The sequence below is a fragment of the Phragmites australis genome, chromosome 7, assembly GCF_958298935.1.
Source record: "Phragmites australis chromosome 7, lpPhrAust1.1, whole genome shotgun sequence".
Lineage (NCBI taxonomy): Eukaryota > Viridiplantae > Streptophyta > Magnoliopsida > Poales > Poaceae > Phragmites > Phragmites australis.
The window spans coordinates 19803929-19876017 of NC_084927.1; the positions used below are offsets into that span (position 1 = coordinate 19803929).

General features: G+C 40.7%; 2 protein-coding genes, 1 long non-coding RNA gene and 1 pseudogene across 4 annotated transcripts; 1 reads left to right on the forward strand and 3 right to left on the reverse strand.

The window, feature by feature from the left end:
• Positions 1-11805: 11805 nt before the first annotated feature.
• LOC133925443 (adenylate isopentenyltransferase 3, chloroplastic-like) lies at positions 11806-12740 on the forward strand (annotated as a pseudogene).
• Positions 12741-17873: 5133 nt separating this feature from the next.
• LOC133923472 (ethylene-responsive transcription factor LEP-like) lies at positions 17874-18741 on the reverse strand. The gene has a single exon (XM_062368764.1). The coding sequence runs from the start codon at positions 18656-18658 to the stop codon at positions 17882-17884; it is 777 nt and encodes a 258-aa protein (XP_062224748.1). The 5' UTR covers positions 18659-18741; the 3' UTR covers positions 17874-17881.
• Positions 18742-55787: 37046 nt separating this feature from the next.
• Positions 55788-62018, reverse strand: LOC133924117 (nudix hydrolase 12, mitochondrial-like). 2 transcript variants are annotated; one of them, XM_062369516.1, is made up of 5 exons: positions 61476-62018; positions 61200-61372; positions 60995-61078; positions 56416-56597; positions 55788-56334 (listed from the first exon to the last, which is right to left on the reverse strand). In XM_062369516.1, exons 2-5 carry the CDS (start codon positions 61368-61370, stop codon positions 56250-56252), a joined length of 522 nt encoding a protein of 173 aa, XP_062225500.1. In that variant the 5' UTR covers positions 61371-61372; positions 61476-62018; the 3' UTR covers positions 55788-56249. The 2 variants fall into 2 exon arrangements, with proteins under 2 accessions (XP_062225500.1, XP_062225499.1); XM_062369515.1 differs by having other exon boundaries at positions 56448-56597; positions 61476-62009.
• On the reverse strand, positions 58053-60988 carry LOC133924118 (uncharacterized). The gene is made up of 2 exons (XR_009910764.1): positions 59301-60988; positions 58053-59228 (listed from the first exon to the last, which is right to left on the reverse strand). It is a non-coding gene; the product is annotated as an uncharacterized LOC133924118 (long non-coding RNA).
• Positions 62019-72089: the final 10071 nt, after the last annotated feature.

Consider the following 72089-nt stretch of genomic DNA (forward strand, 5'->3'; position numbering starts at 1 on the left):
TGGTGAGGTCATTTGAAATCTTCACAGAGAGGAAAAATAATCCGGTGAGTATAATCCTTCTCACAGGACAATAGTGAGAATAAACGTTCTGGAACTCGTCCAATTCAATCGACTTTGAGTTCTAACTTCTCACTCATGGGTTTTTTTGAGCTACCTAGTGCTAAAATTTTACAAGTGTGTATCTAACTAAGTCTAGACTCAACTAGGTCAAACTATAATATTTAGTCTCCCTTTATAATACGGTCAAAAGATAAAAAGAGACTTATGTCTACTCTAAATGTCCTTTATCACTTTATGACACTTAGAACTAGAAGATCCTTAATCTCGATATAAATATCCTTTGATCAATCACTAGAATTTCATGAGAGATCAAGAAAACTCATTCAATCATTGTGAACTAAAGAATTTTGAGTCCCTTCAAAACATACGCATTAGTTACAATGATACAGTTATCATTAATCACCGAAACACTTATCACTTACTTTAGCTCCTAGATACTACACCTCCGTGACCAGAGGATTGGTCACAAGAGTCTTATTTGGTCGTTCCATAAGGTCACAATCTTAAAAAAAAATTATCTATCATCAGCTAACATTCCCTTAGTACTGACTCCTCTGATAAAAGACCTCTTATTCTATACATTAACACGTGCGGGCAAAAAAAAAAAAAAGAACTAACGCTAGCGTTGCATGGGCACAAGCGTGCGAGCACGGCAACGCATAGGTATGGAACCAAACACCAACCAAAAATGTGTGGACACGCCGATGATTGACGGGGTGAGCATCGGCTCCAAACCAAACGTGCCCTTAGGCTGTACTTTTTTGAGTCGGTCAAAGCACAGCATGGCACAAGCACAAACAGGCTGGATTGGCCTGGCGCGATTCATTTGGGTTTTTCTCTGATGTTATCAGTGCTATCACTCATTATCATTTGGTTTGATACGCTATGCCAAACGCATTGCTCCCAAAGAATCCAAAGTAGTGACCCTAAACTAGGGATGGCAGCGAGATCAATCCACACCGAAGAATACTTTCTTATCTATGTCCTCATTTAGCTGCTGGGAGAATAGAATTCATTCAAGAGAAATTTTGCAAGTATCGGGTCTCCAATGAGATGTAAAATTGAATCAGAGTTGATTATTTCTATATATCAATAATGTATTTGTAGTATAAATAAGTAATTTATTGATACATACCACGGTAATTAATATAAAATAAGTTAAATATCGTATGTTAGATAAAAAAGTATAAGAGTAATTTATTATTTTTCCTTCGTAATATAACATTTGTATATTTATATATTAAGAAAAACATGTATATGTGTGAAATAGGAGATATAGTAGGGAGTCGAAATGAAGAGTGCCTTTCTATTCCTATCCCCATATAAATTCATGGAAAATAAATTTCTCCGTTTGCGTGCTTCTATAATAAGCATCGTGATTGACTTGGCTTGAACCGTTTTCCTCGCCTAGTGCTGAAAGTACTAGCGCCAAGACGTTTGTTGTTCTTTCCGTCCTGGCCAATTAGCGAATTGTCATTAAGTCTCTAAACCAAAAATTTGATAATCAAATTGAGATACATAGTATAACGTCTAGAAAACGTATCAACAGTCATATTATCCTTACATTTTTTATGCTTTATGATATATAGAAACGACTCAATAAATTCTACTCATTTAGCATATCACTTATTCAGTTTATCTTGACTCCTAATATGTTTCAATAGTTCATGATCAGAATGTATAACAAACTCTTTAGACTAAAGATATAGTTGTCAAGTTTCAAGCACGCGAACTAAAGCATACAATTCTTTATCATAAGTAGAATAGTTTAGACTTAGGCTCCGTTTGGTTGCAAGAAACGTTTCAGATTCTCTAGAATCTCTGTCAAATGCACCAAAATGTGAAACGTTTCACCTTGAATCACCTGAAATATTTCTCATTTTTAACACTACGAGGAGAATCACCCAAAATGGTGTTTCACCCGTTTCGAGAATCACTCAGGTCATTTTTCTTCAAGAATCCGAATCCAGAATCCCTGCCAAATATTTTCAGAAAATTGAGGGTGATTCACCAGAGAAACGTTTCCAGGGAGAATCTGAAACCGAAACGTTTCTGGGACAATCTGGAGCCCTGCCAAATGAGCCCTTAGCCTACTTAATTTCTTGCTGAAATAAGCAACAGGTTTGCCTTCTTAAATTAGCACACCTCTAATTGCAATCCCACTAGCATCACATTCTAGCTCAAAAGTCTTACCAAAATTCGGGAGTTGGAGCAATGGGGCATGGGTGAGCTTCACTTTTAAAAACCTAAATGCTTTTTTATTGTGCAGGTCTCCATTTGAAAACCACTCCTTTCTTTATCAACTTGTTCAATGGGGCAGCAATGGTGCTAAAATCCCGCACAAAACACCGATAGAACCCCGCTAGACCATGAAAACTTATCACATGTGTGATCATTTCAAGTGTCGGTTAGCTCTTAATGGCTTCAATTTTAGCTTTATCCACCTATATTCCCTGTGAAGTAACAATATAGCTAAGAAAAGTGACTCGATCCATGCAAAAAGTGCACTTTTCAAGGTTACAGAACAATCGTGCATCTTTCAAAGCCTCAAAAACAACATGTAAATGATCAAAGTGTAGTTCATGTGACTTGCTATAAATTAAGATATCATCAAAATAAATCACTAAAAATCTTCTAATGAAAGCACGTAAAACTTCATTCATCAATCGCATGACTGTGTGCATTAGTTAACCCAAAAGGTATGACTAACCACTCATATAAGTCAAACTTAGTTTTAAATACAATTTTTCATTCATCTCTAAGTTTCATTCTAATCTGGTGCTATCCACTTCACAAGTCAATTTTAGTAAAATTATAGAACCACTTAACTCATCAAGTATGTCATCTAGCCTAGGGATAAAATAATGATATCTTATAGTAATGTTATTGATGGATCTATAATCAACACATATATATGCCAACTACCATTTTTATTAGGAACCAAAAGCAGGAGGCAAAGAGCTAGATATATCCTCAAGTGAAACTAGGACATCTTTCCATATCAAAACATAGCATGGTAGTTCATTATTATAAATTTCAGCAAGATCAGATTTAGTGGCAAGCATAACGCACTCTTTCGATTTAATTCCATCAGACTTAGAAGTTATAGTCGCTTTCTCCCTTTTAGGTGGAAAAATATGTTTTGCTACTTGTTGATTTTCATATTCATGCTCACACTCTTTTCAGTTATTTTTAGCTCTCTTTTTCACATTTTACAATTTTAGAAGGGGTTCGAGGTAGAAAATTTATTTTCTTTTCTTTATGCATGAGGGTGTACTTATTACTTCTATTATGATGTGTTGCATCGGTATCAAACTCTCATGGTCGACCTAACAAAAGTGAGCATGTTTGCGTGGGTACTACATCAAACTCAGCACAATCATGGTATGAACCAATAGAAAAATGCACCCTAGCTGTTTGCATTACCTTCACCTTACCACTATTGTTGAACCACTAAATAAGGTATGGGTGAGGATGTGTTCTTATCAATAAGGTAAGCTTCTTGATCAAATTTGAACTTACCAAGTTGTTGCAACTCTCTCCATCAATAATGATACGAACACAGTAATCCTTGACTATGAAAAATATCTGAAATAAATTATGGCATTGTAGTTGTTCTATTTGCTCCATTTGAGTACTTAACATTCGATGCGCAACGAGGGTCCAATAATCCTTCGTAGCAATGGCACCCAATTCTTCCCCATGATCGCTATTTATTTCAGGTTCGTCCTTATTACTTGCATGGTTAGCTGCAAGAGCATAATCATCCTCGATATCACTAGTACATACATATCCACTGACTTTTGTTGCAATGTACGCTTGCAGACTTAGGCACTCCTTCATGACATGGGCTATTCCCTTGCATCAACGGTATACAATCCCCGTTGTACGACCCGTAGAAGCCACCGAAGAACTCTTGGCTGAAGCCTGTGCTTATGACGGTGGTAGAGGTGCTGCTGAATGTGCCCTACTCAAGGAGAGGGTAGCAGATCGTGTAGTGCGAGGTGGAGCTATTTTGACTTGTCCTGGCGTTGGTCTTGGTGTAGTCGTGCTTCCATAATTGTTCCTTGACCTCTATTGTCCTCCCTGTAATTTTTTTCTACAAAACATGCAAGTTGTAACAATCTAGGAACACCATTATATTCTTTGCAATCTACAATTTCCTAAATATCATGCCTTAACACTCCATAAAAATGTGCCATTGCAGCCTCTTCATCCTCAATAATATCATAACATAGCATACTAATTTGTAGCTCATGATAATATTCTTCTACAGATCTATTACCTTGGTTTAAGCATTACAATTTCTTACACAAATCACATTTAAAAGATGGTGGAACAAATTTATTACGCATAGCAACCTTTAAAGCATCTCATGTAGTAGGCGCTAACCCATCATTGCATACCCTATTCCACCAGATGATGACAAAATCTTTAAATTCACTAGTGGATTGCCTAACTCTATGCTCTTCAGAAACTAAGTGTGCATTAAATTTTTGTTCTACTGTTATCTCCCAATATAAATACATTTCAGCATCATAAACACTCGTGAAAGATGATATGGTAAACTTAACTTTAGCAAATGGATCATCATCAATACATGCATTATATTGCAGAAAATTATTGCCTCTCATATCATCATGGTTGAAGTTCAATTAGTTCCTTTGTTGTGCATCAAATATATCACGTTCTTGCCTTAAAATTTCATCATCTATGACGGACTCCTCATGTTCATAGGCTACACCATAAGGATCCACGCGCCCATTGTTCAGTGGTGGATTGACCAACCGATCAAAGTGTGCATTAAGCATTGAAGTACTATCGTTAAGTTGTTGCAATGTATTATTTGTTTCTGCAAGCTTCTTATCCACGTTGTCATTTATAGCTTGGCGGTTTTCATGCAAGACCATCCTGAGTTCTTCCTTCAAAACACACTCTTGTGCATCTGATATTTCTATTACTATAGTTAGTAGAAAACAGAAGATAAAAATAATTATCCCTATCAACTACTAGGTGGTGAAGGTGAAACCACACACTATCAAGCATCTTACCATGCTCGTGCAAGTGCTCTTACAAATCACAACAGATGGTATAACTGGTGGCTGGATTGTAATACCTTATCGGGTGTGAGCGAGACGGTTGCAAGGGAGAATTGTTCGGATCAAGAGAATGTGGAGCTCGTATAGGCAATATTTAGTAGCAAAGAATACCAATTAATGAAATCTGATTAGCAAACCTGAATAAAAGTTCATGATACTCGTCACAGTTACTGGTACGAACGTGTTCCTCGAACTAGTCCAAACAAGCTAAAAAATAGGATAGATACAAGCACAATGAAACAAAATATTTCAAAATATTTTCTTTCTTTCTTTTTCTTTCAAAATATTATTTTGCACTCTTTGCTTCTTGCTTGTTTTCTCTCTTTTTTTAGCATTCTTTGCTTCACTACGTAAGAAACCACCTTTAGTGACACAGCATTAGTGACGGGCGAACATAATATGTCACTAATGCACTATTAGTGATAGATCCAGTTACGACCAATAGCTAATGGGTGGCCCTGGCCAGGACCCAGCCAAGACCCATCACTAATAATGGGTCATTAGTGATGGCATGTAAAGAACCCGTCACTAAAGATAATAGTGGCGGGGCCTCAAAGCCCGTCACTGATGATCTAGTCATTAGTGATAGGTGGAGAGGGCACATGTCACTAAATATACGCTTGGACGACTCATTGTCGGGACCACTCATTAGATGGGTTATTCCTACACCCGTCACTAATATCTCACTCATTAGTGACGGGTTTTCTTATCACCTGTCACTAATGGGTAATTTTAGGTTTATTTCTGTGCCGAACAGCTCGACCAAACAGTGTCTATCTGCTAGCTGCTCGGCACAAGTGCGATTTTTTGGCGATTTTGTTTGAAGACCACCTAAAATCTTGGTAATTTGAAGTTGGGTTTGTCCCTTGGGCTTTGAAGGTTTGTCTCCACTTTCCTCTTCATCTTTCTCATATATGGTAGATTCTAGGGTTTGAGTTGGAATCAACGATTTTACTCCTTCTCTTAAATCTTGATACATGTAGATTATCCTCTTTGGTCTTTGAAGGTTTGCATCCCCTTTCCTCCTCCTCTTGCAACTATTTGCTAGATTCTAGGGTTGAGTAGAATCTTGATATGTGTATAATGCAATTATGGTACTATTATATTCGTAAAAGTGAACTTATGTTGCTATAATGGTGATATTATGTGTAAATCTTAATAAGTTTATGGTGAAATTATGTTAATTATATTCATAAAAGTGAATCTAGTTTGCGAAACCTTCGTCTCCTGTTCAAAAGTGTTTGATTATAAATATGACTTTATAACTCATTATATTTATAAGAAGGTGCTCCCGAATTGTCCATAAACTTTAGGCAGTTCGAGGATATGTGGCCCGAGTAGTAGGTTTATATGCTCTTGTATGTTAAAACTTTGAATAGTTCAAGGATATGCATCCTCTTAGCTCTTTGTTGAGACATGTATTTGGAGAACAGCGAAGATATGCTGCAAAATTTTCTCTAGAACAATACAAGAGCAATATGTACTATCACTTGTTAAGGTATGGATTCAAAGAGAGATATCGAATTTGGAATAAACACAACGAGAAAGGCCTTAACAAAGGGGAAATAGATCGTGTCCTCCTGAATGGCAGTATGGATCAAGGACTCCCGCCAGCCGATGATATGAATGATTATCTCAAGAACACAAACATATTAGGATTCAATGATGATTTTCTTTCTTTCTCTGTTTCTTTCTTTTGCGAATGTGACATAAACTCAAAACTTTTATGCTACCTTTTTTAGTCTAAGGATGTGAGTGAGTCACAAACTCTCTATGTCTCTCTCTGAACTTTGGCTAGCTCTGTTTTGGCTATGGAATTTTTTCTCAGACTTTGTCTAGGATGCTCGATATGATGAGTACGTAGGGGTGCTCGAGAGCAGCTAGAAAAAGATATACTCTGACTAGGTTGTAGGGGCGAAACCGAGTAGAATGTCGAATCCAACTAGATGGTCGAGCCCAAATAGGTGCTCGAATCCGACTAGGTAGTCAAACCTAAATAGGTGGTTGAACTTGAGTAGGTGGTCGAATTTAAGTAGATGGTCGAAGCGAGTCGATGGTTAAATCCGACTAGGTGGTCGAACTCGAGTAGCTAAAAGCCAATAGGAATTACTAACGTGGATAATAACAACATTGCATGTTGATTTACAATTACCAATTAAAAAGGTTTCATGTAGATATACCGGGAAAGACCACATGTATGCTTCTTGTAAGCCAGAGTTTGATATAGCAGTGCCTGACCTACTAACAGTGTCCACGCATACTTATCTATTAGTATCACAGCACTTAAACACCAATTCTACTGTATAAATCATACTAGTTGGTTCGTGTCTCACACACTCCCACCCCACCCACTCGGTAAAATACTGCCAAAAAACCGATGCCTTATAAAAAGCCGACCTCACCTGTTAAGACCGGTCCCAACAACAGCTCGAAGAAAAATCGCCCCGCCGTTCGACAATCCCCCACGGCGCCCCGTTCATCTTATCCGACCTCGCGATGGCCGCCGACGCCGTGTTGGGTGTTCTCCCGATCCAATTGAAGAAGCGCCACCACCACTAGCCACCACCGCCTCCACACCTCCTGCACTACTATGGCCACCCGCCGCTGAGACTCCCTGGTACGTCCTCCCGCAGTCAAATGGCTGAATCTGTGTCCGATCGGATTCTGTCGCTCCCACCCCCGGACCGCCGCCTCCTGTCCCGAGCGTGATGTCCCCCGCTGTCGCTCCGGTCGGGTAGTGGAAGGGAAGCGTAGAGGAGGTGACGACGCGGTTAGAGAGAGGGGTGGCCCGCTCGGACCCCGACCGCGCTCTGCGCAGCCGCTGAGCCACGCTTCGCGCTAACCACCTGCACCAGCCTCCCCTCGCCGGGTCGCCGCGCTCCCCGCCCTGCTCCGAACCACCGCATACGCTGCCACGCCACGGGGAGGAGACTGCGCCGGCGCTAGAAAGGAAGAAAGGGAGAGGAACCGGGGGCACGGGCGGCACGCTGAGGGCGAGGACCATGGTTGTGGCTGACTAAAGTCGCACTGGAGAGGGCGAGGATGAGAAAGAGACGATGAAGGCGTGACTACTGGTGGTCGGAGCTGCACAGTCCGGCCGTGTGGATGCTGTGGACGACAACTGTAAAGAACAGCTCCAATGTGCTCATTTGCATCTCCACCGACCTGCTGCTCCCAGTCATGCACGGAGGTTGGCAACAGCAACGATTATGTTTCAGATGACACCGGCTGGTGTCCAGGTAGCAGAAGCAAAGGCTCTCCGTAGAATTTAATAAACTGATTGCTTCATTAGTAAAATCAGTGTACGGTTTGCAACGACCAAGGAGCAGCGCAGGAAGTTCCTTGATGGCGCTTGGCGCAAGGCAGGTGGGGAAAGAGAAAGAGAGGCATAGGCATATCAAGTGGGCAACTGGTCGATCATCACTGACTGCAATGACAATCAACTGCGTACTTTGACCCGATGCACACCAATTTGAATCACTAATACTTTTCTCATGATTCAATCAGAACAAAAGATCATAACGGTCATGTGAAAATTGTTCTTGATAGAGTTAAGGTCCTAATTGGGGAATTCCTGGATTTGTAGTGAGACAAAGCCAACGGTTGGTTCACTTGTTTGAGACAGCATAGTTTTTTTAGGTGAGAATAGAATGTGAACAAGCTAGCATTCTTGATGCACTGCTGAAACTCGCTGTTAGATTGGATAACTATTAGTATGATAGAAATGCTTAATTGGTTATGTGAAACTTCGATCTGCCATACGCTAACTTATTTCCCCTAAGCATCACTAAATTTTGTGGCTAAGGAGAGGAGACACTACTTGAAAAAAGCTTAAAATGACGGATCATAATCGTCATAGGTAACAGATACGACACTCCGAATGTGTCACTGATGACTAGTGAGTTATAAACGATGAGTAAATATCCGTCACCAATAAAATTATTGGTGTTGGGTCAAAACTTGATCCGTCACCTATTAAGGTCATAAGTGACGTATCATTTATCATAAGTCTTAAGTGACAGGTCACACTTATGACTGATTTATGTTTTTCGTATTTTTTATAAAAAAAAGTCAAAAAATATTTTTTTCACACGAGCTATCCCAACACATACCTATCACCACTAGCCACGGGTCACTTCTATTTTTCAACACTATTTTCAGTCTTTGCGTCAAGCACGAATCGAACCCACCACCTCCCCTCGCTATCGCATGTTACCACCTCAGCTATCACGTGTTTATGATGGACATCAGATATTTTATCGTTCTACCTTCTTTGTCGAAGGTCATAAGTGACGGGTTATAACCATGACCTGTCACTTATGAAGATTATAGATGACAGGTCGTAATCTTGACCCGTTACTAATGACTGATTTTTTTTATTTTACATATAAAATTTGTATTAATATATTACATATAAAATTTGATAGGTGACTGGTTATAATTTACCTATAAAATTATATTAATATTTTATGAATGTCTAAATATCTCATACAAACGATCGCAATTGAATAGATGTCCCGGAGTGCCTCCGGTAAAACGGGCATAACTTTTGCATACGAACTCCGATTTCAATTTTTTTTTTTACTCTACAGACATCTACAGAAAAAAATTACATCCGTTTCTCTCTTACTTTGTCGCGTTCGGTGAATGTTTCAAGGCCAAAAATGATTTGGAAGATTGTGTTCTCGTCCCCGGAAGTTCCTGCACCATTTTCGAAATGCGCATTTGTGTCCATAGCCGCCACCCCTTACATCAAACTTGAGCAGAAATTATATATATTTCCTATTCTAATGCTGCTGGGGTGATAAAAAATAAGAAAAAATAAAATAAAAATAAAAAATATTAGTGAACTAAGTATCTATGACTATTATCATTAGTGACGGGTCACAACATAACACGTCACTGATGTCAAGTAATAAGTGATAGGTCAGAATTTGGCCCGCCACTTATAACTGATTTAAGATAACCCGTCACTTATGATAAGTAATAAGTGAGTGTCAAATTCATCAGTGACGGGTCACCTTGCACTACTCATTAGTGACGGATCAAGTTGTGACCCGTCACTTATGATTTGACATAAGTGACGGGTCATATTACGACCTGTCATTATTATTATAAGTGACGGATCATGTTTCGACGCGTCACTAATTTTGTGTCTCATTTGTTTGTTTTTCACGTAGTGAGACAACATATTTTGTTTAAGTTCTGATATCTTGTCTAAATATGGGTGGACAAGTTACGATGATGTGTTGTGTTGTTTTGCATTAGCTTCACCCAATGAACTATTATTTTTCCCATGAATTTTTTGACTCCTGTTGCAACGCACGGGTATTTAACTAATAGTAAGAAAGCAACACTTAAACGCAAATAGTTGAAAGCAAAGCATGATCTCTCCCCTCTTCCCCTTCTCCTTCCTAGGGTTGTCGCCTCTTCCCTTCCTGACACACCCTCCATTGTTGCTCCCATTCAACGATGCCACCACTGCACAGAAGCACCAATGTTGTGTCTACCGTTGCACCACCACTGATATATCTACTGACACCACACTACTGGAACTCGAGAGTTTACCTAATGCTTGTGGAACAAACTAGGGGACCTAACCCGTGATACCACCAACCCAACCCCTCCCACCACCGGCCCATGGCCTGCAATGGCGCGGCCACCTTTTGAAAAGATAACCTCTAGGGATGGGCGTGACGCAATCCGTGAATACAATATAGTTCATCTTAATCAACTAACTAGCTAGTCAAAATGACTAGTTTATTGTTTTAGTTAAACTAGAGTGGATCTAGAGATACCTAGATCGCTCCATGCACATCCCTACTGACCTATCTAGCGGCTTCTGTTAGCCAAGGGAGAGAGGACTCCCACCCCGCAAGGTTGGTCACGTGGTTACCTAGCGCGTGGAAAAAGGGACCTAACTAGCCAAGGTTCAATTCAAATTGAGAAAGCAACAAGCTGATCACTGGACGACCTTGATTGAATTTGCAGTTACCAGCTTAAAAATAAGAGATATATACCAAGGTAATTGCAGCATGTCTGGGATGGACGATAACTAGCATCATAAACTACCATTTCTGATCGGGCTAGAATTCACTCGCCATTGGCAGTGTTTAACCATTTCTGATTGGTAGGAGTGGAATGAAAGGACCTCCAGAAACTCAAGCATCTCCATTGGCAGTGTTTAATCATGATCACCGAGTAAACGCTGCCTACTCTAAAGTTGGCAATAATTATTAGTAGTGACCTCACAAATTTTATCCAACAATTTAATAAACTGACAGCTATATATGTAACAAATAAAGAAAGAAATGAACAGAGAGGGCCTTGATCCAAGCTCTACATGAACTGTATACAAGCTAGAAGATTAAATACAATTTCTGTGCATATTTATTCGAGGAAATCTACAAGAAATATAGATATGAACAGAGCTAAGCTGACAATTAATATGCTACCAGAAATGATATATGGAAAAGAGGAAACGCAAGGCACGACGCCAGATAGTTTTCATGTAAATCATTCAAAACTGCAATATCTTCCAAACAACAAAGATCTCCCTGATCTCGTTGCGCACGATCGGTGCCAATAAAAAGCGCGGCCTGCCTCCTCTTCTTCCACTATCGAGCAGCAGCTGCGCTAATCCGCAATGGCAATGGAGCACGCTCGCGTTGTCGCTGGGAAACCCAAGGTGGTCTTCGATCGTGCTCGGCGCCACGAGCACCGGGAAGTCCAAGCTCGCCATCGCTCTCTCCCAGCGCTTTAACGGCGAGGTGATAAACGCGGACAAGATCCAGGTGAACGACGGCGTGCCCATCATAACCAACAAGGTCACCGAGGAGGAGCAGGCTGGGGTGCCCCACCACCTCGTCGGTGTACTGCACGTCTGCACCCCGACGCCGACTTCACCGCGGAGGACTTCCGCCGCGAGGCGTCCGGAGCCGTGGCACGCGTGCTCTCGTTGGGCCGCCTCCCCGTCGTGGCCGGCGGGTCCAACACACGTACATCGTGGAAATGGTGGAAAGCGACGGCGCCGCCTTGCGCGCGCGCCACGATGTCCTCTTCCTTTGGGTGGACGCTGCGCCGGAGCTGCTCGAGTGGTACTCGGCGCTGCTCGTGGATGACATGGTGCCGCGCGGGCTGGTGGACGAGGCGCGCGCGGCGTTCTGTGGCGCAGGAGCGGACTACACCCGAGGCGTGCGCCGCGCCATCGGCCTGCCGGAGATGCACGCGTACCTGCTCGCGGAGAGCGAGGGCACCGCCGGCGAGGCCGAGCTCGCGGGCTTGCTGTCGCGCGCGGTCAGCGAGATCAAGGACAACACCTTCCGCCTGGCCCTCGCGCAGGTGGAGAAGATCCGCCGCTTCGACGTCACCCCGGTGTTCGCGAGCATGGCCGACGGCGACGCGTGCCACAAGCTGACATGGGAGACCCTCGTGTGGGAACCATGCGAGGAGATGGTGAGGATTTTCCTGGATACACCGACTGTTCCTGCTTCTCTAGCTGCCGGCGGTGATGGAGATGTGGCCGCGGTAGCAATGATGCCGGCGTCGCCGCTGCTGAAGTGGCGGACACCATATAAGTAAGTAGCGAATATGGCCATCCATGCATGTATGCATGGTGGCTTGCTGTCTCAGGCCAGCATGAGAGAGGGAGATACGTATGCCATGTTTGATAGATCTCTAACTTAAAAAAAATTAGAGTATGGTGTTTCTAGATCTAAAATTTTATAAAATTGGGGTTAAAGGTATACTGAAGGAGTTTAAATAAGTTATTTGGTTTACATTTTAAAAAATAGATACTTAAATTATTTTATATTAATTTATAAATATTATATCTGAGGTGAAGTTAAGAGCTAGAATTTTAAAAAAATGATTAAAATGTCATGAGCAAACGCTAGTACACCCGAGCGTACCTTGTACTACTACTAGCGTTGCATGGTCGCGTATCCTAAAGGTCTTCGAAGCTCTGGAGACATCACTAGCTAGTTGGAAAGATTAATTGGAGTATGAAAAGCTTTAATCCAGTGTGTGAAAGGAAAAAAAATTTAATCCAGTGTGTGAAAGCAAAAAAAAAAATCGTATAAAAATTTAATCCAGTGTGTGAAAGCGAAAAATTCGTATAAAAATGTAAGGTAAAAACTAAATTTCGACAGTACACATATTTGTTACATAGTATGCACACTCAGATTAGCCGTACACTACGTATCCTATAGCACACTTTTTTTATTACCCCATCATCCATCTATCTCTTGACTCACACCTTCTTTCTCCCTATTGCTATTTCCGTCCTCTCCCTTCATGCCTGCCGATGGCCACTCCCTCCCTACCCGTCGGTGGACGGCTTCTCCCCTCCCCCGTCGGCCTCTCCCTCACACCCTCGCCATCTCCCCCTCCTCGCCACAACAGCCATGGCCCCTCCCCGCCGGATATGCAGAGACGACGTTGGCTGGGAGCGCACTGAGGTAGAAGACGAACCTTCGTGCCTGCTGATGAACACTCCCTCCCCACTCGCTGGTGGTCAGCATCTCCCCTTCGCTCCCCCGCCAGCCTCTCCCTCGCACGCGTGCCCTCTCCCCCTCCCTCACCACAGCAGCCACGGCCCCTTCTCACTAGATCTAAGCAACCACCCACCAAATCAACTGGGGTGAGATCATCATCTTCCCTTCTCTGCTCTACCGATTTGGTTTTGCGTTTTATACTAATTTGCCTATATATTGCTTCAGATTTGCTAAGAAAAATACATCAAATTGCTTTTCAATTTGATTTTTTCCATAACATGGTTACTAAATTGCCTTTTGTATTCATACTGATTTGCTTACATTTTTTAAACAAAATTGCCAGCTGCCAGTCCTGTCGCCGCTCGACGTGGTGCTCCCTCCGCCATCACCCCCGTCCCATGCTCAAATCAACTCATCTTATCCATATGAACACATGTCACAATCAAATCGACTCATCTCATGCTCAAATGGACTCATCTCATCCATACGAACACATTTCACAATCAAATCGACTCATCTCATCCATATATTGCTCGAACACAAGAACATATCAATTCAAACACAAGGAAGAGGCCCCCATGGTCGACCTCGCTTGTGCCTTGGACCCGCCCTGGACGTGTCGACGCAGCTCGGAGGAGCCCGCTTGGGGGCCACCGTGCCTCGCGCCTACGCCTCTCAGAGGCCACGCTCGCGCCCTGCTCATGCCACTTCTTCTTTGTCCTCCTCTCAGTGTTGTTCATACGCGTGCTATCCATAGGTGAGAGAGGCTCAAAAGAGATAAGGTAGAGAGGGAGGCGTTTGTGGAGAAAAGAGATAAGAGAGAGAGAGAGAGAGCACTTGGAAGAGATAAGACAGAGAGAGTGCATATGTGAGCTGAGCTGGACGTGAGAGCCAAAGTTGCATTAGAAATAAAATTCAGGTCTGGTTCTGTAGCAACCATCAGTGATAAAGTGCTGGTTCGACCGGCACTGATAGTCGATATCGGTGCTGGTTCTTAGCGGCTCCATTATGGTTTAGGCACGAAAGATTAAGAACCGACAATGATACATTTACACTGTCGGTTCCTGCACAGCCAGCCATGATGAGCCGTTATCTATAGTCAGTTCTGTAATAGTGAAGGTCTCTTAAATTCATCACCCATGAGCCTGCACTGAGAGAGGGTAAATTAGGTTTTTAGAAAGCACTATATGTGACTGCTCGCTATCTACTTCCTCTTCATTATCGTCTTATGCATCGTCATCATGGGAGCCTTGACGTCTCTCGCTACCGACCGGCATGTTCATTGTGCTCAATCTTTTATCATATCTGCCATACTGAGTAGTACTATGTTATTCCTGTTATAGGGTATATTAGAAAGTTACATATGTACTCATAGTATATACATGCCTAGAATATACTCTTGATGCATCATAATGTTAGTCTATCAGTTTTGGTTTATGATTTATGTAGAGATTAAATTAATTCTAAAAGTGTGTTTTTATCTAACAAAGATAACGAATCACACTAGCTTTCTTACAAGGTCAATGGGGAACAATGACTGAAGCTCAATAATCCTGAATTGTACCCATCGTGCAACTCCCTTTGGATTCACCTTCCTCCACCAAAGGCACACGGCAATTTCCGCAGTGTTAACCAGAGACAGGCAATTCATACCCAAATCATACTTGGGAATCCTGGTGCCACACAAAAGTGACACAGGAATCACAGCCTACGTGAACAACAGAGGCTGGCGCGCCCCACGCAACGGCCTCCGATGAGTAGACGCACGCATGAGTGCCCCCGTCCTCCTTGTCGGCGGACAGAAAGGCCACCAGAACGGACCACCGTGGCAATCGAGGTGGTCGCAGCCGCCCTTGGTGCAGAGCACATGAGGAGGACACGTCCATGACCGGGCAGCCAAAGTCGATCTCTTGCAAGGGGAAGGGGGAGGGTGCCGTGCAGGGAACTAAACGGGGGATGCCGCTTGCAGCAGCTGGTGAGGAAGCCGAACAGGGGAGGTGTCCCATGGAACGCGTGGTAGCGGCTGAGGAAGACAGGGTGGGAAAGGAGGAGGAGCCAGGGCTTGCAAACGAAGGAGGCTTGAACAAGGCACGCCAGGTCGTCCGACGGGAGGCGGATGAGGATCTTGTCGGCGAGGTCGGGGATCAGCTCCGTCGGTGTGCGCGGCGACGCCATGGCGCGCTGCGCTAGTGCTCGGTGGGGGTGAAGGGTTTGGGTGAGGAATGGGGGAGAGAGCATGCGAGAATGCTAACAATTGTCGCCTGCTAGTTTAATGTCCCAGCCCGATATGTTTCGGCCCAGTACGAACCTTCCGACCCACAACCAATTGATTCGAGCCCAGTTATGAAGCCTGCCTGATTGTTAGCCTAGCTGCCTACAGTGATAGTATTACTACGACAACGATGCCTATCTTTAAAAATTCGCAACTTTTCCTTACGCAGTCGGACGAAGATAAAATTTATATAAATATTGTATCACCGACGAGATCTATAACTTTATTGGTGACAATATTTTCATTTAAAGTTATTTTAATATCAAATAATCATTACAAGTTTTATTCCAGAAGTGTCAAAAGGAAAAGATATCACATTACTCTCAGCCATCAATGATGGGTGGGATGGTAGGAAGGTTACACGTGAGGTGGGATTTTCTGGGTTTGACTCCTACAAACCATATGCGTGCATCATTCGCAGGAAAAAAACTTATAACTTGTGTGTTGTCTAGAGAGTCTGGTCGGAGTCAAAAATACTTTTTTTATATTCTTTCGGCTCCGATTTGTGAGTCGAGTAGAACTGGCAGTGATAATATTATTACTACTGGCTAGAATCGATAGTGATACTCTGAAAGTGATAGTATCACTACTGATGAATCATTATCGGATAAAAACTGAAAGTGATATCGATTTTGAACCCAGCAGTGATGTGTCTTTTTAGTTGTGCCTAGTTGATTAGATCTTGAACTCTAGATATAGTTAAATTCGCGTGCTTCTTAGGATTAGACACCCTATATTTTATTATTGTACTTTATGATCCAAAAATAATTAAGATAAGATGTAGGGCTATTACTCAATTTAGATACTCGAACCTGTATAAACTTTATCTCTCTCTGCATGATAACTTCTACGACTACGCATGTATTTCTATTTTCCATATCACAAAATAATATACAGGTGAAATATCAAATCCTCCACACTCATTAACCATTAACCAATCAAGAGAATTGAGCTTCCACCTCAAAACTCTTGTTCCCGTCTACGAGTTCCCTCCAACCAAATGCACGCGGAGAGATAATTTTTACTCGTACCTTATTTTTTACTCATACCAAATCACCGGAACATACATGCTTCAGGTCAGGACCAAATAAGCCTTTAGTGAGGATCGACTTATGCAAACAAATGCAGTTGCACTCGAGTTCCTCCGGGTTAATGGATTTCACAAGTGGCCGACGACGATCATTGTCATTCCATCGACAGTGATTTTCAGCTCTGTACAGTGTCACTACACATGAACGCATGCAATGGAGCTGTTCAAAACAGAGGATCCAGTATTCCAGTCCCATCCCAAAACATTCATCAGACTGTAAGATCCATATTAAAAACTCTCGCGTACGAAGGGTCCAACAAAATGCTTGTAGGTCCAAGAGGTCGCAAGATGTGCCAAGGACATTGAACAGTGTAGGCGAGTTTTTCGACTACTCTAGTGTCATTTTTTGTCGGGTTTTGGTTGTGTCCCCAATGTTTTCTTGTGTGTACTGTAAAGTCTAGGAGATATCTGTGGCTTCGGCCATCTTCTATATAATTTTATTTTGTACTCTTCTTAATTGAAAGATAGAGCTTCTGCCACCTACGTTTCAAAAAGAAAGGGTCCAACAAAATGGAACAAAAATATTTGGAAAATATACATATAATAACGGGGAAATATTACACTGAAGCGCCAGCAGTACACAAGTGCATGCCGACTGATCAGTGATTATCTTTACACATAACACAAAAACAAGCCCAAAAAAAACTGAAAAAGGGAACGGCCCAACATAAGAGGCCCATGAAGTGACAAAATACAGAAGAAAATACAAGTAGTAGTACTCTGCCTCGCTCAAAAAAAAAAAACGTAGTAGTAGTCTGCTATGGAAGTAATTAAACTGCTAAGCACACCCAGCAACTCACCACGCCACAGTCCACCGGCGGGCGCAGAGGCGGTCGAGGACGACGGCACCGGCACGTGTAAGCGATCAGTAGTAGTAGGACGACGACGAGCCGCCGAGCTGGAAGCCGTCGGTGCAGGCGTCGTCGGCGGCCGGCATCGGCGAGAAGAGCGGGCTGTGCACGTACCCCTCCTCGAAGTACACGCCGTGCGCGCCCGGCGCCGAGGCCGACGACGCGCTGTAAGCGCCGAACTCCGACGCGTCGCACCACCCGCCGCCGCCTACGGCATTGGCACTGCCGCCGCCGTACATGGAGGACAGGTCCATGGCGCCGCCGGAGTCGCTCAGCACGGGCAGGTCGTCGGGTATGGCGATGTCGTCCATCAGCGACGACAATTCGGCGTCGCTGTAGCCGTAGCCGTAGTCTTCGCCGCCGCCGACGGCGCTGTTCGCGGCCTGGATCGGCAGCGCGGCGGCGGGGTCAGCGTAGAATGGCTGCAGGAGCTGCGCGGAGTTGTCGCCGGAGGTGAGGTCCGGGGAGAGGTAAGGGGTGATGGAGGAGCCCGGCGGCAGGTCGGGGTAGACGAAGTTGGTGCGCGCGCGGGCGCCGCGGAAGGAGCGCGCAGAGCGGTCGTAGGCGACGGCGGCCTCCTCGGCGGTGTCGAAGGTGCCCAGCCAGTGGCGCTCCTTGGTCGCCGGGTCGCGAATCTCCGCTGCGTAGCGACCCCACGGCCGCCGCCGCACGCCCAGGTACCGCGTCGTGTTGGCGTCCACCTGCTGCTGCGCCGCCTGCTGCCGGCGCTTGGACGACGACTTCTTGTCCGAGGATGACGATGAGGAGGAGAAATACGACGAGAAGTTCATGCTGTCAGAGCTAGAGAGAGGGAGAGGAGAGTAGTGTTAGAGAGAGGTGTTTGGTCGGTGACAAGCTGAGGAGAGAGATAGAGAGAGAGAGAGAGGTCAGAAGTGGTTGAGTTGGTAGTTGGATTGGTGGTGCTGCATGGGTCGGTTGCATGGCAATGTATATATAAGCGCGGGAAAGCGAAAAGGGTAGCTAGTTTAGTGGGGCGGAGGTTGGCCATGAAAAGAGGATTAATAAGGTGATCCGTCGTTATATGCACTACTGTATACGATTCTTAATTATCTTAGGATATATAATTGGTAGTACATATGACTATATGATCGAGGAGAGAGAGAGAGCTGAAAAGGCAGGGGTCGCTTTGGGTTTGATTCTATGTGGGGACGGCCAAAGTGGTCAACCCAATGATTTGGACTGGTGGATGCAAGGAGGGTACATAATTGCATATGGGATTATTGGCATCAATCATGTACAGTAGGTTAAAACTCCATAGTCAAGAAGCGCTATATTACTGTATATGGGTAGCACTGCTATAGAAAAATTTATACAGATGGTTCGAAATCCTATGCGAAATATTTTTTCAAACCGTTTGTAGCAAAAGTCTGCATAAATTATTTGTACAGACGGCTCTATACTAGAGCTATCTACACTATTCTATAATTATAGTCGACTCTAGTATGGAACCGTATGTAATAATCTAATAGTCCAGACGACTCCAGTCAAACATATTTATTCAAGAGTATAGATCAAACAACACATTCATGTTTCAATATCACAACCGGTCTATAACATGTTCAAAAGTCAAATAGATGACATATAAGTCCATAAGATGTCTAACATCATCAAGGATAATATCACCTGCTTGTCCACTCAATTTACTTGAACCTGCAAGCATGGAAACAAAATTAAGATAACCAAACTATGAACATGTAAGATAACCAAACTAAGTAAAAATAGATAAATGATTTTAGTGTAGTGATCTCATCTTCTTGTTGAGGAGAAGAGGCACGAGGCCATTCAAGTTCGTCTTCAGATGATATCTTCAAAATAGAAAAAAATTCATATGCTGAAGAGGACTAATCTAGCTTATATAACATATGTAGCTTCTAACGTATCAGAGACCTTTTTAAACATATTATATTAAGTAATCTTTGGTCACATTTTTTTTACGATGTAATACAACACCGCTCAAAGGTGGATCTCATCATACAGCAACAAAAGGGGAAAAGAAGGACAAGGAATCTTACTTGTGCTAGGGAGGGAGGCCGCCAAGGAGGGAGGTCACCAAGGAGGGAGTGACAGCCAGTGAGGGAGGAGTCACCGGATCTGGGAGGAGTCGTCGAGGAGGGAGTGGCGGCTGGAGTCATGGGCGGGTCGATGGGGATGAGCAGTGGCTGGGGAGTTGTGGGAGAGGTCACCAAGTTCACCAGGGAGGGGTTGTCAGGGAGGTCACTGGGGAGGAGTTATCGCGGAGGTCGTCGAGGTCAACGGGATCATCAGGGAGAGGAGGTGGCGGTGCGTACTAGAACAAAGCAGGCACAGGCGCGCGCGTGTGTCTATATATATATATATATATATACATGCATGCATATACATATACATATACATATACATATACATATATTAGTACATACAATTTTTAATGTCGACTGTCTGCACTATTGATTTTTTAGATAATTTATTAAAACCTGCAAATTTCATTACTAATTCATACAAAGTCCAAATCAGATGAATTTTTTTATGTAAATTTGTGGTTTAATTTGTGATATCACATGGTCTTAAGTATCACTAGCAGTTCATTTAGATTATCATGTCTTGAACTAATAGTGATAATTCATCCACATGTGCAAAATATATTCTATCAGAAACTCTTCAGCATGGAGATATATTCACCGTGATCTCAAACTTGACTCCATGCTGAAATATTCATGGTAGAGTATTTAAAATCTAAATGAATGGAAAAAAATACAAGTTGGAACCACAGTGATAAATAGACACGGATGTTGCAAAACTGCTCTACTCTACAAGAGATCTTCAGCTTGGGGATCTAGTCTCAAATCCCCATACATGGATGGGTTCCTGATAGAGCAGTTTTGTACCATCCGTTTTATATATTGCACTATTTAAAGCTTTTGAACTAGAGTGACAATAGTAAATCTAAACCAATGTTGAAAACATAATCAGCTTGAAGTGAATATTTTTCTATCACTCGTTAAGATCATCTTATTACCACAATCATAAACAGTCAACTTATTGCCACTCATATTTGGGCCTGAGGGGAGATTGGGAGGTCGGTGAGGCTGCGGTAAGCAACAGGCACGAGAGGAGATGGGGTGGTGCGACCACGATAGAAGACGGGCCCAAGGGGTAGCGACGGTCGAAGTGGTGACAGACTGACGGTGATCAACCTATCGGGATCAATATTCTGGATGCGAGTGAGATGGAGAGCGGGGTTAGAGAGGGCTAAGATATTTATAGAAGGATTACACTGCCGGTTTATATTCTAAACCAGCAGTGATAAGGATTATCACCGCTAGTTTGGAATGCAAAACGACAGTAATCTCGATGGTATCACTGCCGGTTTGGAATAAAAACTTGCTAGTGATAAGGATTATCATTGTCGATTCGTAGTGACTCAATTATTAACAAGAATAGCATCGTTGATGAGCATAAACTGTGTAGCATGTGATAAGGATATATCTAAGCATTGAGGGCAAGCCATGTTCCCAATCTAAGTCGGTCAATGAGAATTCCGTAAGTTTTTCTACAATACATAGGAATCTATTTCGCAAAATTCATAGGAAGATATCCGCATAGTAATATATAGGTACATAAGAATATATCATACCAATTTAACAATCAGTCCTTCTTGATGATAGTTGCCCAGATAGCAAGCATCGGTTGGAAGTTGCTCTTTGTTGAGGGTGATGCCGTCTCCAAGAGGATACTTATCAAATTGATTATACTCTTCTTCGTTCATGACATTCTCAACTCTGGCAATCTTTATTTTTGTCTTCCTAAAATAGCTATGCATAGTAAAGAGAGTAGCTCTACTGTTGTGTTTCAGACATGCTCCGACAATAGATTGAGGATGATATAGCCAATAATATAGATGGCTCTAACCATGATCCATCTGTATTAATTATAGAGATAGCTTCAGTTTAGAACCATCTATACTATTGGATTAGTACAGACGACTCTTTACTTAGTGCCGTTTGTACTAAGCATCCCACCTCCTTGGACATTTTCTCATATAGTTTTAATTAGAAGCTTTCTATGGTAATCTCTTTCAGACAATTGGAATCTTCACAATAGATTGACATTCACAGTAGAGCAATAGAGCTGCATATCACAGAGCCAACATATCATAGAATCATCATATCACATATCACAGATCAACTAGCACTTGACATTTAACAAACTAGTACACAATAAATTAAATAGTACTTAGAATTTAATGCAAATCCTAGCTAAGTAGTCACTGTACAACCAAAAGAAACCATCCGCTGGTCACGCGTGAGCAAAAGAACTTCAGATAGCCAGCCATCACAAAAGAACCACTGGTCAGCCGCCTATGCCTCATTGTTGGAATCATCCATGACAAAGAAGAAGTCATCGGGGCCACCATCATCATCATCACTTGACTCCTTGTCATCTACGTCCTAATCTTCCTCATCACCGCCATGCTCCTCCTCGCTATCTTTTTCCTCCCCGTCATCCTCCTCCTCCTCATGCCAACACCTCTTTGTTGATGGCTCTTCAAGGAAATATTCCCAATATAAGACGATGGACGAGGAGGAGGCTGATCTAGAGTCGGACTACACCCCATCCAAACTCCCTAACACTGAAGTAACCTCTTCATCGTCGGATGAAGACGGATGGTGGATGGAGTGGCCAGAGTTGATGGTGGCGAAGGGACCATGGAGTGGCTGGAGATGGTGGTGGCAAGGGAGTTTCCACGGTCGGCTAGCTAGGGAGATGGGGCGTAGGGGCGTGCAGGCTTGGAAGAGTGAAGGCGGCTAGGCTCGGGAGATTGAGTGAAGGCATACGGTCGAGAGAGTGAAGAAGATGAAGCTTATAAAGGAAGAGAATGCCAAGGTTCACACGAAAACCAAGGGTTAGATATTTGTACAGACAACTCTAATGACACGCTAGCGTATGTAATATTGGAATGCGAAGGGTCGGATGGGCATGTTGAACTATGAGCCATCTGTAATAATTTTGATAGTACAAATGGCTCCAAAAATAAGTTGCATATACTATTAATACAGATGGTTCCTATTTGGAGCTGCATGTACTAGTGCTTTTAATACAAATAGCTCTAATTACGAGCCGTCTATATTAATAATACACATAGTTCTTATTTGGAGTCATCTGTATTAAAGCGTCCTACCACCTCAGAGCTGCTCCTTATTATTTTCCCAAACAGGTCTAGTTCGAAGTCGTATGTGATATTTCACATATAGCTTCAAAAAATTGTTTTGTACAGGATGTCCCATTTGATCATTTATGTAAGTAGTGTAGCACTAGCATTTCTTCACGAGATTGAAATTTGTGGTTTTCCTTGTTCAATTCGCGGTAAATATGATATCTCAAATTGCATATAAGTAGTACTACAATTTTAAATAAGTAGTAATTACCGCTCAACTTTAGATGATGATCGATACATAAAAAGTTTTCAAGCAATTGAAGGTTAGCGAAAGTGTGTTCACTTTAAAATTTCAAATCTCTCCAAACGAATCAAGTGCAAATATATTACAAAGGCGTGGCGCCGGCACGACCAAAGGCCGTGGGTGCCTCAAATGACGGTGGAGAGGTTGCGGCGGGAGGCAATAATGGCCCCGTCGTCAAATTGTGCCCTTGGGCAGTCAATGCTATTCCGGACGGCCGGTACGGTGTGCATGAAGACGCATGGCATGTCGTAGCACATGTGGCCCGGCCGGCCGCGCGCCAGATGAAGGGCGGGGCAGCCCACCGCGCACGCCACGACGTCGGTCAGCAGGCATCGCCTCAACGATCGACACGACACACCGACCACAGCGGCGACGTACGCGAGTGCAGAGGCGCATGCTCTGCTTGGCCACCGGCACGAATACGTCGACCGCCATGGCGGCCGGGCAGGCCACAACGTACGTACGATCTCCTTGCCGGCCGGCCGGCCGGCCGACCGAGATCTCCCAGGGACCAAACCCGGCCGCGTGCCTCATAGTTTTTCCTTTTTCCGGGTCCAGCAACTGCAGCGGCCGCATTAAATTCTGGTCATTACAATGCAAGATGCATATGCTTCTGTTTGGAAACAGAACACGAGGTATACTGACATGGATCTTTTTCCGGTACGTGAAGCTTTTAATTTCCGGCCGGAGTACGTGGTTGCGTCGATCTGCCGGCACATGACAAAGATCCACCGGTCAGGCGCTCAGCAGCCAGATGCCCGGTGCCATTCCACCACGCCGCCCATGCCATGTAGTCTTGTCCGCGAGATCGATCTTCTCTATTGGCTCCTCTGCCCATCTGATCTGATCGATACAGTCGGTATACCGTCAGGAGATCTTTTCCAGGGGTCCAACGAGATGCAACTGCCAAAACTGTTTCTGATCTACTTGTCACGTCGTTGGTCGCTGTCAGAAACTTAACCCAGAAACGGAAGATTATATTACATTTTTTCCGATCGAATGAAGGCCATCATTTTCTATTTGCTGCCTCCTGATCGACTTCCATTATCTATCTTGTCGTGCATGTCTCTTTGACCGGCTGAACATGCATGCATTGACATCAGGCGGCCGGGGCGCACGGTAACGTGGGGCGTCGTCGTTCGTACAACGAGATCCAAACCGACAAAGCTGTGGTCCTTCTCGGTATGAACAATGCTAGATGTTTATAATTCTATGCTTTAAAAAATATTAAACATTTATATAAAAATTATAATTTTTAATATAAATAAAAACTACATGTATTTAAATATAACTAATTATTTTGTTAATACTAGTATAAACAGTGATACTTAAGAAAACATTTTACTTTCCGTCTAAATATTTGTACTAGTGCAATTGAGAAAAAAATCGATTTTTTTATTAATCTTAAGCATCATATTGTACCTGCTCTTATGCTCCTTCCCATGAGCCTATCAACTTGCACAGCCCTCATGCTGTTACCTGATCGAGTCAAGGTCAATGTGCCCAAGGGCTAGCTGCAGGTCTAACTGCTACATATATAGTTTGCAGGCCATCTTAATTATTGCCACTGTTTTTGGAATGGATCTTTATATAACAACGCATATTATTGGTACATCTTGAGGGTATATTACAGTCAACTAGGGTATAAAAACACGGCTAACTTTAGATTTGGAGCCGGAGCCCAGTTCGATTATTATTCACATGATTTCTGGTTAAAAGATACGGTCCTTCTTTCGCTTCAGGAATTTAGAAATTTCAATACCTATAAATGATTGGGAGTTGATGATTATAGTTTATTCACATTCTTGTTTCAATAGAAGTTGGGACTGGACCAAAGGTGAGCTGGTTAGGGGTGAACTGGTTAGAGTTTAGAAAGAAAAAAAGTGATGGACGGTTTCGGTTTATTCAGTAATGCATCTTCAATATATTAGCTTCGACTGCAATTAATTCGATATATATAGTTCCATTTATGCTACAAAAATCTGGCATTTAAGGAGACCATTTTAATTAAAATAAAGCTGCGCAAAAATGATATATGCATATTTGCCTCAAAAATACTTTTGTAGTATTATAGTTTTACAAAGTTAAATATATATTTTATATAATTTATTTCTTTTTATATCGAATTGACTTTTTCATTAAAGGAGCGAGAATATCACTAGCACCCTGAGTGTCAAGAAATGTACCCCTGCTGGTTAAAGAAAACTGCGCTTTCTAGTATTGTTTCATATTTAGGCTGCCAATTTCTCTATGATTTTTTTATTGGGGTGTGTGAAAATGATATATATGCATACACATCTCAATAAATACTTTTGTAATATTATAGTTTTACTAAATTTTAAGACATACTATGGTACAACTTAGTTAATCGAAGTTACAATCTGGAGACCATATTGGCACCTTTTCTTTTTCTTTTTTATTTTGCGAGGGAAACATCACTTTTTTGTCACAAGAGTCAGTACATAATTGACGCTCTAAGTACCGAGAAATATTTGATTAAGCAACAGCCTTGTCTCAAAATATTGGTGCAAAATCTAAGCTAGTGCTCTTCCATTGATTCAAGGTGCTTGTGCGTGTTCGTCGAAAGGGCAGGTATGGGTGGATGCATCATGCATGCAAAAACAATTTAGGTCCGCTTATGATTGCCCTCTGATGGAAATGAAGCTTCTAATGATGAGCAGAAGAGATGGTTTAGACGTTTGATGTGAGATGCTAAAGAAAAAGGAGAAGATACATATATGTATGCATGGGGCCCAAGGAACAAGTGAGCCCACCTGATTAGTTGAGCTCAGATAAATGGTTATCATGTACCTTCCCCTTCCTTTAGATACCCTTCCACCCTTTCTTTAATGCCACAAAAAAATCCATTACTAAAGTAATCTTTTGATTCATTGTATCTCTTAAGGTTTCTGTTAAAATATGATATATGTCAGTGCCTTCTTTCATGCACCTCTGGTTCTCTTCTTCCTTCTTTTTTCTTCTAGTTTTTTAATTGACAATAAGATCTTTGCATATGTGGAACCATCTTGCTTAAAAGGACATTAATAGTATCGTACAGCATTAGGTATTATGACTTTTGTGGCATTTGGTACCAGGCTCTATTTTTGCATGACACTTGGAAATGCAGACACTTTAGCCCATGTTACTTCTGAATAAAAACTACGACCAGCTTCCTTTTGGTCTAACATATATATTTTTCTTTTTGAGTAATTCCTCAAGAGTCAAGGGAACAATCTATAAACAAGTCTTCAAAGAATGAGAGTGAGATGCTCTAACCTCTTAATTTTCTCCAGTAGTTACAGATTGATTAATAAATTGATCAGTTCAGTGGTGACTATGGCTGTTGGTTTGAATGTATGTAGCTCATCAGATTAGTTATACATAATCTTTGATTTACCAACACCGAAACCGTGTGACGAAAACTGACATAATACATCCAAGTAGACTACCTGAAAGAAAGCAGCAAAAAAATAAGTTGTATTAGCTAGCTAGTAGATTTTGCTGAAAGATGCCACATTTATTTATATTGTGTAAAGATAATCAACGAATACAACATAATGAAATTAACCAAGATCTCGCTATCAGTCTATCTCTTTTAGTATCATCGCTAGCATCTCAAAAGGGATGTGCATGACAATTTCAGTTATGATGCATATATGTGTGGTAGCCTGATAGGATGGTGTACCACTTCTGTTTTGTTTATGAACCATCACTAATCTTCTTTAGAATATAGTAAAGAATCTACATTTCACCTTCCTTTATGGAGTATATGATACTAAACAATGCATTACAACTAACTGAAATTCGCGTGCTGATATTGATAGTTTAAGCAATTCAATATTCTCAACTAAAACGGAAGCCATATGTTCTTATATTAAAATATCTTATTCGCTCTTTTAGATCATCCCATCATGTTACTAATCATGCAGGTTATTAGGTTTCTGGTTTGACAACATAAGGGTATTATCATTGCCACTTCCCTATGCATGTGCCTGCAATCTCATCCAAACTAATCATGGATCACTTCCATCAGCATCCATCACCTTTGAGGCCCCATTGCAACACTTTTAATCTAATCTCAATCATGGAAGGAGCTAGATTAGAAGAAGCTTAACTTCTCTCTCCTACATATGCATTGATGTAGGATCAGGGCAGGCAAGAGGCTAGCAATGGATCCAAACTAGTTATGGGCAACATGTGAGGCAATACTCTCTTGGCTGAGTTTTCTAATGGTAAGTAAACAATGTGGTGGCAAGTGGGTACTGCCGTACTGCAATCTTCTGAAAACGAACTGTTAGTGGCCAGTCTAGTTTTGCATGGGAAGGCAATGGAACAGACTGTGCTTACTCTCTCTGATAGTGTGTGTGTGATCTTCTAGAAAATCTTCTGGCACATGCAATCTTTGCCCAACCCAAGGTGTATGAAAGGTAAAAGGTATATCTTTGCCAGATCTGAGACTAAGTTTATTATTATCATCGCAGCAAGGCCCAGAACCAGGATCAATGAATCTTGAGTGTTCTGATTTGCATGCTCATGTATAGTTTATCTCCATTTTCTGCTAAAGCTGAATTACCAAGATGACCTCAGGTGTCCCTTGTTTTTGTTAGATATCTGAGATGTCATGCTCCACTGTTTAGTTTAAGAAAATGTACTGAAACATAACCATTTTAAGTGTGAATGCAGAATCTGTGTGATATAATACGACATAATATTCAGCAGTTATTGCTCATATAGGCATTAAGAAAAAAATTCTTTCTATACACTACCTCAGAATTAAATAAAAGGGTGATCTGAAACTAGGAATTTTTACCAACAAAATTCAATCTACACCAATGCAGTCAAGTCATTCCATTTCATTCACTGAGGTCTCATGACACGAAAGACTATTATTATGTCTGATACTGCTGGGCATTTTGATAGACTGACAAGTTACCCTGATTCAGTACAACAGAGGATATGTTTTCAGCAGCATTAATCCGGATGATAAACATCACATAGAAAATTTAGCAAAAGTCCATACCGATGACAATGGTTTTGACATATTTGCAAATGCTCTAATATAATTTCCTTGAATATTCAGTTTGTTTTCAACTTTTCTGCTGCTGAAGCCTTGAAGGCTATTATTCAAGTTGCTGCATGAATTCGCCAAATAAGAACAGGGTAAAATCAAGAAATTTATCTACCTTGTACCTTCTTCTAAAAAAATTATTTTGACTCGCAATTTCACACCATCTATTTAGATATCACTGAAACATTGTTCTTCTTATTTCCAGCTGAGTTTTAACAGGTTTTTTGGATGTCATCAAGGAGGACCTGATGACCTTGTTCCAAAAATTGTATTATGGGAACCTCCCGCTGTGCAGTCTCAACTTTAGGGTAATTAATCTCCTACCAAAAATCAAAGAGGCATGTCGCATTCAACAATACAAGCCAATTTGTATGTTAAAGGTTAGCTTCAAGATTTTCACAAAAGTGGCCACGATACAGCATAAATAGTGTGCTAGACCGATAATCTGCCCAATCCAAATAGCTTTTATGCATGTCTGAAACATCCCGGAAGGGTTTATCATCTTGAACAAGACCATACACGAACTTCCTCACAAAAAGTTGAGTGGGGTTTTATTTAAAATTTACTTTGAGAAGGCATATGACAAAGTCAAGTGGCCTTTGCTACTATAGGCTCTCTGGATGAAAGTTAATTGCCTAAGTGGTATTCCTGGGTGGAGACCTTAATTTTTGGGGGAAGCGTAGTGATCAAAGTTAATGATAACACCGGTCCATACTTTCAAACTAAAAAGGGCTTATGTCAAGGAGACCCATTATCTCTGATTTTGTTCAAGGAGACCCATTATCTCCGATTTTGTTCAACATTGCTACTAACATGCTAGCAGTCCTCATTAAGAGAGCCAAAAATGATGAGAAAATTGGTGACATAGTGAAACACCTTGTCGAGGATGGCCTATCTATTCTCCAATATGCCGATGACACAATCCTCTTCATGGAGCATGATCTGAAAAAGGCAAAGAATATGAAGCTCCTACTCAGTGCTTTTGAGAAATTTTATGGTCTCAAGATCAACTTCCATAAAAACGAAGTATTTTGTTTTGGTGCGACCCAAGATAACATCGCCAATTATGCTAAATTTGTTTGTATGCACTATGGGTGAGCTTCCCTGAGCTACCTAGGGATTTTGATTCATTTTTGGAAGCTCAAGAATATATACTAGAAATGAGTAGAGGAACAGTTTGAAAAGAGATTGGGCAGTTTGATGGGTAATTATCTATCACCACGAGGCAGGCTTGTCCTCCTTATCTCAGTTTTCAACAGCCTCCCAACACACAATATGTCTTTCTTCCTAATTCCATGACGGGGTACTAAAAAGAGTTGACTACTTTATTCTAGATTCTACTAACAAAACGACAATCATAAAAATAAGTATTGTCTAGCGAAATAGAGTGTCTTATGCTAACCTAAAGATTATGGTGGTTTAGGAATACAAGACCTCGATGTTCAAAACACCTCTCTATTATGTAAATGACTCTTTAGATTAATGACCAAAGAGATGATCTGGCAAGAAATATTATGAAACAAGTATTTGGCTTCAAAACATTTGTCACAAGTTGACTGAAAACCAGGTAACTCTCATTTCTGAGCTAGGCTAATGAATGTGAAGCGATATCTGTTTTGCTTTGGTACCTTTAATACATAGACAACTAACAAATTAGGTTTGGAGAGGATAATTGGTTGAAAAGTTCACCATTGCATAACCAATATCCATGTTTGTATAACATTGTATGAAATAAGCAAGATACAATTGTCAATGTGTTACAATCCTATCCACCGATTGCCTCATTCTCGAAGGATCTAATCGCTCCAAAATTGATAGCATGGAATGAGTTGCTTCCACGCCTTATCAATATCAATTTATCACAATAGTCAGATGAGTTTCGCTAGAATTTGAATAAGTCTGGTAAATTCTCGGTGAACTCTCTCTATCGGGCACGTATACATAGTGATGCACCCACAATAAATTGGAAACTGTGAAAACTAAAAGTACCATTAAAAATTAAAGTCTTCATATGGTACTTACATAAAGGACTCCAACTAAACAAAGATAATTTAATAAAAAGATAATGACAAGGAAGTAAGAAGTGTTGCTTTTGCTATAAAATGAAACAATTAGGCACCTTTTTTATATCGTTTTGCCATATTTGCATGGTTTATTATCCAGCTGGCTTCAAATTTTTATCCACCATGTAGTGTACTAAACATGTTTAGAAATTGGCTTTGTGATATTAGTAAACAGTGGAAAGCCAAAGTACTGGTCGCGAAGATAGTTTTTTTATTGGTCACATTACTTAAAAAAAGGTTATCACTGTCGGTTTTTTAACCGGGAGTGAATATGTGGCAATGATAATCAAGGATTATCACTGCCAGTTCCAAAACCAACAGTGATAAAATCTATCACTGCTCATTCTTGATCTCATTCCGTTCGATTTGTATAATTATCACTGCCGGTTCTATGTATGAACTAGCAATGATCTTAATCCAGGACAAAAAAATAAAAAAATAAACATTCATCCATTAATTTAAAGGAGATTATCATTACTAATGATCATATTAATATAGTCATGCAGACGACAGCGTAAAGACCTAACATGCGTGAAAACCCTAACACGCACGTCGATTGAATAACCTAGCTAACTAACTAGTCATGCTCAAGTTGAAACTCGACCAATGAATGAAAGTTTGCGGCCTCATCATCGTCATCTTCATCGCATCATCCTTGTCGCTGCCATCATCGTCATAGTCCTCATCGTCGTCATTAACGACGGTGTTAGCATCATTGGCGTCTTCCTCCTCCTCCTCCTCCGATGACGATGAGTTCATCTGGGCCTTCTTGACTCTCAGCGGCTTGTCGATGAATGCATCCCACACTTCGTCATCCGACGAGGGGGATCCTGGCGAAATGCCAGAATCAAAGGTGGGGGCACCTCGTCCGACAGGGCCTCCTCCCCCTCGGATGAGGACGTGGGTGTGGGAGGCATCCTCAGAGAAGGTAGTGGAGACAACAACAGGTCCATGTGGATCGCGCGCAGTAGGTGGAGGGGTGGCCGGCGGTGAGTGAGGGAGAGAGAGAGAGAGTGAGAGAGAGAGAGAGAGAGAGAGAGAGAGAGAGAGAGAGAGAGAGAGAGAGAGAGAGAGGATCACTCACATTTAAAGTTACACGCGTGAAGACTTACGGATTTTGAGTATCACTGTCGATTATTATTTGCACGTCTTTTGATGGGCTAAATCACTGCCAGATCATTTTATGAACTGATAGTGATATATCACTGCCTGTTCATAGATACAATCGGCAGTGATAATGTGAATATTACCGTCGGTTAGTAACAAGAATTGGCAGTGATGTATCACTACCCGTTTGTATTACTAATCGGCATAGTTAATCACTATTATTGTCGATTCTTACTGGCTCGGCTTTTTATGTGCGACTAAAGCCTACGAACTAGCAGTGATATATTATCACTGCTTGTTATTTTTGAACCGGCAGTGAATAGGAGGCACGGATGACCTTTTCTGTGGTAGTGTCGCTATGACTATGTAGAAATGACATTATCTTTAATAAGAGAAAAAATAATTCTCCTTTGCAGGTTATTTATACTTGTATGTGCTGGCTCCGTGCGTGATATGTGCTGCAGCGGTAGGAGATTTGAGAGATGGTGGCAGAGACATGCACACATTTAGAGCAGGTGGTCAGGGAGTTCTGTACTCGGTTTGGATGAGGGTCTAGGCTTCAGATTGACACACCCAAACATAGTCTTGCATCGGATCGTTTTCCTCTTTTTTGAGTCTGCTTCATGTACTTTTTTTGTTTTTACTTTTCCTTTTTTTTGGATGTGTACATCTGAGTTATGCACAAATGTGTACATCCGAGTTATGCACAAGTAGGAGGTGAAGTAGGTTATATCATCTTAATGTTACGATAAGAGTTGATAAAACTTTCATTATAAAAAAATAGAAACACAACATATCGTGACTAAATGGAACTAGATATGCCAATTAATTTTCTCAAGTCTATGGTTCTACATAGTAGGAGTAACAGTACAGATCAGGTCTATGACTAAAACCCTTACAACCAACCGTTACAACATCCAATAAAATAGCATACAAGTAATTGTACCCTTGTGACTACTTTTCATAAGGTATCCCTGTGACGCCAATGCTTCCTTAGATCAGAAGCCACGAAACATAACAAAAGTGGAGCATGACTTTTGAACACAACCTCACAAGAAGCTAGGACGAATAAAATCATGTGCTTGATGGAAAAGAGTGAGAACTTCTGCAACCTGAAGAACCTTAGTGTCATGCGCTGCTCTAAAAAGCAGCTTCAATACGACAGTACATCCACCTGTATGCATGTTTTTTGACACATAAACTAAGATAGTTAACATAAGGACTTCAGCCTCGCACAAATGTAGCACACATGCATGAACCAAGCTAGGTTATTGAGTTCCATCCATGTACTAGATAAAACTTTCATGTTGGACCCAAAGCTTCAATAAGCATTGGGAACCGGTAGCTGAAGCATTAGACACTAAACACTACTATATAACCCATCATAAATGACGGATCATCAGTGTCGGTTCAACTAAAAACGTCACTGATGCATCATCAGTGACAGTTGATACCAAATTAGTATCATTGCCGGTTTTTAATAATACTATCACTGTCAGTTGTTAATTCGAACCGGCAGTGAAAAGTCATCCAGACCCGAAAGTTTACTTCAATCTGATTTTGGCTCACAATACTCACGTCCACCTCCAACTCCCTCAGTGTGTAGCCGCGTAGCTGCTACCTCTGCTATCTCTTTCTCCGTCTCTCTCACCCCTTCCCATCCCACTGCCCCCGCCGGCCGCTCCTCCTCCTCCTGAGATCTCCTCCCCCACTGGCCTCCCCACCGGCCTCCTCCTCCACTACCCTCCCCACCAGCCTCCTCCTGATCTCCTCCCCCATCGGCCTCCTCCCGCACCAGCCTCGCTAGATCCATGGCAGAGGGTTCGAGGGCGGTGGCAGAGGGCGGTGGGTCCAAGTGCGACTACCCCAAGGACAATGGCTCCAAGGGTAGTGGGTCCGAGAGTGTGGAGCGCGGCGGGACCAAGGGTCGACTCACCACGGCTCGTTGTCCGTGCTCATGGTTGATGTCAAGAAGGACGGTGGCGACACACTCCTTCTGTTTTGTGTTGTGGCGGCAGCCTTCATGCCACCATGTTTTCTTATGCAGGGTCGAGCTGGCGTGGCAGCCTGTGGGTCCGAGGGCGTGAAGCGCGGTAGGACCAAGGGACAACTCACTGTGGCTCGTCATCCATTCTCATGGTCGATGTCAAGAAGGACGACAACGGCATGCTCCTTCTGCTATGTGCTATGGTGGCGGACGCATTTTCTTATGCAGGACGGAGCAAGGCCGAGTTATGGCATGCACTGCCAGTTTCTCGTTTCCTTTTTTCGCTCCCCAGAATACCTATCACTACCGGTTCTAGACCCGACAGTGATAGGTACCGATTTTTACTGGCAAGTAAGGACTACCGGTTCCAAAACCAGCAGTGATTAAAGATGCTATGCTGGTTAAAAATTAATTGATCAAGAGATGGCTAATCATGGTACTGCAAAAGGAGGTGTAGAACTTTTTTCAACCTCTCCACATGCCTTCGCATACCAGAGATAGGTTTCTTCCATATTATCTCTTATCTACCTTTGAATTTGGTGGGATTTTGAGTATTTCCAAGACAGGTCTTAGAAAAAACAAGAACCTACTCTCTTGGAAATAATGCAAATGGACTTGTCTCTTAGCAACATGGCTTATGGAAACTTGCATCTTCAAGCAATGTCAAGAAGCTAACAAAGTTTCATCCCTTTTTTTTTGCAAGGAAACAAAGCTTCACTATGAGAAATGTGCATGGATTGGAGGTGGATAGGCCTGCTTCGCAGTGACTAGTCCGGCATGGCGGTGGCTGGTTTGGTGCAGGGAGGCCTCGTCTGTGCGGGGCGGTGTGATAGCCGGTAGCTGCCGTGGGATTTCAGCGATTGGGACGACATGGTGATGCCTTAGAGGCACCTGGATCTGGAAGGGTGGCCCAGGCCGGCACAGGAGGTAGGTGTGGTGCAGGCGATGGTCGGTGATACGTAGCATCGGCTTGGTCTCATCTCGGCAGCGGTCGGTCCCGTAGAGTGGTGGCTGGTTCAATATGGGAGCAGCCTAGTCAATGCAATGGAGATCAAATCCGGGTGGAGGTGGTACAGATCGACACTGTGTAGTCGGATCTGGTGGTGGAGTGATGGCATTCCTCATGACGGAACAGCCGGTGGAGCTAGGCTACAACGGCTGGGCTGGATGCCACAGCGGTCAGTCCTGCATTGCAGCGTCCGATTCGGCACGACATGAGGTGGCACAACAGCCTTGTGGTCAGATCCACGCTATGGCGGTGTACGGTCCCGCATGGCGGTGACTATTTTTGACGATGCACGTGGTGACACGACATTGGTGGTGGAAGTGCAGCGGCCTGGTAGGCAAACCCACGTGGCTGCGGCGTACAATCCAGCATGGCGACGGCTGTTTTGGTGCAGTGCGAGGTGGCACGTCGATGGTGGTAGTGGTGCGGTGGCCTACTGGTGGTGCAACAACAACGACCGGGGTGGAGGGCAGACAATGTTGTCGCAGGGGTGATGCGGTGGCTGGTTCTGCATTGCAATGGCTAGTTCGGTGACTCGTCAAGGCGTCCGAATTTGTGCTGGGCCTGGGCGGCGACGGCGGCTGGTCTCACACAGCGACGGCCAGTCTGGTGTGGTAGGGGCTAGGCCAGCGGTGATGCCTGACTCTCACGGAAATGGGCAGTGGCACACAACGATGGGAGCCGAGCTGCGACGACTAATCCTGCTTGGCAGCGGTGAGTTTGGTGCGGCATGGCTCCAGCTCAAGTGCCAATGGCGGCGGAGGCGAGGAAACCAATGATGTAGTTGGTCTCTATGAATGGAGCTGGTGGGGCATGGTGGCGCGGCGGCGGTCCACACATAGCGGTGGTCGAGTTCGGCGTAGGCGACTGTGTTCGGTGACATGGTGGGTGCTGTCATGGTGGTTTGATTCTATTGACGTCATGTGTTGTGGTCCTATGTCTAACCGGCTGAGTAAATAGTTGCTATAGTTGCTTGTTATTTGGTTGTTGCGTTTGTTGTTTTTTCTTTTCCGGTTTATAGCCTCCCAAGGCTATACTCATATATTTTCTTTTTACTATATCAATACTAACGGGCACTGTCAAGTGTTGTTGGTTAAAAAAAAAAAAGACCTACTCTTTGATGTTATGTCTATACTAGAGATTATCAGTTCGAGAATGATTTGATTAGGATTTAGGAGTAACGACATCTCAGGTTTGTAAAAATACTTGGATTCGATAGGGAATAGGCATATCCACTAGCTTTACTAGCAGGAACAAAGAAATGCATCCCCAACTTGTAACCTACTGCTGATGTTAAGCCAGCTAGGAACAAAACTAAGCTAGTAACTAGGGGTTCATGACCAAGTCTAACTTCAGTACTATGGGCCAGTCAGCCATGTGCAGGTGCCCCACTATGGAAGATTTGCTAGCATGGGCAACTCTTTTCTCAAAATAACACGAACTAACTTAAGGCCAAGTCAATATTGTATCCCTCTGGATGGTTATAACTGTTCAAGTTTCTATGAAAATGAAGATCAAAATTTCCCTTCTTCATCTTAAATGAAGAACAGCAACAGACAAGTTTTAGGTTGCAGTATATACCTTTCCTGAACTCAAGCTTCTGAAGAGTCTGAAGACTCGCAATCTGAAGGGTACGTTCAGAACATGCGTAAATGACCCCAAAGGAAAAATGAACAGAGTTTTCGGCTCACATGTGTGCCGGCTATCAGTCTATCACCTTGTCCTGATCTCAAGCTCTGGATAATGCCGATGCCATATGATGGAATCCTAATCAGCGGGTTAGGTTTAGTAGGCACATGCACCTTCTCTGGTGCATCTTCAAGAAAGTATGCCTGACCCTCTGAACTGAAATAGGTAAAAACACAGTTGTCATTCGCTACAAATCTTTTAAGCGATATGACGAAGAGGAATAGGATCATGCATACACTGGTGCAATTTTGAGTTGTTCTCGGCTACTACCCTGTGACTAGCTTTATTAACAAAATCATGAAGTCCAACCACCCACGGACCATCGATGGCCAACAAAAAATTTCTTGACTATACTTCCATACCGCCTTGGGTGGCACAGGCCAAAGCCTTAAGCATCAGAGCCAAAATGATCTGGTCGATTTTCTTATTCAGAGCAAAACCTAGCTAGGTAAGATAATGGTTGTCGTTGTTATTATATAATTATACAGGGAGAGGAAATGTTCCCTTCATCTGCATGAAGAGCAGCCACACACAACTCTAGTCTAGCATAACTGAATGCACCTTTGCTGAATTCAACTTTCTTGAATTGCCTGAAATCAACGAGAAACCCATAGGACTAAACTCAAGAGTATGGCAGGTCTGTTCAAGTGAAATGCGCATACTTGTGCATTCAACATTGGACAATGTCAAACTATCCAACCTGCCTAATGTTTGTAATCTATGTTCGATGAAAGCGCATTTTTAAATTTAATTTAATTTCTAGATAAATCATAAATAGGAACCGATATACCATCGTTATAATACACCAAGAGTATAAACTAGATATATATGTAACATAACTAACATCTCTAATCTACTCAATAACAGGAATAACATGGCACCGATCAATAGCAAGAGACCCAGAAGACCCCATGATAACGATGCAGAAGGTGATGACGAACAAAAAGCATATCGCTAGTAGCTGATGGCGACGAGAAAGCAAATCACAAGCAGTCGTGTGAAACGCTTCCCAAAAACCTTATTCGTCCTCTCCTGATACAAGATCGGGTGTAGCAGTGAGGAGGCAAAAACCTAAATTATATATATATATATTATGGCAGTGACTGGTAAATATATATAGAGAAACACGTGGTTGAGACGTGTCACAATCAGACTAACCACGGACCATTTTCTCACATAACAAATAATAAAACAAATGGAGGCAACGCACCCACCTGCTCACACCCACGCCCCAGACTGGCCTGGCGAGGTGAGGCAAGCAAGCAAGCAAGTTTAATCTTCTAGTACTCTCATCTACGTATGCTAAGATGGTAGAAGACACAATTCTTTTTTAAATTGGTCTAACTCCACCTCCACTATCATTGTGGGACTAAACCCACTATCTCAATTTTCTTAATGGGCCCTTAAAATTTATTTTTTGTCTCAAAATAAAACGGGCCAAGGCCCATATATCCTAACAATCTAGTATAGTATGAATTCTCCTTGCTGATTCAGGGCACTGGATGCCTTTTTCAGGTTGAAATGGTGAAAGGTTTTCAGCTGCTAGATGGATAAGCCGACTAAGCTAGGAGTACATGAAACCCCGGACCATGTCAAATAAGCAATTATAGAGAATACCAAATTGGAACCATAGTTTTGGTGCAGGTCAATAAGGACAGCCCAGCCCACCAACAACTCAAGAATCAAAGAGGCAATTGATTCATTCCTCATTTTGGATGTACGAAGCTTCAGTAGGCTATTAGGTTTGTTTTTTTCTTTCAAATGGGTATTTCACAAACATTTTTTTTGCAAGAATTTCATAGGAAACAATTTAATTCTCACACGATTCCAGGGAAGTTCCTGCGTTCCAAATGGTTTATGTTACCGAGACAATTCATAAGATCAAAGTCAAATGGACACATCCTTTTTATGCAATGGGACCCAAAAACTTCAGAGTGATATGTTTCGGAATCAAAATTTAAGGTATTATCTTAGAATTGATCATGCATGCATGATCATAGTAAAATTCTTGTACACCCATAGAAATGGTTTATGTTGCTAAGACAAGTCATAAGATAAAGTCAATGGGCAAATGCTATGCAGCACGATACCTATCACTTCCCCTCATGTCTTGCAGTCTTGATGACAAACAATAAGACTTAGTGCACGCGGACCACGCCCAGAACATTGATTCGAACCAATCTCGCTCTGCTTATCAAATCATTGAAGCTCATGCAACTTGTGTAAAAAGGCCTGCTCTAGAATATAGTGTAGGACCGAGAACGAGATCAGAGAGGGGGTGAATAGGCGCTCGCCAAATTTTTTGGATGGTCTTCTTCTATTTGATTATCCAACGCATCTTAAAATAAAGAGCGAAAGCAGAAAATCAAGAGACATGAAATCACTCAAAAAAATTTGAGAAAAATATTGCTCCACTTGTATGGATGTGAACTATAGGTTGTATTGAAGACCATATTAAGTGTCATGGCGTGAGGTAAATCACAATTCAGAGAAAAATATCTTAAATCAAGAAAGCAATGGCACCAATTGAAGAAATTCTCTAAATTAATTATCTAGAGGCAAGAGAATTCAAAACCAATACTGAATTTGAATTTTATGCATCTAGTAACAAGAAGAATAACCTCAACAAGGTGAAAAAACTGCAGCTAAACCACAAGAACAAATCACCGAAAAATCATAGAACTTTCAAAGAAAGCAAGGGAGTCAATCACTATGTGAAAAACAGACAAAGAAGATACAAAATTAATGATGAACCATAATATGATCTGTCACTTATGATAATAGTGGTGTGTCATAGTTGTGGCCTATCACTTATTACCGGTCATAAGTGACGGATCATCCTAGGTAAGTCATAAGTAACGGATCAAGTTATGACCCATCATTTATTACCAATCATAAGTGACAGCCCAAGTTGTGACCCATCAGTTTGATTAAACATATAATGTGAATGAATTTTAATTAATCAATCATTAGATGTATTAGTCAATCGGTTTCCTATCATAACTTAATTTTTTCTTATATAGAAAATATGTACATAGCATGTTGCTATAATTTTTTATTTTTCTTTCATTTTTTTTCACCTCATTAGCACTAGAATAAGAATCATTGTATATTTTTGCTCAAGTTTGATGTAAGGGGTGGTGGCTGTGGACACAAACGTGAGTTCTAAAAACGATGCAGAAACTTTAGGGAGTGAGAACTCAATATTCTAGGCCATTTTTTGTCTCGAAAAATTTGCCAAACTCAACAAAGTCGAAGAGAAACAGATGTAATTTTTTCTGTATATGTCCGTAGAGTCAAAAACATCAAAATTAGAGTCTGTATGCAAAATTTATACCTTAATGAAAGCACTCCGGATCACCTAATTGGTAACATGGTCATAGATGATGGGTCACAAATTGACCCGTCACTTATAAAGGTCATAGGTGATGGATCATAACTATGACCCATCACCTAACCAGTCATAGGTGACAGGTCATGACTGCGGCAACGAAAGTTAAAGGATAAAATATCCGCTTCCTATCACCACGACATGATAGCTGAGGTGGTAAGGGGGTACGCGCAAGATGTGAGGTCGTGGGTTCGATTCCTTGGAAATGTAAAGATTAAAAGTGGTTTGAAAAGTGGTGTGCATTGTGCGGCATACGTGATAGGTCATGTACATATATATGTACATATATAACTTTTTCATGTCAAAAAATGTGAAAACATCATAAGCAACTGGTCACTGTTACAACTCGTCACCTATGACTGAATTGGTGATGGGTCTTAACCCATCACCAATTATGACTCATTAGTGACGCGTTCGGGGTGACGGGTGGTAACCGTCGATTACCACCCGTCACCCATGACCTTTTTCACGTAGTGAATAGAAGTAGACTAGAAGAAGATAAACACAAGCATGGGGACCACAAACTTCATTACTCAAAGAGGAACGCCCTATTTTGACAGATTACAAAGTGTTTCTCTCTCAAAAAACTCTCACCTATTATAAAGACTAAGCTCTCCTCTTTTCCTCTCCTAAAAACTCAACTAATACAACTCAAATGGCTGACTCAACATCTTCTACAGCCCTACCCCTCTATTTATAGACATAGGGAGTTTGCTTAGCCCTTAAGCTACCTTGTTCCCAAATACCCCAATCATACAATGTACTCTTACCTACCACTGGGGCATTTTGGTCCATCGGTTATTCCATCCATTGAACGGCTATGACGCCTTCACGACTTAGCTTCGTGTTGATGCAAGCTTCGCAATGACGCCACATGTACTTCATCCGTCCACAGTTTTGAGACCAAACTGCGAAAGCACCTTGCACACTTCTCAAAGTGTAACTCACTGCCATTTGCTTACACCTTAAGCAAGCGCTCTGATGTTGACGCGTGTACTCCATCTTGTGATCTTGACCGCTAGCTAGTCTCTCGGGCCGTCTTGCCACTTACACTGGCACCCCCTCGCTTGACTTTGTCAACACGCTATTTTCATCCACCCTTCCATGCTTTGCTTGGTCTCCATATGAACAGCTAGGACTACAATTGAGTCCGCCTGGCCTATTTGATCGTTTGGCACCAAGCATCATGTTTAGTCTCGATCATCTCGATATCGATCACCAAGTTGCATCCATCACCTACACATCATAAGACAAGCAAACATGTATCTCTAAGACCATTATGGATTAGTCAAAATCAAATTCTCCTAGATAGATCATGAACACTGGATGTTCCAGCGTTACCAACTCTTCATCGTCAGACCATCCGACGTGTACATCCTCACTAGACTCGTAATTTTCCAACCTCTATAGAAAAATTAGTCTAGCGTGGACAATGCCTCATCATCGGACCATTCGGCGAGTACAATTGCACAAGAACTCGTTTTGCAAACTCTCTAGAAGAAATGCTCCAGTGAAGCTTTTGGTGTACACAATGGAAGATCTGATGTGTACAAAAGCTCTTTCTCTGAAACAAATAGTCCGACGTTCACAACAGATGATCACTGGACCATTCGGCGCATAGAATCACACCAGACACACTTTGCAACCTTCTTTGGAAAAATTAGTTTGACATGCACTGCTGACCATCGCCAGACAATCCAACGTTGCACTGCATTTTTGCTTCTGAGTCAAAACCCTCAGGTGTGAGATCTTCTAAACACTAGACCATCCGATGTGTTCAATTTCCCGAGCGTCGGACCATCCGGTCAGGCAATTTTTTCTGTACTCAGAGACAAAGATGTCATCTTCATTTTCTTTGCAACTTTAGTTAGTCATGATCATAATTATAGTACATAGACATGCTCATGTAATCCTAAAACTATCAAACCAAATCATCAACCTTATTAATCACTCATTACAAATAAATCAAAACATATTTCAACTTGGTTTCTCAAACTCCCGCTAGATGAGTGCATTGACAACTTTCAAAACGCAAAGATATTGGTTTGAATGAATCAACCAGAGAAGCTCATCCAAGTGACCAAAATCTAAAGAAAGAGCAAATCAAGGTCACTTAGTATAAGAAAGATTGCAAAAGCTTGAAGAGAAGCAAGGACAAGCCAAAAATGCAAGAACACCCCTTTGATGAATGTGCATTTTTCATACCGCAAGATTGTTCTTTGCGATTTAGTGCATATTTTGTCCCCAAAATCTCCTTTGGCAATGCAAACATCAAAGACAAAATACCATGCAATGCATGAATATATAGACCTAATGAGCTTCCACAAGTATATCACAAAATATTTGTAGAACCTAGAGACATCAAAGGGCTATAGAGAGTAGACTATGGGGCTCACAATCGCATAGAGGCTTGAAAAGAGACAGTGGCATAAGAGCATGAAACTTTACAATCTAAGCCTAAAGAAGTGTTGGCGCATTTAAGTTCACATAGCCAAATCATGTTAAAAGTGACCACCACATAAGTATCCACTCGTGCTGAGGCAATACAAGTATTAAGAACCAGCAAACTTCAATCTCAAACTAGGCATACAAGTATTTATGACAGTAGGCTTTGCAAACGCTCACATATGAAATCAATATTTAGTTAGATCAAGTGATTGAAAGTATGAAATATTGAGGCATGATTCTTTGTATTTTATTTTATTTGTAAGTAGTCTCTTATCCAAGCGAAGTGTCGCACGACTAGGTACGGCAAACACCTCGAGGTGTTAAGACAACCGTATTGGATCACATCTTAGCACAAGAAACTTGATTGATCAAGATTATTCACAATTGCACATATTGGATCACATATTGCCAAAACAATTACGAACATAGTGATGATTCATAAAATAGCCAAAATTCATCTCTAGAAAAGCCAGCTTGCTTAAAATGATTCATGTCAAAGTATCAAGAGGAGCCTAAATTTAAAAGCTTGCTCCGCACAACTACTCAACTCAGTCCAAATTCAAAACTAGCAACTGAAAATACTAAAGACATACAAGTTAAATCCACTACTATGATTATCTTATAAGATGTTATGCAATGCAACAAAAATAAGATAGAGTATGTACATTGGTAACTCCTCATAACACAATGCCATAGGGATGACATACATCAAGCTCGCCCCTTCGAAATACAAACCTTGTTGAATCTATAAGCTTGGTAAAGATATTGACAAGCTGGTGTAAGGTATCTATGTATCTCAAGTCAATGTCTCTCTTCTCATTGTGGTCTCGCAACAAATGGAATCTCATATCTGTGTGTTTGGTTCTGGAGTGTTGGACTAGGTTATTGGCTAAACTTATGGCACTGGTGTTGTCACATAAAAGTGGCACACTCTTGAAGTCTAACCCAAAATCTCTTAAGGTAGCAACCATCCGCAAAATCTGAGACAACAGCTAGTGGTAACAACATATTCAGCTTCAGCAGTTGACTGTGCAACACTAGACTATTTGTGAAAAGACCAACAAATAATAGAGGTACCCAAGAAATGACAAGTACTAGAAGTACTCTTCCTATCAATTCTACAACCAGCAATATTGGCATCTGAAAACCCTCGAAGAGAATGCGAAGAGGATGTAGAAAACTAAAGATCATACTCAAGGGTGTGTTTGAGATACCTCAATATACGCTTCTCTACTTGGCAATGGGATGTCATTGGTGATGCTTGGGTGAGCACACAAGCATACAACGAAGAGGATGTTGGGTATTGAGCCTATCAGGTACTGAAGGGAGCCAATCTTGCTCGTGTAGCCCGCTAGTCTACCGCATCCAGCTGGTCTACCCCTCATCATCTTTATCCGGATCAAGCACGGTCAAGGTAGCTATCAGTGTTGCCAAGGGCTTTGCATCGCTCATGTCAAACTTCTTCAGCAAATCCTTAGTGTACTTCGTCTGGTGGCCGAATATATATTGCTTGCATTACTTGATTTGAAGTCTAAAGAAGAAGTTGAGTTCGTCCATCATCGACATATCAAATTTTCTGCTCATAGTTTCTGCAAATATGACCACAAGAGCATGAGAAGAGCTACTAAAGATGATATAATCCACGTATATCTGAACAAGTAGAAAATCATTGCCATACTTAATGGCAAACAAAGTTTTATCTATCGAGCCCATCACATACCCATGCTCTAGCAAAAAGGACTTAAGCTTATCATACCAAGCTCTCGACGCTTACTTAAACCCATACAAAGCCTTCTTAAGCTTGTATACTCTATGAGGGTATTTAGGGTGCTCGAAACCTGGGGGTTGCTTGACATAGATTTTTTCCTCTATAAAACCATTTAGGAAAGCACTTTTGACATACATTTGATACAACTTTAAACCCTTAGATGCCAAAAATTCGAGGAGAATCATAATGGCTTTTAGTCTACCTACAGATGCAAAGGTCTCTCCAAAGTCTATCACCTCTATTTGAGTGAAATCCTAGGCCACAAGTCTAGCTTTATTTCTCACTATAGACCTGTTGTCCCTCTGCTTGTTTTTGAAAACCCATTTGATGCTTATGGTATGAACGTTTGAGGGTGGCTCTACAAGAACTCAAGCTTGGTCTCTCTCAAAGTTTCTAACTCTTCATACATAGCATTGACCCAATTTGAATCAAAAAGAGCGTGTCCAACATCAAGAGGCTCAAAAGATGCAACAAATACAGAATCAGTGAAATGAGCATGTTAAGCAGATTTGGATCTCACTACCCCTCTCATCAAGGTTGCCAATCATCTAGTGTGAGGGTGTCTCGCTGAATGTACTGAGGGGCCTCACGCTGTGAGACGATCTCCCACTCAAACACTGCTGGTGTAGGCTCGAAAGCAGCTGAAGTGAAAGTAGAGGCTGCAGGTAACAGCCCAAATTCTAAGAACCAAGAAAATTAAAAAAAAAATTCAAAGAAGATAAAAGAGTTTTGTAAAACTAACTAAAAATCCTAGATGTGTATGTGTGCTTTATACATATACACATATATGTGAATATGTGTGTGTTATATGTATAAAAACATATACATGTTGAGTGCTATTTTCCTATAAAAGAATATTTATAGATACATATGTGTATATATATTTGATTGTTTGGTGATTGGTTATGTGAGCTAATATAAGAATATATATGTATAGTATATATGATGTATAAGTGTATATATATATATGTGTGTGTGTGTGTGTGTGTGTGTGTGTGTGTGTGTGTGTGTGTGTGTGTGTGTGTGTGTGTGTGTGTACAAGAGTAGAATAGAAAAGGAAAAGAAAATAGAAAGGTTTGTTCTGGGCTGAAACCCTCCAACTAGCCAAGCAGTCTACCCCATCTCTCTCCTATCTTCACTTTCTCTGGGCCATAGCCCAACCCGTCAACCGGCCCACCCAGCTGAGCTAGCCCAGCCTTCCCCGCCTCCCTCTACCTCTATCACCTCCCTCCCTTCTCCTCTGCTCAGCTTGGTTAGAGGCGCAGCCAACCGCCGTGCACGTGAGGACCGCCGTGTCTGAGTCCAACAAGGGAACATTAGGGCAAGACGAGTTCGCACAATCTTCTAGAAGCTTTGACCCAGATCGAAACAACCATAGCCCGAGTCGTTCATGAGTTAGCTCCAAGATTGCGCCACCATCCGCATCGCCATCTTAAAAAATTGGATGGTTTGGAGATAGAGAAAGAATCAGAGACCTAAAGCATAGTTTCCTAAATCCCTAAGCAAGCTTTTGACCATCTTATCTCTAGCTGAGCTTGACTTAAACGCGTGCCACCTTCGGTTTGAGCCACCACAGCCGCTTTTGAACCCGAGCCCTAATCCAATTAGATTACGACTTCTAGCTCACCTCGGATATAAATAGAGGGTCATAGGCTCAATTCAAAGCATGCCGCATCCTTTGCCCAACAAATCGATGAGTTTTCGCTCTCGGGAAGACCTCTCCGACGATATCTACTAGCCATCACGCCGTTGATTACCGCCAGCCCTCCACAGCCATTGCTGACGCTGATGTGTGCCCTAGGTACATTGTGTTTCCCGATGCCTTCCCACCGCTCACCGTCGACCAAGCGCACTAGAGCGCCTTCTCCATCGACGCTAGTGAGCCGCTTAACGTTGCCACTGATGAGCCAGAGCTCAAGTCCGATGAGATTCCAACCATGAGCCACCGTGCCTGAGCTCTCTCCACCATGCTTGCCATCAGCTCCGGCCACCTAACCCTCCCATCCATCCGATCCGAGTTCAATGGCCAGGATTAGATCCAAAACACGCCCCTTTGTGGGCCAATAGAAAACTGCCATGTGTCATACATAACACAGTCAACAACAAAGCCAAGTCAACTGCCACCTCACCTTGCCACGCCAGCCACCATGTCAGCACCACTGCATACATGTCAATCCAGTCAACATTTCTTTTATTTGTTTTATTTGTTAAGATGACATCATAATTAATATATATTGCACAATAAATAGATTTTTAGTACAAAATAATCCTAATAATAATAAATAGGGGATTAATTTATAATAATGTTTTATAGGTATATTTAACTTTGTTTAATAGTTTTTATAGCTTTATAGTTCTATATAGCGTTTCCTTAGTAGAATAATTCCAACAAAAATATTTTCTAAAAGAATAATTCTAAAATTAGGATAAAATTTGTAAAATAGTTTTCATGGTGTTTATAGTATTTCTATAATGTTATATAGTTTTATTATTCAAATAAATGTTGCTACTTTGTGTAATGTTTTCTTTCCATGATTTAAATGATGTTTTTAGAATTAAATAATTCCATAAATAGGATAAAATTTGACGTAGTTTTAGTAATGTTTAATGTTTTATATAGTTTGATAATTAAAGTAAATGCTAATAAATTCTAGAAAATCAAAAAAATCATAGAAGACTTTGGAAAAATTCTACATAATTTCCAAGCAACATAATTTCATTTGTAGTTAATCTTTTTAGTCCGGTTTTCATCTATAGTTAATCTTTTTAGTCTTGTTTTGATTTTTAGAAAATCGTAACTTGTTAACCATAGCTCCGTTTTGAATCGTCCTTTCGTCGGATTGTTCGGAAAAGCGTGATCTTGTGTATGAAGATATTTATTTTGTGTTTTTTGGTTCTTTTTTTGATCTTGGTGTCTATTGTTGTGTTTCCATTTCTCTTATGTTTGCGAGTAGATGTTAACATTCTGGAGGAGCTAGAAGGATGTCAAGACCAAGACTTTGAAGACCCAACTGAGTTGAATGAAGGCAAGTTATATTCTTGATCATATGTATCCCAATTTTCAAATATTTTGTTTTACAAACATGAATACTAATAATATGTTAGGAATCCCAAGAGTTAGGCTTTACCCTAGTTTTCCCTTATCATTCTTATCACTATAGTTTGGTTTTGGCTTATGGAAGAGTAGATAATGCTTAGCCTTGCTTTGGGATGGTAATTACAATAATTGCTCTACGAAATTGATAATGGTCCTATGTTACAATGATAAAATATGATAGAATAATTTTTGTAGCAACATGGCATAGAGATTTGAGCAAGTGTTATAATAAGGCTGGTATGTGATGTACGGCTAGAAAAGTGGTAGTCTTGTTCAAAATCTAAGAACCGGTTCGTGGGGTGACATTTTATATTTACAATACAACCACAAGCCTTGTATAGGATGGACCTAGCCAAGTAATTTGCTTTACTCTTAGCATAGTATGGACCATTTGGGGGTATGGGCAATGGAAGGGATGGACTTCCTTAGATCTGTAAGGCGCAACAGGGGATTTCCATTGTTGAGGTAGAATCACGCGGCGGTGAAACCTTAGCGGGCAGACATGTGCTGAGGGGTTATTGTAAAGGCTTTGTAGTGACATCCTTGCTACACACCTTAGAAGTGTGCGAGTGTCTAACTAACACGGGCAAAATGGAGACTTAGTCACTTGCTTATGGGTGATGAAATTACGACTTGTGGGTAAAGTACAACCTCTGTAGAGTTAAAATTGAATATTTAGTCGTGCTCACGGTCACGAGTGACATAGAAAACACATCATGATTTTAAGTTGATGTTTTGGTCAGTAGGGTCAATTGTGGTGGTGCGAACCATAGTTGAGGTGTGGTGGGTTAGTCACAATGGTGGTAATCGTGGTTGAGGTGGGTTGTCAGTGGTTCAATCTTGGCAGTGGGAGCCATGGTTGAGGTGTTGGGTGTTCAACCTTAGTGTTTAGAACCTTGGTTAAGATGGTCAGTTGGTTAAGTCCGGATATTTATTTAATTACTATTACTTTTCAAAAAATCTTGAGGTGGTTGGTTATTTACAGATATTTATTTAATTACTATTACTTTTCGAAAAAAATTTACATAAAGTTATTTTCTACAAAAGAACCATATCAGCCATATTCTTGTTAAAGCTTTCATTTGCATACTACTTCCTTCACAACTTGTTGAGTACGACATGTGCTTACCCTTGCTATAACCAAATACTTAGTTGGGAAAAAAATTGAAGATCTCGTGGAGGTTGTTTTCTAGGGAGGTGTTCTCCGTCAATTATTCTGTATCAGTGAAGATGAAGATTGCGCTTAGGATTCGCTGCAGTTCTATTTGGTTTTTCAACCTTGAAGGTCTCTTGTAAGATGGCTTACCGACTAAGGTATGGATATTGTAATGATTATCATCAATGAAGTCACTATGTTTTAGGATTGATTCCTAGGCTCAGCACATAGATGAGATTCGTTTGTATCTCAGACCGGTCTCGACACTAGTGTAGAAGAAGCAGAAGCCAGCACAGATGCATGTGCGATAGGAAGTAACGGATCATTCTCATCGTCACCAAGAGCTGAAAGGTCGCCATCTACAAAGATAATTTCGCTCATCTCTTGGTTACACACTAAAGAACATGGCTAGCACAAGGGGTCAATTTATCAAAAATCACATCATAGGATACCATGATGGTGTTAGTGTCAAGATTATAAACCCTGTAAAAATGATCATGAAGTGAATAACCCAAGAAAATATTATCAGAAGAACGCGACTCGAACTTATCAAGATTGCCACGCTTTAGGATGAAGCAACGACATCCAAAAACTCTCAAGTAAGAAATCTTCGGCTTTCTTTCAAAGCGCAATTCATAAGAAGTCACATTCAAGATCAAGCGTAAGAAAATCGTATTAGAGATATAGCAATATGTGCTAATAGCTTCTGCCCAAAAGTTCCTAGGAGTCCTATGCTCAATGAGCATCGTCATAGCCATCGCCTTAAAGTTTTATTCTTTCTTTCAACCACGCCATTCAGGTGAGGAACATGTGGGATAGAAAATTGATGCTCAAAGTCATGTTCAAGACCAAAAACATCAAAGAGATAGTTCTTGAACTTAGTGCCATTATCATTGTGAATTACTTTCAATGTACCAGGGAGTTCCTTGAGCAATCTCAAAGCTAAGCTTCGAAAGTATGATAATACTTCATCTTTGCTCACAAGAAAGAACACCAAAGAGTGAAGAGAGTAGTCATCAATAATGACAAATACATACCACTTCCCACCTGCTAAATAAACTCGGCAAGGACCAATAGTGTTTATATGAAGAAGTTCTCTAGTTGTTTAGTCATAAACAGATTAACTATTGGGTGAGAGACGACAACCATCTTGTCATGTTGACAAGGAGTACAAACAATCCTATGTGGATCAAGCATAGGGCACTCAAACGAGTGAGCAAGTCAAAACTCATATGCCTAGCCTCCTATGCCACATCCAAAGCTCACACGAAGGTTGAGCAATCAAACAACGAGAAGACCCAAAAGACTTAGAAAAATCGGCTCCAAATACTCTTACAACTCAAGAAATCTGACAAATCAAAGTGCCTGAGGAATCAAAAACTCAGGAAGCATTATGCTTGAAGCGCACTTCCAAATCCTCATCCAACAACTGAGATACAGAAAACAAGTTTTATGCTAGATACTCTACCAAAGCCATAACCTTGAGAGTGAAGCTCTCACTCACTCTTATTATACCTTTGGCATTCACTCTTTCTTTTCTTTCATCCTCAAATATGATGTACCCGTGTCACTTTATCGGGTTGAGGCTGGAGAACCATGATGCATCTCCAGTTATATGGCACAAACAATCGGAGTCAATAAGCCACTTGTTCTCCAAGCCTCCGCCTACCACCTCAGAAGGATCAAGCTCGGGGTCGCTATCGTTGTCATTCGCCATGAAGCAAAGCCCGGTGAAGTACTTGTTCTTCCTCTTGTTCTTCACAGGTTACTCCTCCTCCTTTGTTTCACGCTCATGTCATGTCGAGGTACTGCAGAAAAAAGAGAATCCCTCTCTTTCCGCCCCCTTGGATAATTTGGGACTTTCAAATTGTAAGGAATTATGTGTCAATTAGGTGGTCTGTGGACTTTTGTTGCTCTCCATGGGGCTTTTGCATTAATAGGTTTCATGAAGAATTGTCTTCCATTTTTTTGATTTTGACTTGATTGCTCTCTTCCTCACTTGAGGAAGTGTCGACGTCGCTGAGCGCCATCACAAAAGCTCAAGATGCCACCTTTGTCGCGTTCTTGGCCATCTTATCGCGGTTCATGAAGAGGGGCTTCTTGTTCTTCTTGTGCTTCTCGTGGTTGTGGCTGTGGTTCTCCCTCTTTTTCAGCTACGACAGTCAGCCTTGAAATGAGTGGTGTCGCTGTTTGTTGTAGAAGTGGGTGAACTTCTTCACAATCAAAGCCAAATCTTCATCATCAAGTGTGTTAACCTACTCTCCAGTGATAGAAACCAAGGAAGACAAAGAAAATCCACAGATGAAGAGTTAACACAAGAGAATCCAACTCCAGCCTGACTACCACCACTAGGTTATAAAACCAATATCATATTCTAAGACAGGGGGATTTTCTATGACTATTCTAGCCGCCTTGTCTATTTCTGTGGATTTCAGTTTGTTGAAGAGATCATGATTATGCGATCGCTCGAGATCTTCACTTGCCATATGCTATGGTCAAGAGCATAGAGAAGCTTGATCGCCCACTCATGATCAAAGTATGGCAAAATCCTAGTGGATATAAGATTGCTAACAATTCTATCAAAACTAGTATCCAAAGATTCTCTGGGTCCTTGCAGAAACATCTGATATTCTTGATTGTATGTGCTCTGACGTCGAGCCTTGATTTGGTTAGTGTCTTCATGAACGACACTAAAATTAGCTCAAATCTCTCGAGCAGTATGAAGGTGTTGAACTCTGTCAAACTCATTACAACTCAAACTAGTGAACAATATATTTTGAACATTATTGTTGGTTTCATATTGTTCAATTTGGACCTGAGAAGTGAGAGAGATAGGAATCTTATAGTTGGAATCTACAATCTCCCATATAGTATTTTCTTGGCTTAAAGTATAAGACTCCATGCGCACCTTCCAGTATGAAAAATCACGACCTTCAAACAAAGTAATCTTCTCATGTCTCTCCATTGTCACCTACAGATCACAAAGCTGGTTAAGATCAATAAGTGATCAAACCGGCTCTAATACCAATTGTAGGATCGAGAATGACGACTAGAGGGAGGTGATAGTCATCTCACCAAATTTCTTGGATGACCTTCTCCTATTTAATCACCCAACACACCTCAAAACAAGAGCGGAAGCAAGAAATCGAGAGACACAAAATCACTCAAAAATCTTCAAGGAAAATATCGCTCCACTTGTATGGATGTGAACCCTAGGTTCCATTGAATACCATATCAAGTGTCATGGCGCGAGGTAAATTACAACTTAGTGGAAAATCTCTTAAATCAAGAAAGCAACGGCATCGAATGAAGTAATTCTCCAAATTAATGATCTGGAGGCAAGGGAATTCAAAACCAATCTAAATGTGAATTTTATGTCTCTAGTAACAAGAAGAATAACCTCAAGAAGGTGGAAACACTACAGCTAAACAATAAGAACGGAAATCACCAAGAAAATCGCAGAACTTGCAAACAAAGGAAGAGAGCCAATAGAAGCAGACTAGAAGGAGATGAACACAAGCATGTGAGAAAACACAAATTTCATTACTCAAAGATGAACGCCCTATTTTGGCAAATTACAAAGTGTTTTTCTCTCAAAAAGCTCTCACATATTACAAAGGCTAAGCTCTTCTCTCTTCCTCTCCTAAAAACTCAACCACATACAACTCAAATGGCTGGCTCAACCTCTCCTACAACCATACCCCTCTATTTCTAGGCATCGATTGAAGTAACTATCCAAATTAATGATCTAGAAGCAATGAAATTCAAGACCAATCTAAATGTGAATTTATGCCTCTAGTAACAAGAAGAATAACCTCAACAAGGTGGAAACACTGTAGCTAAACCACAAGAACAAAAATCACCAAGAAAATCACAGAACTTGCAAACAAAGCAAGAGAGCCAATAGAAACAGAGTAGAAGGAGATGAACACAAGTATGGAGAAACCACAAACTTCATTACTCAAAGAGGAACACCCTATTTTGGCATATTACAAAATGTTTCCTCTAAAAAAAGCTCTCACTTATTACAAAGGCTAAGTTCTCATCTCTTCCTCTCCTAAAACCTCAACCACATACAACTCAAATGACTACCTCAACCTCTCCTGCAGCCATATCCCTCTATTTATAGGACTAGGAAGGTTGCTTAGCCATTAAACTTTCTTGTTCCTAAAATACTCCTATCTTCCAATGTACTCCTACCTACCACTGAGGTATTTTGGTCCATCCTTTGTTTCATCCATTGAATGGCTATGGCGCCTTCATGACTTAGCTTGCCTCGACGCAAGCTTCACGATGACGTCACGTGTAATCCATCCGTCCACGATTTTGAGACCAAACCGCAAAACCATCTTACACGCTTCTCAAAACATGACTCAATGTCACTTTCTTACACCTTAATCAAGCGCTCAGATATTAACGTGTGTACTCTGTCTTACGATCTTGACCACCTGCAAGTCTCTCTCGCTCCTAATCCCTCGGGCCGCCTTGTCACTTGCACCGGTATCCCCCTCACTTTATCAACACACTATCTCCATCCACTCTTTCATGATTTGCTTGGTCTCCATATGAATATCTAGAACCACCCTTGACTCCATCCGACCTCCTTGATCGCCCGGCATCAAGCATCCCGCTTAGCCCCGATTATCCCGCCGTCAACCGCCAAGTTGTATCCATCACCTGTATATCATAAGACAAGCAAACATGCATCTCCAACACCATTACAAAATCGAATTCTCTATTGAAGAAATCATCCCAAACATATCGTGAACGCCAGATGTTCCAGCATTGCCAACTCTTCATCGTCGAACATCCGACGTGTACATCCTCACCAGACCCACAATTTTTCAACCTCTTTAAAAAAATTAGTCTAATGTGCACAATACCTCATCACCGGACCATCTGGCAAGTACAAATGCACCAGAACTCGTTTTGCAACTTCTTTGGAATAAATGCTCTGGTGAAACCTCCGGTGTACACACCGGACCATCCGGCGTGTACAAAATCTCTTTCTCTGAAACAAATAGTCCGACGTTCACAGCAGATCATCGCCAGACCATCCGAAGCATAGAATCACACCAAACACACTTTGCAACCTTCTCTGAAAAAATTAGTCTGGCATGCACTACTGACTGTTGCCGGATAATCCGGTGTTGCACTGAATTTTTGCTTCTGAGTCAAAACCCTCTAGCGTGAGATTTTCTGAACGTCGGATCATCCGACGTGTTCAGTTTTCCGAGCGTCGGACCATCCGATGAGGTAAATTTTTCTGGACTCAGAGACAAAGATGTCATCTCTATTTTTGTTACATCTGTGTTTAGTCATGATCATAATTGCAATACATAGGCATACTCATGTAATTCTAAAACCATCAAAGCAAATCATCAGCTTTGTCAATCACTCATCACAAATAAATTAAGCATAATTCAACTTGATTTGTCAGTAGCTTATTCGGTGGCAATATACTATCGCAGATAGTTCTACTCTCGAATAGTCGATGATAACATTTTTACATATAGTTTTAGATCTATCAGTGATAACTTCTGCTTATCATTGACGGTTTAAAACCATCTATGATAACGGTTCCAAACCATCATTGATGACCTCCCTGTCCAGTAGTGAAGCTTTGGCCAGTAGTACGTTGAACATCCCTTGTAGCCTTGTTATCATCCCAAGGTCCTACTATAGAGGTCAGGCACATGTAAACTCATGATCAAGAAGGGAGGGATTGAACGACGGAGATGGTTGACAACATTTTACTTCAGCGGCGCCGCTGGTTGCTCCATCTCTCATTTGGTCACGAACAAAGAACTAGAAAGTCGAAGGAAGTTTTGACAACGAAGGTGCGGGACTGAAACTAGATGAAAGGGCATCGGTACTCATGCACCTCTCTTATCAGACTGCATGTCTTGCTTGTGCCACATGCGTACACTGACGCAGCGGCGGATCCTACGAGGTGGCTAAAGGCTGCCACTCCCCTATAGCCCCTTCTCCTCTCAATTTTTTTTAAGAGAAGAAAAAGATGAAGATGAAGTAAACGACGAGGATGAAGAAGATTTCGTTGCGTCTGCCATTGCACTGAAGTGACAAAAACAGTTCTGCAAGAACAGCTTAGCAAAACCATCATAGGGTATTATTGAAGAACATTAGCGTGAATAATAATTGGTTTGAAGTTTTGTGATTATTTATACTTTTTCGATAGTTTGGGACTCAAAAATGAACTTATTTTGACAGGTTGCTCTATTATATTTGTTATATTAGATTCCGATGAGTACACTTATAATAGATCTGAATATGAGAAGTTCACTGATTTATAATATCAAATATAACAAGACATCAAAATCGCAGTTGGATTGGAAATTTTTTAGGTTTTCTTGCCTAGGAAAAACAACACCTACAGGCCGAATCTTCTGAGTGCAGAGAAGTATGGTCTAACTATAAGCGTGTCAAAGCAATAAGATTGGGAAGCTTGTCTGTTGATGATGAAATCTTAATCTAAGAGTTTGTTTGTTTGAGTTTTTGTTTTTAGCTTTACTACTGTTAGAAGCCAGAAGCCAAAAATCTAAATAAACGGGATTGTTAAAAAATAGTTTTTGGAGAAGCTAAAACACTGCTTTTGAGAAAATAAACTAGAAGCTGAGAAAATAGTTAGGAGTAGTTTTTCTGATTTTTTTTGCTAAGAAGTCAAAAATTTATTGTAAAAATCAACTGCTAAAATAAAAAATAGCTTTTTAGAAAAAAATCAAAAACAAAAGCCCAAACAACAAGCCCTAAGTTGTGGTGTTTCATGACGACATGCTTTTAATGGAAATCTAATATTTAAAAAATGGTTACATATAATTAACAATGATACCTTTGTGTCTAAAGGCATGCCATTCTAGCTTTAAAATTTTGTACATAAATACATGTTATTATATAACTGAGTTGTTCACCTACCTTTCCTTATATACACTCTTATTCGAATGATTCATTTGTATTCCTAGTACACATACCATTGCCAAGGCAATAATTAACTTATTGTAGATACGAATGAGGTTAAGTTGGTCTTTTACGTCTGCACATTCGTTGTTTTGCAAAAATACTAGAACGACATCTATTATGGTACAGGGGAATAGAAAAAATCAGGTCCATGATAACAAAATCAAAGTACAAGTTATTGTTGTTGGAGCTAACATCACCAAATTATCTCTCATATGGTCATCCCTAGAATTCATATGCAACTTGTGATGTTGTGATGGATTATTTTTTGCGTCAAAATAAATGTTAGACATGCTGATTTATAGCTTAGGATAGTGATTAGTGGCTACGTCATTACCATTTATCAAGATCATAACATCTCTTTCACCTGAATATCATTTATCTAGCATCCCTTAAAATTATTGAACTTTAGATGGTTTTCTTTGTAGTTTTGCAATATTGAGAATATTCTAAAGTAAGTATATATTCCTTTGATCTTAATAACACTCTAGAAACATTTTTGTTAAGATAAAGACTTTGAAGTATGAGAAATTTGAAAGTTCAAGGGATCTCTCTGGATATTGGGGATTGGGATTTTTCTTGGGAAGCTTAGGAACAAACCCTTAGTTCATATTTGAATCAATCCTATAAATTCCTAGAGTGATCCACCTTCCAAACTGGCCCTAACAAGTAACAAAGAAACAATCAGAGCTTAACTGCACAGAGCTAAGAAATCTGTATTCACAATTATTCATATGATTTAGGAATCGACTCCGGTACACTAAACAAAGCATATTTATACGGGTTAGTACTTGTAGCCCTAGTGGTACACAATGGCACCCCAGTAGCAGACACTGGGTGGTGGATCACACAAGTTCACAAGCATTGCCTCCATATAGGGGTTGGAGCTTTCACAGGCACCACTGTCAGGAAGCATTTGCAGATGCACCAAGAAGAAAACTCACAAGTTTGAAGGAGAAAAAAAAAATGGATGCAGGAAAGGGTGATAAGACGATTCCGCTGCCGATTAGCTCGCACCCGTCAGTCACCCATGTAACGTACATTGATCAGCAGAGCGCCACCGCTCGATCCGCGGTCGCTGCCGCTTTCATCATCATGTACATGCCAGCGCGCTCGTTCAAGTTCGGCGCCGTAGGCTTCACCTTCTCCGGCGTCTGGCAGTGGCAGATCACCGGCAGGCGGTCCAGCAGAGCCGACAGCGCCTCGCGCATCCACTCGTACCGGCAGAGGCGGTACGCGTCCGCCGGGGAGACCTGTTGACAAGAGCAGCTGTTAGTTTCTGAACTCTAGCAAATGGCATTGACAGGCATGGCGCATGTTTGCAGCTTTGGTACGTGATCAACCGAGGAGAAGATGCGTGACTCACCCACTGCCGGCCGTGGGTGTCCTGCTCCGGCCAGTGGTCGAGCTCCTCGGCGACCTCCAGCGCGAAGATGTAGCCCTTGCAAGCGCCCCGGGGGCTGTCGCTGTCCTGGCTGCTCTTGCTCCTGAACACCCACAGCCCCAGTGTGGTTCTCTGCATGCAACAGGTAGTTATCAGTGACCTGTTGAGTTAAACTATCAAGCCTTGGTTTCAACAATTTCTTTGGCAGCTGTTCATCTTCTTGGTTCTCTTTTGCAAAAAGAGTTGTGTTTTGAATAAGCTTTGCTAAAAAGAATTGAAGACTAGACAAATTAAGGCTTGCCCAAGATGAGGAGCATCGTTGTCAACAATTAGTTCATAAAAGAACCGATTAAAAGAAATACATCACAAATATGAGGTCATTTAGATCAATGTTTGGCAGGCAGGAGACATGGCACATGCATACTGTCCGGCCAGGAGAAAATGGTGAAGAAAAAAGCTGTTGACCCAGATCCCTGGAAAAGAAATGTCCCATGAGGTAGTCTCCTGACGACAATCCAGCCAAAGACGAATAAAACAAACAATCATTCACCCTCAGGGCTCCCCAACTTGACAGGATAACTCTAAAGATACCATCACACTCTGGAATTGTCGTGCTTATCTTTAACTTATATTCGAAAAATTATTTATTCAGCAAGTCAACAGCCATGTCTTCGCTCCTGTTGGTTCTGATCCACCGTGCCCTCCCGGTCCCTATCGAACATAATCACTATCTTCTTATTTCACTTAACTATTTTTTGTTTTTCAAGGAAATCAGTTCAGTTACCTAGAGATGACAAACAAGCTTGCACCATGACCTCAATTTCCCATACGCAGGCAGCTTTCATCAAGTGAAAATTTAACAAACATCCAAATTTCAGATGCGAAATTTAGGATTTTCAGGTGACAGGTTAGCAACGACGTGGTTAGGAATTCAGGTTTTCTGGCAACGGATTCCTGACAAGCGGCAAGTTCAGGCTAAGGTCCAGGAGAGCAAGTCAGTCGGGCGGAGGAGGTGGGCACAGGGGTGGGGTCGTGGGGGCACCGCCAGTCGCGGGCGACGGAGGACGGCCAGTGGGGGAGCGCGAAAATAGAGAGGTTAGTGTAGCTAGGGTTGCGAGCACGGATCCAACGACGAGAACGCCGCTGGAGATGGCTGGAGGCAGAAAGGAGGCAGGCAAGATCCAGAGGTTATGAGAATTTAGAGACTTGGCTCACAAGATAAATTGAAGGTTCAATCGAAAAATCTAAGTACACAAGATTAGGCGTTGATAAAGGTCATGATCATCATATACCTAAATCTTCATCCAAAGGCAAATAAGGCAAAAGTAATAGAGCTAGATACAAAATCTTTTAATTGTTGTAGCTTATTTTACTTATCTAGGATTGTATATTCTTATTTGAATTTATTGCAATGCCAAGTGTAGGTTTTTATATGATAAGTTGCTTGTGTTTGTCTCTAACTTATGAGCAATCTACATGGTTTATTAGTTGTAGATTTCTTACATAGCATTAGTTTCACAATTAATATCTTTTATGTGCCATGAATCAATCTTATGTGCCATGAATCAATCTATATGGTACCCTTCCTATTGTTATTAATAACAAGTACATATGTTTCGCAGGTATTCAAAACTTGTATGCACACATTTAAGGGAGTATACCCTATAAATTGTGATTTTGAGACTAACATGTATTGCTAGACATATCTTTTGTAGTCTCATGAAGAAATCAACACATCCCTAAAGGTATACAATGCTTAAATACTTTAATTGGTATCATTGTCAATTCATTTCTATATTTAAGCTACTTCATGCATGATATGACTTAAACTTCATACCTCTACTTATTGTCTAGATGTGCATATATTGTTATATTCCTATAAATAGTACTCATAAGTAGGTCTCGTTATATGTATGCACACAAAAAGAAGGGGTTTAAATTATATCATGTGAGTTTCATGAATTATGATCTATTTTTGTCTTTTTCAATTGATATCAATATCTCATATTCTTACAATTGGTATATCTTTTCAATTAGTATTATTTTATTGGATCATGATTTATGAAGCTCTCTCATGTGCTATAATACTCTTCCTCAAGTTCAACATTTGTTTGTAATTATTATTTTTTAATTATTGACAAACTGGGAGAAGTTTACTAAGCAAAGCAAGAAGCACAATATAAGATGTCTAGAAATGTTGAAGTTGACAAAAGGGGAAAGCTCTTGCATGGGTCGATCAAGGAAGATAATAACAATAGATAAAGGGAAGCCACAACAAATGGGGCTAAATAGTAAGAACATGCATCCAAACAATACGGTAAGACATTATGCTCTTTATGATTGGTATTATTTATTATTTGTTACTTGTTTTGTTTGTGTTGTCATCAATCACCAAAAAGAGAAAGATTGTAGCGAAAATAGTCCTATTAGGTCATGATTGTAATTTTAGTGATTAATGATAACATAGTCATTGGGACTAATATATTTGTTAAGAATATATGTTAGTAGATTTTATGGATGTAATACATCAAGAAGCCATCGTAGCCGAGACAAAGTTTGATTGAATTGAAAAAGTCCCAGAAAGATTTGCCTCATCGAAAGGTCCGGTGTAGAGGAGTTTGCACTAACCGAAGCATTATGTCCAGAGGTAAAGTGAAGGCTGATGACTTTACCAGAATGTCTGGTGCTCTGTGTGTTAAACTCAACAGAGTATATCTGACAAAGAGGGAGAAGGCTGAGGACCTCACTGGATAGTCCGATGATCTGCACTGGATAACACCGGATCATTTTTTTTTAGAGAAGAATAAAAGTGCAAAAGACTAAAGATCCACCCACCGGAAGGTCTGGTGCTTGATTTGTGCACACCGGAGTATGGCACCTGAGCATTTCTTGTAGAGGCGACTGCAAGTATTGAAGAATGAAAATAAACTCACCGGATAGTCCGGTGATCATAGAGATAATTGCACAGGAGCATTTCTAGGAGAAAAAAAAGAATATTTAACTCATCGGATGGTCTTGTGTGAATAGAATGAACATCAGATGAATACACCAGAACATTTTACATAAAGAGGCTGCAAAGGCTCGGATGGCTCAAGATAGCTCACCGGAAGATCTGGTGATAGATTTGAAGGCACATTGGAGTGTCCGGTGTTCACAATGGCCGTGAGTAGAGTTCCAACAGCTAGTTTCTGAGTTTGTACTCATAAGATGATCCGATGTTAGTACTACTATTCTCAACGGATCATATGGTGTTAACAGATTTTTCGAGCCATTGGTAAAATGGCTAGTTGGTAGGTTTGAGACTATAAATACCCCTCTACTCAGTCATTTGGAGGTGTGGCATACTGCTAGAGTCTAGAGGAAGCTCATATACACTTGAGAAGATATCCAAGTCAACAAAGTGCTTAAAGTGATTATCCAAAGTAAGTAAGCACAAGATTAGAGAGTATTTAGTGCTTATAGGACTAGAGTGAGTTGTAGTTGAGTACTGCAGCTTGAAGAAGGGATCAAAGAGTGATCCTAGTTTATACCGAGTGTTACGTCAGTGCCTTAGAGTCTTGATAACTCGTTGGCATTTTGGGCCTTAGTAGCTCAAGCTTATTGACCCTTCGAATTACTATGAAGCGATTTCAAGACACATGTATGGGAACACGGAGACCCTTGTATTGATGGCTCAAGCTCCGAAGTGATCACGGCGATAAGTGATCGAAGGAGATACTAATGGTGAGATCTTGTCTTAGTGGTCATCGTGCTTGAGACGTTATCTTGGTGACTTGATAGCTCAAGAACTGTAATCGAAAGAGACTTGATGACCGGGAGCATATCCTTTGTAGAGCTCCAATGTGGATTTGAGGTAATATTCATACCATCGATAACACGGGATAAAAATCCTTTGTGCCGAGTTTGTCTCTTTATATTATTTACGTTTTCATATTTACATATTTGCAATTTACCTTGCTAGAGTAGGTTGCAATCCTCTTGAGGGGTAGAGTAGACACGCTAGATAAACCTAAAATGCATTTAGATAGAAATTAAGATATATTTATCTTGTGAAATTTTTAAAACCAATTTAATTTAGTTCCTAAATATCCTCGTTCACCTCTTAAAAACGTCACTGTGACTCACAAAGATTATAAGTCATTGGATGAGTGTCCAATGACTCGGAGCCGTCGTCTCAAAACAAAAACAAAAACGGAAGGTTGAAAAAAAGGGCATCGGCCAAATTTTAAATCGGGTGAAGGGTAGATAATCTTGCAACCAGGCAGCTGGTTGCTTGCTAGGATCATATTTGCCCACGTAACGATCGTAGCCGTCGCGATCGAGGATGTGCTTTTTCTTGGCTAGATTGCTGCAAACTTTGAGCACATCTGATGAACAGAAGCCATCAGCCACTAGCTTCTACCTTATGTCTCTTTATTTAGCACAGTACAAGAACGTGTAACGCGCTTGATGTACGTGATCGAGATGTCGTCCATCGATCAGAGAACTCAAAGATTAAAGGAGAATTGCGAGATGGATGATGAAATTACATTGATGGTGCCCCTGACTCCGGCCTCCTCCAGCGCCTCGCGGCACGCCGCCTCGTACACGTCCTCGTCGTCCTCCCAGCCGCCCTGACAGACGAAGAAGAAGCACATCCATCAGTCTAGGAGCACATGCTAACTAAGATCTTGGTCATGCCGCACAAGAACTGAAGCTGAACTGAACTGAACTGAACTCACGTGTTGTTGTTACCTTGGGGAAGACGAGATCGTCCCTGTTGGGCGTCGAGACCATGAGCACCTCCGGCTGCCCGTCCGTGGTCACGCGGTACGGCACGCACCCCGCGACGAGGCGGTACTCGTTGTCGTAGCGCTGCCTCAGCCTGCCCTTCCTCGCGACGAGGGCCTTCGTCTCCGACGCCATGGCTGCACCACAAAAGCAAAGCTCAGGCATGCAGAAGAGTTCGTGCGATTTGTAAGGAAGAGAGAACCCAGAGCAAGGAGCCAAGCATATGACAAGAGCAGTCACCTTAGAGGCTGGAGAAATGCAAGAACAGAGGCCACGGAGCAGAAGGGTCGTCTCTCGATGGCTTGATCAACACGGAGAGAGATGGCTAGTGAAAACAAGAAAAGGGACGGGCTCTGTGCCTCATCTCACCACGGACGCTTCGCTTCCCGCCCGATTTAAAGGATTGAGGGGGAGGAGGCGGATGAGGTCAACCGCCATTAACGCACCAGCACCGCCCAAGCAGACAAGAAACAGAAACAGAAACAGAAACAACTAAAGAATTGCACCGAATACTGCTGCTACCACTACAATAACGGTTTGGGAGGAGGAGCCATGTCGAAATGGGCGGCACCTCGAGCCGTCCTATCACTGGAATCCAGGAGTGGGCGATGGGCAGGCGCAATTAAAGAAGAAGGGGTGCTCTGCTTCTGCTTCTGTTATTGCGTGATTGGGGTTCGTTTCGGGAGTAGCTATGGACGGAGGATTTATAAAAGAAGCTGGAATCGTGTGGATAGGTGGGGAAGAAGAAGGGAGAAAAATTTTAAAAGATCGGGTCTCCGGTGAGATTTTTTCTCCGCAACCGATATGTGTTATGCACAGTATATATAGAAGCTGACGTATTTGATGTGTCGTGTAGTTAATGGAGGAAGAGAGAGTCTTACGGAGGTCTATTCCCATCAAATCCTATAAAATTTTTCTCCAAGAAGAAGGCTTGCCGAAACTGCACTGCACGGGGCTGTGCAGTTGGGGGCTCTGGACACGCGGAAGGAAATGATATGAGATCTTTATAGAAAGATTTTTGTGATCCTGATCATACTGTTTCTTTTTAATTTAATAGTTTGTTTAAATATATATGAGAGAAATAGCTAACGCATATCACTTTAGAAATGAAGATTTTATATAGAACCGGTCTTACGTAATTTCCTTCGTCTGGAGGCTCGCTGGAGCTCGTCTCGCAAAACCAACCAGCTGAGTTGAGCTGGGTTTCCTGCTCATTGCTCGCTTAGGGAGCCCATAAAATTCTTTTCTCAGTTTTCTTAGTCTAGAATCCTGAAAGTATAAACTACTAATTTTTAACTAGGTACAAAGCTCCGAGCCAATAATTTTTTTTGCCTTCCTTTTTGTATTAAGATTTTTAGGAACCAATCCAGGATTTCTTTGCATCGATTTTTCCTAGTTGCCGTTGTAGACTTGTAAGGAAATGGATCCATCTTTTTGTCGTGGCATGGAGGCGTTCGGGTGGGGTATTTTGCGAAAACCTTGGACCTACTGCCATTGGATCTATGCTTGTAAACCTGGTTTATTGGATTGTCACGAATTCTGGATTAAATTTTCTGAAACCAACGAATTGAAGCATTCCTTATCACACTATGATACCTAAGCCTCTAAACCAATGGTAACAAACCACCTTAGGTTTTAGGAATCAAATCTTTGATCACAAAAACATAGTCAGTAGAAACCAACATAACCGTTCGGCTCAAATAATGTTCATGATTGCTTCAAGCTGCCAGGCAATATACTAATCCTGTGCTAGTCCAAATCAAAGCACCAAATTGTCTCATAGAAATATGTTTACATGCGAATACGAGATCAACAGTTTTTCCCTATAAATGAATAAATGTTTACTTGACTGCCTATTTACCAGAAAAGTTTCTTTTGCTGATAACAATTTGTGAGTCAAGTCAAGACAGTACCCATGTCTGGCTGTATTAGGATATCAACTTGCAAATTCTTTTCATAGTCTGTTCGTCGATGTCAATTGAATTTTCATTGGCTCGTCACATGCAGTGCCCATCCAGTGCCCTTGGGAGTCAAGATCACTGTTATAGATTACATATTGCAAGTACACATTGTAATATATAAATTGGCCCATCAGCGAATCAATTACAAAATCTGAGATTTGGTTCCGTAGCCGTTCTTCAACATCTTTAGTTTAGGAGCTCTTCTGCTTTCAATTCATCGTAACAAATCAAGTACCACTCAATAACAATATTTTTTCCTCTGAATTTTTTTTTAAAAATATACATGCATATAACCCCTGAAATTTTTTACGAAGATTTCTCTACCATAGTGTTGATAGTAAAACATGCATATGCGGATATGCCCTTGCTGTGCAACACATTCAATGCAGGTCCACATGCTAATTGTTTGCAAGTACAATACAAGTCTACATCCACGTAACCATATTTTGTAGCAGACAGTTGAAATTAGGAAAAAATGTAAAAATCCACTTGTATGATACTGGGTTTTTATTTACCCACTTATAAGAATTTTTAGTTCAGTTTTACACTGCAAAATTAAAGTATTTCAGATACTCCTTAGATTCATATATCGTTTTGACCGTCACAGTGTGCGCCATATAGACGCAGATTCTACTATGTGGCCTCCATTGACTCGTCCAGCGTGAAGGGAGTGCGGTAGCTCATCTCCATAGCTCTCACAACGATCAGCCTGAGCTGACCCAATCAACACGATCATTGCGATCAGCGTAGCTGTGATCAACATGATTAGGCCCTCTGCGTTGGACAGATGATCAGTGCTAGCTAGTTAAGTGTTGGGTAGATGATTGGTGTTGGGCAAAGCGGCGTTGGACAAAAGGGCACTGGGGTGACGAGCTCGGGAGTTAGGAAGAGAACGATGCAGTGGAGCCAAGCTATAAGAGCTATGGAGATGAGTCAATCCGCACGTCCGTCATGCTGGACGAGCCAACGAAGGCCACGCAGCAAGATCTGCGGTCATATGGCACACATGTTTAACCATCAAAGCGGCACATGGATCTAAAGAGGTATCTAAAAATACTTTAAATTTATAGGTGTAAAACTAAGCTGAAAGTTCTTATGAGGGGTAAATGAAAACCTAATTTGATGCAAGTAGGGTTTTTGCAATTTTCTCTTAAAATTATTGCGTCATTTGATTGATACCCTTCGACTACAATATCTTTTGATGAATTTGAAAGTGATGTTTGGAGTTATATTAATGTGAGACAACAACTTAAAATTCAAGTTGTGATGTTGATGATGACTTAAATTAAATATATGAGTAACATCCAAACGGATGTCTTATGAATCCAAACTCAGCGCCTCATTCAGGATCATAAACCACGAGAGATAATTACACGCATCTTTACTTTTGAGTGAGAACTTTCTTATTGTGATTATTTATAACTTAGAAATTTGTTATCTTCTTGTATGGGTAAACATCATTTTAGCTACATTTTAATCTTCTGCATATAACATCTCGTTCCCGATCTCACAAGTGCAAGAAATTTTAAGAATTGAAGACAAGAATTTCCAGCATTGACCTCGTCTAGAATGCAGAAATTTTCATGGGATCCTATTAGACAATTCGCCATGAAATTCCTCTATTCCAAATGGAGCCCTTAATTCGGATTAGAATCTTGACAGCGAGCTGAATATGGTTTCTGTTGGAAAAAGGCGCACTTTTGATTTAATTGAATACCTAAATAGATTATGAACATAAACTAATAAACTAAAAGCATGATATAGTGACAGCACAACGTAAACATGTACATAAAAGAACTACATATGTAAAACTTGTACATAGTCGCTAACAGGAATATCACAAAAATATCCAACGTAGTAACCATGACTAAACAGAGGTTAATCACAGCACGCATACCCGTCGGCGGCATGAGATGCATAGACCCTCGTGATGGCGATGCGGTAGACGATGAAGAGAATATAGAGGAAGTAGACTGTGATGATGTAGATAAAGCAGATCATAAGTAGTCACGACGAGCACTTCCTAAAAAACTTATTCACCCTCTCCTGATATAGGATCCCAAGAGTGACAGGTTCCAAAGATTTACTCTCATGTTCATCGGTGTATGCCGATGTAGCAGGATAGAGGTGACTACGTATGGCAGCGCAACAGAGAGAAATAGACAAAACACACATGATATATATGTTTGCCCACATAACAAAAAGAATAAAATTATAAAAGGAGACCGTACATGTGCAAGCTATTGGACTGGATTTTCATAGACTATTCACACAAGTGCCATGTGCCTCCACCCCCACCCCTAGTGAGGTGAGCAAGCTTTGTTCTTCTAGTCTTCTCATCCACACATGCTAAGTAGATAGAGGAGACATTTCCTTACAATTTGTTGTTCCTTCATCTCCACCAATAAAATGGAACTAAAATATATACTCATCCCCACCTAATTGATCCTTTAAGATTTATTTAGGATTTAAATAAATGATACTAAACTCACATATCTAACAGTTCCACCTTCATTTTGAAGCTTTCTGCTGCTCTGCTTTTGCATCAGCTGTTGCTATGTGCCTTGGCACACCCCCTGTGTAGTTTTGGTGTTATTATAAATGAACTGTAGATAGGCAATGGAGTAGCAAATGAACTCTTGTATTCATTGATTATGATGTTTATATATTTATACATGGTGAAAAGATATGATGAGAGAAAATATCTATTGGGAAGACATCTCTTCTCAATAGACATAGCTCTTGGTAATTGATCACATGATTATATCTAAAAGTGTCTATTCATAACACCCCCCTTGATCAATTATTTTGAATGTAAACTTCTTGTTAGAACTCTTCCAAAAATCATGTCGAAAAATATGAGGAGAAAATAATATATTGATATGCCATTAAAACTCCTTAAAAACTCAATTGGAAAATATAAGGAGAAAATGGTATGACATATATTGGTTATTGCCTCATTGTAAGCTCATATGAGAAACCTAAATAGGAAAAACTCATTTTGGTGAGCTTAGAGAACAATAATTATAATCTATGGATTATATTAAAACCTCCAAAAACCTCTTGGGAAAATAGGAGGAATACTAGTGATATGCTGTTAAAACTTCTTTAAAACCCAGTGAAAAAATAAGGAGAAAATTGTATAATATATATTGATTATTGTCTCTTTGTAAACTCATATGAGAAAACCTTTAAAAGGAAAAACCCATAAGCGAGTTAAAAGAATAATAGATATGTCTTTGATACATCCTTTAAAAATCTCGAAAGGAAAAATAAGGGATATGACATATGATCTTGTGTAGATATTGCCTCATTAAAAACCTTATATGAGAAACCATATAGGAAAAACTTATAAAAGAAAATAGCGCAATATAATATGAACATGTTATTTTTTAGGGATAAACTCCCCCTGAACCTTGAAAATCTCGCAGTCGTCGCATACCAATTCCGTGAACACATTTTTGGAATATAGAAGTTGGTAAGGACTTAGTGAATAAATCAGCGAGATTATCACATGACTTAGTTTATAAGATTTCTATCTCTCCATTATGAAGATATAATAAGTTAGGAGCAATATGTTTGGTTATATTGCTCTTTATGTAACCTGTTTGCATTTGAGCAAATGCGTGCAGAATTATCTTCATAGATAACTATTGATGATTTAATGGAATCAATACCACATGATAGTTGTATGTGGTTTATCATTCTGCAAGGTCATATACATGTATGTGATATTTTAGAATAATAGGTAGAAGTAGCCTCTGGAATCTATTTTGATGACTCCAATGAGAAGGTTATATCACCATAAAATCAGTCTATGATCTGGCGTTATAGGGATCTATTATATAGCCAGTGTCTGGATATCCACTATAACCATATCTTGATTTTTTTGATAGAAAAATCTAGATCTTTGGTGCCATAAAGATATCTTTGGATATCATCTTTGACTTTCACCTAATGGTGTTGTTGGAGTTGCACTATTTAAGCTAGCAAGTTATCTATAAATGTAATATCAGGTCTATTACGATTTGCAAGATACATGCGCGCTTTGATGGCACTAAGATATAGAACTTTAGGTTCAATATCTTTTCATTGTCAACCCAATATATGAATGGATCTTGATTTATATTTAGGGATTGAATGACCATGAGTATTTTGATGGATATGATTGTCTAATATCATTTGGATATTCGTAGACTGATGGATAAATATTCTTGAAGGAATATGCTCAAGTTATAGACTTAAGCAAAATTTGGTTTTAACCATATCATTCATCTCAATTTCCATCATAAGATGATTACATACATTTTCGTGTGTGGTTTGGAGATGATACAAAATCCAATTACGACTTTATTATGAACAGACATATGCAATCATTGTGTTTGGAGTAACCCTTCTGTGAAAGAAACTCATTTAGTCAGTTGTACCATAATCAACTTAAATGCTTGAAGTCATGGAGTGACTTAAGCTATACAGAATATATATTGTGATTTGTATTTAAATTCAAAATATGAAGTCCATTAGGGACTTATATGTCCGAATCTATCCAATTCATTTAATCTGCCAATGATATTGAATATGAGAACATAATTTTCACACATACCATGGGGTATGTAGCATCATAATTGATGCCGAGCCTCTGCGTAAACCCATGTGCTACAAGCCTCACTATTTCACCACCTTATGGATTAAAAATCCATTTTGCTTCCGTAGGGAAGACATTAGAGGTGTAGGTATTACTGTTGTTAATACCTCTCTTTTGTGAGCGAGTGCAATTCTACCTCAATTGATTCCTTCTATTTGGTCCAGTCCGAGTGCTTGAGGCATCCTGCCATGGCCACGGACTTTGGTCTGGATCTAATTGAAGATCTTCTGTAATTTTTGAGGAGAAATATTTGTCGACAATTTGTAGTCTTTGATATTGATTGATTCGATAGAATCAATATAATTTGTGGAAATATTATCCAATTTAAGTCCGTATATTTCCCAAAACAATGGAGTTAGGTTGTTCCCATGACCCAGCGCCTGGATTTGTGTACACATTTGTACCGAGCATTTAGATGTTGAACATCCATAGGTGTTTGGATAGTGAATATCCATAAGGTGTCTATCAACTTGATGTTGATTTGTATTTATTGTCTTGTAGGAGGGATTACTCTGTTTCCGTGGTAGCTTGCAAGAAACTTTATCCTTTGTGACCGTACTTCTCCCCTCTTATTTTGATTTAGGAGTTGAGTAATTTTGTTTGGTACCTCCACTCTTTCCGATACATTCCTAGTAGGAATATAGAATTTGATGACACATTTGTTGTCAGTAAATGCATCTTGGCAGGTTATTTTTAATATGTTGCAAAATACAAGATGTTCTGAATAAAAATTCAAATATCAGGTACATGGATATGAGGACTGAATGTGAACGTGTATGACATTCTCTTATGATTCTTGGCATTCTTTGTGGTATTAATCTCACTGTAATGCCGAGAATTGTCCTCAAAATGTTATGAGCATACAGGCAATGAATATGTCCCATGTGAGGGACTAAAGGTATTATATGATTGACGGATAATTATACCTCATATGGATCCCCAATGCCCTTTGATGTATACTGTACAGTGGTGATATTGGTACGTGCAGAACGTAACCGATTTGCAGATGGGAAATACTTGGCTGGGACCAAATTTCTACGTACTAACTGCAACGGAGGAAGCCGTATTACTACAGTTGGATGAATGTGGATTAATGATGCGGTATGTAAAGCCGCATGTCACCAACAAGATGTTGGTAAATTGCAATTCTATGGTTGGTCATGCTAATGAATTGATTCTCTTGATGAGATATTCAGCTAGACCATTATGAATGTGCACACATGGTATTTAATAAGTAGTTCCCAAAAACCAAACGATAATTGAATGCACGTTAAGGAATGACATTATCCATGTAAATGGATTTGATCCTGCGTCCAGGATTATTTGCTCTAATTTTGATAATTTGAGCAAGTAGTTTGGCATAAGTGTAGTACCTTATGTATAAAGGACACATATGAGACTATTTTCTAGACGCATCAATCAGCATTGCATAGTACCTAGATGGTCTATAAAATTGCTGAAATAAAGTCACATGTATGTTCTTGAATGCATTCAAGAAATTGGGTGGCATATTGTGAATTTTAAGGTAAGAGGACATCAACATTAAATTCCCTGTGACACATGCGGTGCACATAAATCTGAAGATTTTGGGAATACTATAACCAATAGAATTGTTAATAATTTTTCTCGTCATCTCTAATGCAGAGTAACTAAGGCAATCATGCCAAGTCTTGATTTGATCAAGATAGAAAAATTATTTTGTACGCAATATATGGTACGGGATTTGATGTATGTATAGTACAATCCAGATGGTATATAGGGAAGCTTGCCATATCCGTTGATTAAGAGAAGAAAATTCCTCTTTTGTTGTCATCATGGGTTTCGATATGAAAACCATTCTGACAGATATCTCTATAACTTATAAGGTACAAGCTGAATCGAGATACTATTGAGCATCATCGATTTTGACTTGAGTACCCATAGAGAGAGTAATTATAGCATGATTGGAGCCAAAACTCACTACATCACGTTCAGCGATTATCAATATTTCATTGTATCTTAGTAAGAGTTTGGAAATATTTTGATTTCGCTAAGTATAGAATTTGTGGTGCATATTTCCAAAAGACATATATCTTCCACCGTCGGATTGATTCCCATAAAATCTATATATTGAATTGAAGAATTTGATATGAAATTCTTTATCAGATATATAGAATACATACAAACTTTATTAAGTATCAATGTGCTGATACATTATTAAAATATACAATATAGTATAAGATGACAACAACCTATTACAATACTATGTAGGATATAGATATAACAATATCTAATTAATTGGGAGCCTAATTGAGGTCACCAAATAAATCGTTGGAAGCAAATTCCGCGAGCATGTTGTCCGTGGTCTCAAGGTCCTCTTGCTGCTGCAGAGTGATGTCATTGTTCGGTTCTGAATGAACGCTTTGGGAACAACTTGCCATCCTGGTGGTGTCAGGTTGAAGATTGAAATGAGCTTCATGTCTTTCGCCTTGAGTTGGTCGGCTTTGTCCGACGGACTTAAGGTAAAGATCAACCAAGTGTTTTGGGGTGCGGTATTTCTTAGTTGTGTGGATGTAACAACCACATTTATGACAAATATTAGATTTGTCTTTGTTGTTATTGAAAATGTCTTTCCCCTTGTTGTGTCCATGAAATTTCTGTTTCTTGTTGCGGTTCTTCTGGCCTTTGAAGTTCTTTGGATGGCGGTTATAACCGTCAAACCTATTGGTATTCTGAATATTAGAGTTAACTTCAGGTAAAGGGGCAGTACCTGTAGGGCACTGATGATGGTTCTCCAAAATAAGTTCATCGTGCTTTTCAGCCTGAAGTAAAGTGTGAATTAATTCAGAATAGTGCTGGTAATTCCTAGCACGGTATTATTATTGCAATACCCTATGGGCAGGAAGCATTGTAGACAAAGTTTTTTTTTCAATTTTCTCCTCATCTGTGGGAGCTTTGTCACAAAATAGCAACCTAGAGCAGATCTTGTGAACAGCATGGTTATATTCTCCAATGAACTTAAAGTTCTGGAGGCGAATGTTGGACCACTCATGTTGTGTTTCAGACAGTATGACTGCCTTTTGCTGTTCATATCGCTCTTTGAGCGAGTTTCATAGATTATGTGGATTTTTATCCATCAAGTATTCAGATTTTAAATCTGGATGTAGATGGTGCCTTATGAAATATAAAACCCCATACTTCATATGATCTTGAAGTGGCAGATCTTCGTCTTGAGGAGGATTAATCGTCGTAATAAGTCTGCGGGATGATAGACTTATTTTCATGTCTATTGCCTAAGTTAGATAGTTTTTGCCATCTAACTCGAGTATGTCGAAGTCTACGTTGGACATTTTGTCCTACAAATTAACCAATGATTGAATGAATTTACACTTTGGGTAAATTGAATAATCATGGTAATGTTGTAATTATGCAAAATTTGTAAAGTCAAGTTGAGACTTGAATTACATAGTGTAGACCTCAAATTATGTTGCTAACACATTGAAGGTAATCACCTAAATGGTGTAGACATCTCAGTAATGGGGGCATAATCTGTAACTATGCAGTAGATGCTATGAATCCCACTACATTCTGTTATGCAAATCTTGTGTTAACACTTTGAAGGTAATCACCAAAATGGTGTAGACCTTTGTTTGATTCATATTCAAATTGGGTACGCACGACGAGGATAGTCATTATGTGCTAAACATAGTATAGATCCCAGTAGTATTTGGGTACTATCTTGTGTATGACCAATATAAGATATGAATGGAGGTAATCACCTGAAAAGGTGTAGACCTTTGTTCCAAATTTGATATTGGGTACATACTTTAAAGATAGTCACTATATGTTAGACATAGTGTAGATCCCGTAGTAGTACTAGGGTACTACCTTGTGTATGGTCAATATGAGATATGAATGAAGGTAATCACTTGAAAAGGTGTAGATCTTTGTTCCAAATTTGATATTAGGTACGCACTTTAAGGATAGTCACTATGTGTTAGACATAGTGTAGATCCTGTAGTAGTACTAGGGTATTACCTTGTGTATGGCCAATATACAAAGGTTTGGAATATTGTGTTATATTAAGTGGAAGAGGTAATCACTTAATTTGTATTAATAAGTATTTTTGCAAGAAATAGAATTTTAATTGCAAAAACAAAATTGTAAACATAATTGTATGTCATATGGAATGCACAAGGGCAAACACATGGGGCACTACAAATTTTCAGAGAAAACAGGGTCTGGAACATCAATTTACAACATAAACAG

Bases quoted from the DNA above. Each gene is read 5' to 3' on its own strand.
- LOC133923472 (XM_062368764.1), bottom strand. From the start codon at position 18,658: ATGAACTTCTCGTCGTATTTCTCCTCCTCATCGTCATCCTCGGACAAG.
- LOC133924117 (XM_062369515.1), bottom strand. From the start codon at position 61,370: ATGGCGTCGGAGACGAAGGCCCTCGTCGCGAGGAAGGGCAGGCTGAGG. The intron at 56,598-60,994 runs GTAATTTCATCA...TGTTGCATGCAG, and splicing joins GAGTCAGGGGCACCATCAAT to AGAACCACACTGGGGCTGTG. The intron at 56,335-56,447 runs GTGAGTCACGCA...TCTTGTCAACAG, and splicing joins ACACCCACGGCCGGCAGTGG to GTCTCCCCGGCGGACGCGTA.